The sequence below is a fragment of the Mauremys mutica genome, chromosome 1, assembly GCF_020497125.1.
Source record: "Mauremys mutica isolate MM-2020 ecotype Southern chromosome 1, ASM2049712v1, whole genome shotgun sequence".
NCBI classification, from domain to species: domain Eukaryota; kingdom Metazoa; phylum Chordata; order Testudines; family Geoemydidae; genus Mauremys; species Mauremys mutica.
In genome coordinates, this window is record NC_059072.1 from 173,465,639 (window position 1) to 173,526,586 (window position 60,948).

A 60,948-nucleotide genomic window follows, 5' to 3' on the forward strand; every position below is an offset into this window, starting at 1 on the left:
AGTGCCCAAACCTGATGGTACCACGAGATTCTGTAATGACTTTCGCCGACTGAATGAAGTATCCCAATTTGATGCATACCCCATACCACGCATCGACGAACTGGTTGACCGACTGGGTAGTGCCCGATTCTTGACTACACTGGATCTGACAAAAGGGTATTGGCAGATTCCCCTGACCAAAGAAGCTAAAGAAAAGACAGCATTCTCCACCCCTGATGGGCTATTCCAGTACACTGTCCTCCCTTTTGGGTTACAAGGGGCCCCAGCCACATTCCAGCACCTCATGGATAAGCTGCTGCGCCCCCATACTAGTTATGCAGCTGCATACCTAGATGATGTCATCATCCATACGCCAGACTGGGGAACCCACTTGGAGAAAGTTGAGGCAGTGCTACGCACCTTAAGGCGGGCTGGCCTCACCGCTAATCCTGCTAAGTGTGCCATAGGACTAGCAGAGGCTAGGTACCTGGGATATATTGTAGGAAGAGGTATAGTGAAGCCCCAAACTAATAAACTACAAGCGATTCAAAACTGGCCCCGGCCGACCCGGAAGAAGCAGGTCCGTGCATTCCTAGGTGTGGTAGGCTACTACCGACGGTTTATTCCCCACTTCGCCAGTAGGGCAAGTCCTCTAACGGGTCTGGTGAAGGCTCGAGGTCCAGACATGGTGAAGTGGACCGACGCTGCAGAAGGGGCGTTTGTAGACCTTCGGACAGCCCTCTGTAATGGCCCCGTACTCATAGCCCCGGACTTTACCAAGGAATTTATTTTACAGACAGATGCCTCTGAGGTGGGGTTGGGGGCAGTTCTGTCACAAACGATTGGAGATGAAGAACACCCGATTCTCTACCTAAGCAGAAAGCTGCTCCCACGAGAACAGAAGTATGCAGTAGTCGAGAGAGAATGCCTTGCTGTCAAATGGGCCATGGAGATGCTGCGTTATTACCTCTTAGGCCGACGGTTTACTCTTGTGACGGACCATGCACCCCTTCAATGGATGCAGAGAAATAGGGAGAAGAATGCAAGGGTCACCAGGTGGTTATTATCCCTCCAACCATTCCAGTTCCGTATACGGCATAGGGCTGGATGCCACCACGGCAACGCTGATGGTCTTTCACGAGCACACTGCCTGGCGTCCCAAGTTGCCCAACCCTATGGTGTTGAGCAGAGGGGGGGGATATGTGATGGAGCAAGGCCGGATGGCTACAGGAAAGTACTGAGGAGCAGGTATGTTAGCTCCAGGCTAAGCAAATCCCTAGTACCATGGGAACCAAAATGGCAGTTGCTCCAGGCTAATCAACGCACCTGGGGCCAATTAAGAACTTTCTAGAAGGCACCGGAGAGAGCTATATTGATTGGAGCACCTGCAGCCAATCAGGACAGGCTAATCAAGGCACCTGGTATAAAAAGGGGAGCTCACTCCAGTCTAGGGGGAAGGAGCCAGAGGAGAGAAGTGTGTGTGAGGAGCTGGGAGCAAGAGGCACAAGGAGCTGAGACTGAGAGGGTGTGCTGCTGGAGGAGTTGTTGATCCAGACTGTGGGTTCCACCAGAGGGGAAGATCACTGAGGTGAGCAAATCCGCCAAGAAGCGCAGGACCCACCAAGGTAGAAGAGGGACTTTGTCACAGTACGTATACCTGCGAATCTACATTTTCAAAAATGAATATTGTGAAAAGAAAACAGAGGAACAAATTGACCAACGGACATTTGGACTGCCTTACTAGGATTGCGATGACAGATTACAAATACTGCATGAACAAAGTCAAGGAGGAACATGCACACTTTCGCTCATCCAGTTTTTAAAGTAAGTTTTGCATTATTCTGCTCTTAAAAAGTTTACTTGTGTAGGTGCCTTTTTAATCCATATATTTTCCTGGTTATTATTTTATAAAAGGAGTATCATTTTATTGTACAAGTAGACTTTGTTTTAGTTACACGAGTAGCTCTGTAACATTATATCATTAAGGAGCAGTAAGCAATGTGTTAATTTAGTAGTTGATGTGTCTCTCACATTGAAGGTTTTTTGCCAAAGTGGTCCCCCACTTCAAAATAGTGAAGATCACTGATCTATAATATGTAGACAGTCCAAGGATGTTTTAGTACTAGCATCATGAGACCTCCACCATATGGCACTCAAATTGAAGTCCCCCATGATGTCACAGGGTTTTTTCCCCCTTCACGTTGTAGATAAGTGTGTAAGGAAGTGGTCATCCTGTTCCCTAGTGTGATTTTGTGGTCTGTAGCAGACATCAACTAATACCCCATCTTGTGCTTTATCTGTTAGGATATTGATCCATAAGCATCCAAGAGCATTTTTTTCTGAGTTAGCAGTGACTCAGAAACAGGTAATTCCATTTTTGACCTAGAGTGCCACTCCCCACCCCATATGCCCACTCAGTCCTTCCTAAATAGTTTATAACCATCTATTTTAACATTCCAATTGTGCGAATCATCTAACCAGGTTTCAGTAATACCAATTAGATCTAATTTATGCTCATAAATGAGCAGTTCCAATGCCTACTGTTTGTTACCCAGGCTCCTAGAATTGGTGTCTAGGCAATTCAAGAATTTCTTCTCTTCATGTCCTCTGGTTCCTTGATTAATTTTCTTCTCAACATCTTGGATTTTATGCTAACTGAGCGCTCATCTCTTCCATCTTTTTACCCTCCCCTTTTGCTATTAGTTTACCCCCCTCCCGCCTACTCTAGCCAGCCTGTCTCCGAGAAGATTGGACACCCTTCTACTGAGGTAGAAGCCATCAAACTATACAGCTCATTCACTCCCACAGAAGGTGGACTAATGTTCCACAAAACCTAAGCCCTACACTCCACACTATTTACGGGCCAGTGATTTACTTCCCGAATCTTCTGCCTTCTGTTTTCCTTTGCTTAAGAGACAGGAAGGATCTCAGAGAAGATGGCTTGGATGGTCTTCTTTTTCAACACACTTCCAAGTTCCTCTGCTCCTCACCACCCAGGGAGTGATTAGCCACTCAGAGTCTTCTAACAGCTGGGTTGATCAAAGCTCCAAGGACTAGAGCCTCCCGGCCTTTAGCAAGGCACTGATCAGAGCTCCAAGGGCTTACTCAGTGGCCCATGGCCCAGTTACGGAGCCTGTACACAGAGAACAAACAAACAATCAAATAAACAATCCACAGATGGACCAAACGTACTGCTCGCTACTTCCAAACATAGAGTCTGTAGCTGCAGCTACTCCCTCTGAAACACCCCGGATCTGAAAACCTCAACCCATCCTTTTAACATTTGGTCAGTATCAGAGTTTTTTTGTTTCTGTAAAATGCTTCACTGCCAAGTGAGTTCAAAGAAGAATGATGCATGCTCATTAATGCTTTAAAGAAACCCAGCAATATTGTAACTGCATCGTATCCTGTTCAGAAGGTTTGTTTCTTGCCATTAATTATTTAAAGAAATGAATTTCTCAAATGGAGCATTTTTGAGATGGTCAGTCATTAATCTTTGTCTACAAAGTAAAATGCTTGCAAAAGCAACCTTTACTTGAACAGACAGGACATCAATATTATGCATGACATGAGGTTAATTCCATTCCCGGTCAAGGGCAGAACACAGGGTCAGTGCTCTTAGTTAATGCCCAGTGGTGAAGGACCATTTTGGGACTGATTCCGATGTTACTCTGGTTCATAGCTGTCTAATTCCATTGAAGTCATTTATTTTGGATTCACACTGATGTAATAGAGGTGGGAATCTGGCCCAGTATCTTGAAAAGCCAACAAGATCTCCCTTTGTTTTTGCAGCATGGGGCGCTGTGTTTTCTTAGCCCAGACCTGGACTGGAAAGAAAGAGAAGGTGTAACATTCTACTAGGCTTAAAGAAGCAGAGCACTTCCTTATATGAAAGCCCTTGGTCTTGGACATATGGGTAGCGTTGGCCCTATTCTCCTTCCATTGCAGTCATGTGTGAGATATCTGATGTTTGGCAGGTCTGGCTATCTGATCACATTGCAGATCAGAGACTAGCTCATCGAGTATCTTCTCCTAGCTACTGCATTAATGATAGATGCTTCATAAACAATCCACAGATGAAATTTGTGAAATTTAAGTGTGCATGGCTGACTTGGGTGTGCAGGTAAGTGCATTTGCAAGCCTGGCCATCTGTAGACCAAACAAATAATAGTGCTTATTGTGAAATCCACATTGGAGGGGCAGGAGGAAGCACCACATCAGTAAAAGTAGGAAAATGTATGGTGCAAACTTTAAAGGACATTTTAATGTTGAGAAAAAAAATCAGTAGAAAAAAAACATTAATTGCAGATGGCTGGATTTTTTTTTTCCAGAAAGCATTTCAGCTAGTCCTGGTGGAACTGTGCTGGCTTTCTATCTTTGAATACCTTTTGAAATCAAAAAGTGTTTAAGACTGATACAAAAGCAGTGTGTTGCCTTTGGCAAAGCCCTGGCAAGGTTTACAGCGTTGGATGATTCACTATTACTGTGAGAAAGTTTTAGTGATGTTAGATGTTAAAATTTGCCAGGAGTGTTTTCATTTGGTGAATTTTTTGTATGTGTGCCTATGACCTGTTACAGAGGAGAAACATTTTGTCTTATCCTTTTTAGCATCTTTTACTAGCCAGCAAATATTGTGTGGGGAAGAGGTGTATGTGCGACTCCATGGATGTATGGTATATAATCCTGGACATTTATCTGCCTTCACCCACTTGATTAGTTTGTTCAGATGCAATTCAGATCCCTAAAGTATTAGTAGAATGTATCTTCTTAGAGAGCCATAACTCACTCTTCTGAATGAAGTACTGCAGTGCAGTTTGTAAATGATAACCTCTGTGAAGAAAGGAGTTATAGAAGTCTGTCTAAGACCAGTGATACAAATGCTAGCATCCTGCTCCCTCTTGCAGAGCCAACTTGGGCAAAATTTAGTCCCTTACCCATATAACACCACTGCAATGTAACACTCCTAGAGTGAAGGGAGGAGACCAGATCAACAATTGGGGCATAGTCACTGAGTGGAGAGGAAATATTGGCTAAAAACACCAGCATAAACTTTACTCTCACAATGTTTGCCCTAAAACATTTCGGTGCAGATTTTTATAACCTGCCCTCCATTTTTCTGCACTTGCAATATGTTGGTATTAATCATAATGATCCCTACCTAGATTATGTTAGCACATAAAACACACTAGGTTCTTTCTAAAGTCTGAAGAGCAATAATTGCAGGAACTATTATTTGTGGGTGCCGCTCATGTTATGCAAGTACCTTACAGGACTGCACCCACGCATCAGATAGATGGATATCCAAGTGATACGAACTGTGAGTATCAGTGGCGTCTCTAGACATTTTGCTGCCCCTTAATAAAGTTTGGATCTGTCTCTTTTGTTTCCTTGAAGGTGGCAATCTTTGGGATGAAATTAAACAATATGGCTGATTCTCAGTCACTCTAAGATCAATATATACCACTCTGGAGTGTGAAGGAACCTTAAAGTGGTTGTGTATGTACGTATTAAAGGGCCTTCATGTAAATTAGAATTTAATTCCACACCTGGATTTCAGGTGCTAGAAAAATGTGCAAAATATTGTATGCAAAATGTGAAAATACAGAAGCTGATAAACTTTTCTCATTAATCTTACTTCTTGCCTGTAATGTCAACCCAGTTTAATTGATACTGGTGATATTAAATCATTTAGAAAACCCACCATTAATTTAGGGAACATGGATTCATATTTGAACAGCAAATGAGCTTTGAGTTATTGAAATGTTTTATACTGAAGATTACCACAGATTCTTAAATAAGGCATTTTATCATCAGAACAAGATGTGTACAGTTTAAATGAATCAAAGATATGCAAATACACCTTGAAATGAAAAGAAACATCTAGATTCTCCTTTATTGCATGTTTAAAACATTGAGGCACTTACACATTCAAAAATCCAACAAAGCTTTACATAAGACTAGAATACACTAAAGTATCTGTATTTTGTTTCCTGTACAGATATGTGCCCAGATCAGAAACCTGTGTGACTTAACTATTTCCTATGTTCCTTAATTTCCTATCTCTCTAGGATTTACAAAACAAAAAATCCAAACTTTTTTTCTTGTGTTGTACACATGTTGACATAAAGGTCTGTCATGTTGACATTCTTATTTCATGTTTCTATGATTGTTGTGGAAGGCAAGGAAGCTGAACAAGCATAAGATCTACTTTCCTGAAGACAATTTGAGTTTCTGGGGTTGTTGCTACTAAATTGCAAATGCAGTAATTATTTAATGGCATGTTTAGATTGTCTGATTCACCAAAGCCTCATTTCAGCATGTAATTCAAATTGATTTCAATTGGCCCTAAGCATGTGCTTAAGTGCTTTACTGAATTGGGTCCAAATAAGGTAAGTGCAGTGGGCGCTGGCATTTTTTCCATAAGTATTTAAAGGAGATGGAAACTTAAGCAATTTTGCATCATGATACCACTTCACTGTGGTGGGTCATTAGCTGACTGGTGATTAGCCATTGGAGACTTGCTTCAAGTGATCTTTAAGGTTTCCTTTTATCAGAGAGCAGCAGTACTGGTGACGAGTCAAACTCTGTGAGGGACCTTAGACTGGCTTCCTTGGGAAACCATAGCAAACATTCATCCATTATACTCATCGTGTTATATAGTAAGGCCAGGGTGAGAAGTGAAGTTAAAGAGGGAGGTGGGAAAGTAGCCGACAAAATACAGTTGAAAAGTTAGGTCTAGATTTTATGCTTTGAGGTACGTTTATGTTGTGCAGTACCTCACACCACAAGGAAACCCGTTTATTTTAGTGGGATTCCCAGAGGAATTAAGGTAGTTCTCAAAGTGAGGTAAGGATGGCATGATCCATCTCTTGGTAAGTAAATTTCTACTCCTGGGGCAACAAATATATTACAATTAGACCTCTAGGAAGCAAACCCCAATTCAGGTATTTTGACAGATAATAGTTTTTTGATTGGAGGTGAAAGGTAGTCACTGCTTATGCCTGTTCTCTCCTTTGTTTATTTGTTCAGCTTGACTAAAATGCGAGAGCAGCCAGAATTACTGCTTGTGTGAAAATGAGACAGGGAAAGCCTACTCAGAGGAGATTAAGGAAGCCAGAAATGTGTGAACTGGATACTTCCCAGAAAACTCATTCCTTCCTGCCTTAATCAACTTTCCTTGTTAATCTGTCTGAGAGCGGATATGGCTTTAAGCGTGACATGGCTGTAAAATTTTGGGCCTCGTGTAAATAAACAACTCTTGCTGAAATATGGCTTTCAAACGCAGCTGTATCCCTCTCTCTATAGGTCCCCAGAAGCGGAAGTGATGGGAATTTTATCCCCAGTTTTGAGGGATTGGCCTGAGGAGAGAACTAGTTTGACAGATTTCTGTATGAAGGAATGACTAGGAAACTCTGGACTGTGAGATTCCTCATGAATGGGGAAGTCTGTTCGTTTGCCAGTGAAGCTTCTAGCTTCATTTGGTAAATTCCAATTTGGTGTCCTGTAACTCTGACTGATGGTGCTTCATCCATGCAACTCACCCGCATAAAACTGCTGGCCTTTGTTTTCTGATAATAGCATGGTACTGAATTATTTTTTAAGTGTGGCAGTGAGTCCCTCTTAACGGAGCTCTGAATCAAACAAAGTACAATGCTGGGATTCCTTGATGGAAAACATGGAAAGAATTAATGTTAACCCTAAGCTAGTCTGTCCCAAGGAGTAATCAAATATCATTTTCTGTCATTTTGATATGTTCCGTGGAAGTGTGTAACACAAGTTGAAATGTAACTATAAAAGGAGGCTTTGAGTGGAAAAGTTGGTCCAGTACATTATAAGGATTACAAAGCCACTTTACGAATTTCTTTCTTTTTAGAAAATATGTGATAAAAGCTTGGGGTTGGATGTTGCTCCCCAAAATAATGCTGTGATTCAGCAGTCTGACAGGGACCTTGGGCTTATAACTTTAGACTTTTCAAAGCACACATTTTCCAAAACCTTCTAAGACATTTTCATACATTTTGTTTTAGAAAGTTAAATGAAAACAATGTTTAGATTCAAACCTGCTGGTAGCATTTGCCACCCAAACACCACAGCTTTGTGCTAAAGCATCAGAACCAAGAGTGACAGCCAGACTGGCCTGATTTGACTCTTCAAGCTGGGTAAAATACAAAAAGGGAACCGCAACAATGGTGGAAAAAAAGATGGTTCCACCTAAAAGAAATCTTAATATCTTTAAACTAGATTTAATCACTGAAATGGATAAGAACATTTTCACAGGATTTTAGTCTTCGTCGTGTCCTTTTATCACTGAAAAAAAGTGTTTTTTTTTTTAATCTTCCCAAATTACATTAAGGAGATAGAAACACTCCAGTTGAACTCTTTTCTCAGAACATCTTGAGTAAAATAATACAGGTTTCATTATGACATGAGACTCATTACGCAAATTATATCTGAAGGGAGAATGCTAGTTTAAGAATTCATTCATTTCATTTGCAATCAGTGGGCACGAGTGGGATCGAATGTCATTGTGTTTAGAGAAGGCTTCATCCAGATCCAGCTGTACGTCATTGACCTTTACCTCCATGCAGCCATTATAAAAGGCCGTCAGTAGTGTAGCACCAACGGGAACATCTGCACAGAAACCACATTAAATGAGTTACGCCAAGGCTTCCAACATGCTATGTGCTTTTCAGATGAGTAAAAACATGGAAACTTCCCATTTCTCATCAGTCAAGGATCCATGGCAGGAAATGGCAGCTTAATGGGAAACATTTCACTTCACTCCATAAACTCTTCTTCCCCTTGTTTGAGTGTTTAAGATGAAGTTCACAAACTGAGGAAGGTTAGGATGATTTGCAATATGCATTAGAACAGTGGTCCCCAAACTTTTCACATCGCGCCCCCCCCCCTTACCCCTGTCCACACCACACCACCCACCCCGGAAGCCGGGGCTGCAGCTCCCAGGAGCAGGGGGGAAGAGTACGGAGAGGGGTAAGGGGGTCGAGGCTGGGGCTGGAGTCGTGGCTGGGCTGGGAGACAGGGCCGAGGGTGGGGCAGGGACGGGGATGGGGCTGGAACCGCAGCCAGAGCTGCGTCCAGGAGCAGAACCATGGTGGTGGGGACTGGCAGCTGGGGGCGAGGCTGGATGGTGCTCCCTCCCCACTCCTCATGGGGGCTGTCCCGGGCCCTGCCTTGCCCCCCACCCCGAACGTGCCCAACAGTTTGGGGACCACTGCACTAGAACTAGATATTTTCAAAATAATATATACTTTACTGATTGGAGAGTGTTAATACTATATTTCCTGGCATCCCCAGTTTTCTTGTCCTGACCTAGTAACAGATGTTTATGTATTTAAAGTTCACTGTTAGAATAATCTTTCTATCTGGCCAAAAAGCTGCTCTGGATTCCAATCCACTGTTCAAAAACAGGGGACCCATGAGAATGCTACAAACTAATTTCATCATTTCTTCTTTCCAGTGACTTCTCTGTAAAAGTCCCACACTTTCCATTTCTAATCTATTCAGTGGTTAAACTAGGGCAATGTCAACCAATGATGTATTGTCAGCGAACAATACATTTACTCCATTACAAATGCTCAAGCAGGCATTACTATGAGGCATAGGGTACAACAAACTTCTTGTGAGGTAGGTTGGAATTGATCCAAGGTCTGGATCCTCAAAGAGATTTAGGACTGTAACTCACTCACCTGATTTTAATAGGAATTAGGAATCTAAATACCCTTGAGGATCTGGTCATGAGCACGTTCAGCAACTAGAACTAACTGGGTTGGAAGCTGATGTCAAGAATGTCATCTAACACTCCTGCACAATGTGGTTATCTCTAAAGAACCTATCGATGATGATCATCCAGGCTTGCCATGAAGTTTTTCATGACTGTGATTCTCCCAGGAGCAGATTTACCCCCCCCCCAAGTCAAGAAGAGGTTAATTCCCGTGATTCCTATCAGCCCCAACTGGCTGCATTTGTGTGGCTTCTCAGGCCTGGGGGAGGGCCCTTAAAAAGGAACAATTCAGCACAGTTGGGGTGATATTCTGAAACAAGCAGAGCTAGTGCCTCCATACTGGGGTCCTGTGTTACTAACTGATGAACAGTTGGAGAATGAGGCTGGCCTGAGCCCTCTGGGGAAGATGGGCTGGTCTGTTTTTTCTGTTGTAACCCCCAGGGACTAAGCCTTGGCTTTAACAATGCAGGTGAGTGGGAACCGAGACTGAAAGATTGTTTCCCTCTCCTTTGCATGAGGATGAAGGCCCAAAGTTGAGGGGCTGTGGAAGTATTTTCCTTTTGTTTGGACTGCTTTATATGCCCTCCAGAAGAGAGTGGACCTGCTAAAAAGTATCGCCAAAGGGATGCACCCCATGCTCTAGAACCAAACCCCAGGATTGCTGTTGCCCAGAGAACACTGTATGAGGTAAGTAAGGCACCCACGCAAGGGGGTGACCTTGAGACAGAGCCTTTGACAGATATATTGCCTGCTTGAGTTTACTTTGCTATAAGCCAAAGTGCTTTGAGTCTCTATGTGCAAAATCCCAGTAGGACTGGTCTTCTCTGTTCAGATTGCTCTGCTGCATAAGAGACTGGTACCACAGAACCCCACATGCCTCACTGAAAAAACATAATTTACTGAATTATTTTTAAAAAATTAATCTCCGTGTTACTGCAATTTTGGAGAAACATAGCAAAGAGAAACATTCCAATTAGAAAAGCCATAAGATATGCATTTGCCTTAAATAGATTTGGAACTTTACAACTTTGTTCTCTACTGCTTGTTTTGTTTGTGGAAGCACGGGGATACTTTAAGTGCCCTATTTTACTCATCAAATAGTAAACTTCACCGTTTCAGGGATCACCTCTAGGGGTTCTTATGGTTCTTAACATTGTATGGTAACTGTTGGAAAATGTTACCTGAAAACATTATTTGTCTATTTGTTTTGGAAGAGGAAATTACTGTGGTAACTAAGAACATTGGGAGAAAGAAGGTATCTTAGAGACAGACTTCTGTGTGGAAACTGTTAAAAACAGCTGGCTTTAATGATAATCACAGTACATAAGAATGGCCGTACTGGGTCAGACCAAAGGTCTACCCGGCCCAATATCCTGTCTACCGACAGTGGCCAATGCCATGTGCACCAGAGGAAGTGAACCTAACAGGTAATGATCAAGTGATCTCTCTCCTGCCATCCATCTCCACCCTCTGACAAACAAGAGGGACACCATTCCTTACTCAAACTGGCTAATAGCCATTAATGGACTTAACCGCCATGAATTTATTTAGTTCTCTTTTAAACCCTGTTATAATCCTAGCCTTCACAACCTCCTCAGGCAAAGAATTCCACAGATTGACTGTGCGCTGTGTTAAGAAGAACTTCCTTTTATTTGTTTTAAACCTGCTGCCCATTAATTTCATTTGGTGACCCCTAGTTCTTGTATTATGGGGACAAGTAAATAACTTTTCCTTATCCACTTTCTCCACACCACTCATGATTTTATATATCTCTATCATATCCCCCCTTTAGTCTCCTCTTTCCCAAGATGAAAATTCCTAGTCTCTTTAATCTCTCCTCATATGGTACCTGTTCCAAACCCCTAATCATTTTAGTTGCCCTTCCCTCAACCTTTTCTAATGCCAGTATATATTTTGAGATGAGGAGACCACATCTGTACGCAGTATTCAAGATGTGGGCATACCATGGATTTATATAAGGGCAATAATATATTTTCCATCTTATTCTCTATCCCATTTTTAATGATTCCTAACATCCTGTTTGCTTTTTTGACCGCCTCTGCACACTGCGTGGACATCTTCAGAGAACTATCCATGATGACTCCATGATCTCTTTCCTGATTAGTTGTAGCTAAATTAGCTCCCATCATATTGTATGTACAGTTGGGGTTATTTTTTCCAATGTGCATTACTTGACATTTATCCACATTAAATTTCATTTGCCGTTTTGTTGCCCAATCACTTAGTTTTGTAAGATCTTTTCGGAGTTCTTCAGTCTGCTTTGGTCTTAACTATCTTGTGCAGTTTAGTATCATCTGCAAACTTTGCCACCTCACTGTTTACCCCTTTCTCCAGATCATTTATGAATAAGTTGAATAGGATTGGTCCTAGGACTGACTCTTGAGGAACATCACTAGTTACACCTCTCCATTCTGAAAATTTACCATTTATTCCTACCCTTTGTTTCCTGTCTTTTAACCAGTTCTCAATCCATGAAAGGATCTTCCCTCTTATGTCCCATGATAACTCAATTTACGTAAGAGCCTTTGAGGAACCTTGTCAAAGGCTTTCTGGAAATCTAGAGTATACTATGTCCACTGCATCCCCCTTGTCAACATGTTTGTTGACCCCTTCAAAGAACTCTAATAGATTAGTAAGACATGATTTCCCTTTACAGAAGCTATGTTGACTTTTGCCCAACAATTTATGTTCTTCTATGTGTCTGCCAATTTTATTCTTTACTATTGTTTCAACTAATTTGCCCAGTACTGATGTTAGACTTGCTGTAATTGCCGGGATCACTGCTAGAGCCCTTTTTAAATATTGGCATTATATTAGCTATCTTCCAGTCATTGGGTACAGAAGCTGATTTGAAGGAAAGGTTACAAACCATAGTTAATAGTTCTGCAATTTCACATTTGAGTTCTTTCAGACCTCTTGGGTGAATGCCAGCTGGTCCTAGTGACTTGTTACTGTTAAGTTTATCAATTAATTCCAAAGCCACCTCTAGTGACACTTCTAGCTGTGACAATTCCTCAGATTTGTCACCTACAAAGGACGGCTCAGGTTTGGGAATCTCCCTAACATCCTCAGCCATGAAGACTGAAGCAAAGAATCCATTTAGTTTCTCCACAATGACTTTATCATCTTTAAGTGCTCCTTTTGTACCTTGATTGTCCAAGTTGTTTAGTAGGCTTCCTGCTTCTGATGTACTTAAAAACATTTTGTTATTACTGTGATGAAGTGGGGGATTTCTGTGTTCAAATGCTCAATAAACCCTCCTGTTTTATGCTGCCTGAGAGTCACCCCAGACTAGAGAACAGGGTTGCATTATTCCCTTTGGGAGTGGAGGCCCCGGAGGTCCAGAGTGAGTGGACTCCCTGAGGGGGCCCATGGCGAGAGACAGCATACTAAGGTTCAGAGAGGTGCGGCTCCGGGAGGTGGAAGGGCTTAACCCCCGAGAGAGAGTGGACCCAAGAAGGGCTGTCTCACTGAAGGCGGTTCCCCCCACGGACTGCATGGGGCCAAGAGTAGGCACGACCTGTGAGTCCGTGACAATTACCTTTTGAGTTTTTGGCTAGCTGTTCTTCAAACTCCTTTTTGGCTTTTCTTATTACATTTTTAATTACTTTGGCAGTGTTTATGCTCCTTTCTGTTTATGTCACTAGGATTTGACTTCCACTTTTTTAAAAGATGCCATTTTATCTCTCACTGCTTCTTTTACATGGTTGTTAAGCCACAGTAGCTCTTTTTTAGTTCTTTTACTTTTTTTTTTTTTTTTTTTTAATTTGGGGTATACATTTAAGTTGGGCCTCTATTACGGTGTCTTTGAAAAGTGTCCATGCAGCTTGCAGGGATTTCACTCTAGTCACTGTACCTTTAATTTCTGTTTAACTAACCTCCTCAATTTTGCATAGTTCCCCTTTCTGAAATTAAATACCACATTGGGCTGCTGAGGTGTTCTTCCCACCACAGGGATGTTAAATGTTATTATATTATGGTCACTGTTTCCAAGAGGTCCTGTTAGTTACTCTTGGATCAGCTCCTGCGCTCCACTCAGGACTAAATCAAAAATTGCCTCTCCCCTTGTGGGTTCCCATACCAGCTGCTCCAAGAAGCAGTCATTTAAAGTATCGAGAAATTTTGTCTCTGCATTTCATCCTGAGGTGACATGTACCCAGTCAATATGGGGATAATTGAAATCCCCCACTATTATTGAGTTCTTTATTTTGATAGCCTCTCTAATCTCCCTTAGCATTTTATTGTCACTACCACTGTCCTGGTCAGGTGGTCGATAATAGATCCCTCTGTTATATTCTTATTGGAGCATGAAATTATTACCCATAGAGATTCTATGGAACATGTGGCTTCATTTAAGATTTTTACTTCACTTGAGTCAACATTTTCTTTCACATATAGTGCCACTCTCCACCACCCTCCCATGACCTGTTCTGTCCTTCTGATATGTTTTGTACCCTGTTCTCCAAGTACACGTTCTCCAAGTGTGAATGTTGGCTCATTAGCCAATAGGGATACCTGATTTAAACCAGCATCTCATTTCCTACAGCTTTGTTTACACTGCAGTTAGCACTGTGCTTAGGCCCGCCAACATGGGGGTGGGAGGAAAGGGGGCAATTGCCCAGGGGTCCAGGAGATTTAAAAGGGCCTTGGGATCCCTGGCCACCGCCAGCAGTGCAGCGGGGCTCAGACAGGCTTCCTGCTGGCCTTTGCTGCGCACCCTTCCCAGAAGTGGCCTGCACGTCACTGCGGCCCTTGCAGGGACAGGGGATCTCCACGCGCTGCCCCCACCCTGAGCGCCAACTCTGCAACTCCCATTGGCCAGGAACTGTGGCAGTGCCTGCAGGCAGCAGCACATGGAGACCCCCTGCGTCCCCCGCCTAGAAGCCGCTGCCAGAGAGGTGTGCTGGTTGCTTTCAGGAGCCACCCGAGGTAAGTGCCGACCCCCTGTCCCCCTCCTGCACCCCAACCCCCTGCCCCAGCCTAGAGCTGTCATAAACAGTTAGTTAAGGGTTAAAGTCTCTTTTACCTGTAAAGGGTTAAGCAGTACCTGAGAAACACCTGACCAGAGGACCAATCAAGGGACAGGATAATTTCAAATCTCTGTGGAGGGAAGGCTTTGTCTGTGTTCCTTGTTTGCTGTGTGTGCTCTCTTTGGATCTAAGAGAGGCCAGACATGTCTCCAAGTTCTCCTGGAGTATTTCCTACTATCCAATAGTGAGTATTAATTAGAAAGGCGGATTAGTCTTTTGAGTTGCTTTCTATATTTGCAATTGTGTGTTTGCTGGAGAAAATTCTTTATTGCTGTTACTTTGATTATGCTGAGGAGGAGGGAGGGGAAGTCTCTCCAGTTTTTATAAGTTAGACCCTGTATTTTTGCATCCTGGTATGACAGAGATAGTGTACTTTCTTTGTTTGTTCTTTTAATAAATTCTTTTCTTTTCTTTGGACTTGGTTAATTCCTTCTCTTGTGGAGATTCAAGGGAAGGGGAGGGGGGAAGAGTGAGTTCCTCCTGAGGGTGATTCACAGAGTTGAATCGGTGTGTATCTCTCCAGAGTGGCTAGGAGAGAGGGAGGGGGGAAGTGGGCTGCTTCCCTGTGTGTAGAGATTCAAGGAGTTTGAATCAAGGTATCTCTCTCTCCGGAGCAGGCTGGAGAGAGGGAAGGGGGCGGGAGGGGAACTGGCTGTTTCTCTCTCTCTGGTGAGATTCAAGGGGTTTGAATCTGGGTTCCCCAGGGGAAGCTTGGGGGACAGGCAGTGTGTCAGACACTTAGAAAACTGACTTGTGGCAGCGAGAACCAGATCTAAACTAGGATTTTGGTTTAGAGGAGTCCATGCAGGTCCCCATCTTGGAACCCAACAGCTCCAAGTGGGGGAGAAACCTATGACAAGCCTGCACCCCAAATCCCTCCGAGAGCCTGCACCCTGCACCCCCTCCTGCACCCAAATTCCCTCCCAGAGCTTGCACCCTACACCCCAACCCACTGCCCCAGCCTGGTGAAAGTGAGTGAGGATGGGGGAGAGCAAGCGATGGAGGGAGGAGGAATGGGGTGAGCAGAGGGTGGGGCCTCAGAGAAGGCATGGGACAGGGGCGTGGTCTCATGGAAGGGGCGGGGAAAGAGTCTTTGGGTTTGCGTGATTATACGGTTGGCAACCCTACTGGGTGGGCATGTAGAAGCCCTGCCTGTGCCGGAAGACCACGGCCAGCAGCTCGCTGGGCACCAGCCAGCGCAGGCGCAGCATGGCCCAAATATCAGCGAGACCCTGTCCGTGCGGGCGCGGCTTGTGCATGTGTTGGGGGCCCATTGACTGTTCTGCCCTGGGGCCCGGAATTGCTGTCAACGGGTCTGACTGTGCTTGTAATAGCTGTGTTTAAATACTGGGTAAAGAACTTCTTGGAATTCACAGCAACTGTGTTTCTTTCTTCAGTTATCTTTTAAAAAAGGCTTTTATCTGAAACTTCCTTGTTCAGAACGTAGTGTGGTTCACGTAGTCTATTTTCTGAGCTCTACTAATAAGCACTGGCTTTATCTCGTTTAGACACAGTGGACACAATTAAAACATTGATGGCTTACCACTCACAGTAACTAATGTTAGTGCAGTATTTGGTATATTCTCTTGTCTAAGTATAGAGGATGGTGAAGATCAAATTTGAACAGCACTCATCTAGTTTGCTGCTGCTAAGTTTATTTTGGTTTTCAATCCATTGCATACATAGTCAAAAGTTAAGACAGGACAAATATCCTTCCCATGTCTTCTTGTAACCCTCTTTTGTGCCTACATTCTGAAATACATTCACACCCTCATTACCAGGATGTGCAATAAGACTTGTGGGGAACAGATCTCTTCCTCTCCTCCCACACACTAGGAGGTTGCAGAGGTGGCAGACAATGCAGCCCCAAGGTTGCAGTAGCATCTGCAGTTGTAATGTGCTTCCTCTACAGCAGTGGTTCTCAATCAGGGTTACACAGAGCTCTTCCAGGGGGTACAGCAACTCATCTAGATATGTGCCTAGTTTGACAACTAGCTACATAAAAAGTACTAGCGAAGCCAGCACAAACTAAAATTTCATACAGACCATGACTTGTTTTTACTGCTCTATATACTGTACACTGGAATGTACATACTATATTTATATTCCAATTGATTTTATTTTATAATTATATGGTAAAAATGAGTCAGCCATTTTTCAGTAATAAGAGTTGTGACACTTTTGTATTTTTATGTCTGATTTTGTAAGCAAGTAATTTTTAAGTAACTTGGGGGTATGCAAGACTAATAAGACTCCTGAAAGGGGTATAGTCATCCTGAAAGGTTGCGATCCACTGATCTACAGTGGTGGGAGGGTGGAGAGGATGCAGCAGTTGATTCTCTGGCCCCAGATGCCCACGTGCTGGCCTTACCTGTGCACAGTCTTGAAGGAAACCCATGTACAGGTAGTTTCCCTGCCGTGCAAGGGGTATGCACTTCCTCTTTCCTCTTTTTCCCTCCCCTCCCCCCGCCCCCAGCACTAGGGTTGCCAGCCCTCCAGGATTGTCCTGGAATCTCCAGGAATTAAAAATTAATCTTTAATTAAAGACTGTCATGTGATGAAACCTCCAGGAATACATCAAACCAAAATTGGCAACCCTACCCTCCGCACCTCTCATGCAGCTCACTTACCCTGCTCCCACTGAAACTACAGAGAAGGGGGCTGGATATGCCCCTTGGGGCAGGTTTGTTTTTACATAACATACAACACAGAAAAGTAGATGCCAATTCAAAACTGCCTGTCAAACTGCTAAGATCTCTTGGGTAGCTAATACTTTGTCTTTCCCTCTAGTCCCTTTAGCCAGAGGATGCCAAAACCTTTTTACCAACAATAATTTAGCCCCAAAACCACCCTATGATTTAGGTGTCTCCCCCACCCCAGGTTTCAAGTTAGCATATAATTTTCCAAATCCAAAGCCTCGTGGCATTGATGCACATCCATAGCATGCCTGCTCAGATACGGTTGCACAAGATAGGAGTTTTAGGGCTGAAAATTCACTTACAAATTGTTTAAGCAAAACATTGAGTCTTTTTAACCCACTTAAAACTTTCATATTCCCTGCTATCATGGAGGCTGTCAACCACCACCTGAAAGTATGATTGTTGTAACCCCACTTTCCCTGTTTCCTCCTCCCATCTTTCTCTCCTTCAATTATTTTTAAATGGATGGTTTAGACCAGGGGTGGGCAAACTTTTTGGGCCGAGGGCCACATCTGGGTGGGGAAATTGTATGCAGGGCCGGGGCAAGGGTTGGGGTGCAAGAGGGAGTATGGGATATGGGAGGGGGTGTGGTGTGCAGGAAGGGGCTCAGGGCAAGGGATTGGGGCAGAGGAGGGGTGCAGGGCATATGAGGGAGCTCAGACGGGGGTTGGCGTGCAGGAGGGGTGCCAAGTGCGAGAGGGGGCTCAGGGCAGGGGGTAGGGGTGCAGGAGGGGTGCGAGGTACAGGCAGAGGGCTTAGGACAGGGAGTTGGGGGGCAGGGTGCAGGAGGGGTTCGGGCTCCGGCCCGTGCCACTTACCTAAAGCAGCTCTGGGGTGGCAGCGGTGCGAACCGGGGCCAGGGTAGGCTCCCTGCACGCCTGCCCTGGCCCCATGCTGTGCTGTTCCGGAAAGCGCTGTGGCCCCTGGGGGAAGGGGGGGTGGAGGGCTCCGCATGCGCTGCCCTTGCCGCGCCTCCAGGTACCTCCCCCAAAGCTCCCATTGGCCATGGTTCCCCGTTCCCAACCAATGGGAGCTGCGGGAGGCAGTGCCTGGCGGCAAGGGCAACACATGGAGCCCTCTGCCCCCCCCCCGCCCCTGGGGGGCTGCAGAGAAGTGGTGCCAGCCGCTTCTGAGACCGGTGTGGGGCCTGCAGCACCACGGGGGACAATCCCACGGGCCGGATCCAAAGCCCTGAGGGGCCGGATCCGGCCCGTGGGCCGTGGTTTGCCCACCCCTGGTTTAGACAATATCTAAAGCTGCTGCAGTTTTTTGAAACTATCAGTAGATGGCACTTCAGGAGTTCTCATCACTCTTAAGCAAAACAAAAAAAAACAGAAAACAAAAATCCTCACAACACACCACCATTTTCTCCTGGGAATAGGTGCCATAGGGTCACTTCCAAAAATAGACCTTTGGAGAGAAGCTCTGCTGCTGGGCTGTTAAGATAGTGCCCTAATGTTACTATTGAAGTATCAGGTTGCATCAAAAGCTATACAAGTTGACTCAAAAATACAAGGATAAAAATAGGTAATTAAAAAAAAAACACACCCACACCAACCCAGGATTTTGAGTAAGACTAATTCATTCACATCAATGAAAAGAAATAAAATTCACCTGGAATGCCACCTAAGTAGGTAACAATAGGTCCCTTCATTACTTGATCCAGGATGGACAGTTGTTGCTCTTGCTCAGAATTGATGCTGTGTGTTTGTGAATCGTCAGTCAGTTCAAGCAGCTGTTTGTTTACTCTGAGTCCTAGCAGCATTCTTTTGGAGGTACACAACCTCTCTGACTCCAGCCGGGCAACAATAACGTTCTCAATAGTCACAATGATTTCCTAGGCAACAGATTAAAAAACATTTCACACAGAACTCCAGCACTTATTTTATTTAGTTAATATGCATTTTACATTTGTAAGGAGAAACTGGAGGAAACATTACAGCCAAAGTTTTTCAAAATAGGTGCCTGAAATTGGGAAATCCACTGAAGTCAATAGAAGCTGCTGGGTTGTTCAACACTTTTGAAAAACTAAGCCACTTGTTTAGGTGCCTAAATTTTATATTTAGGAGTCTCTCTTTAGGTATTCATGTTAGAAAATCTTGATCTAGATTTCTGGGGTTAAATCCTGGTCCTGTGGAAGTCGATGGAAGTTTCGACACTGACTGTAATGAGGCCAACATTTCAACCCTAGTATCTACTATAGGCAGTTTAAAAAAGAAGTATGTATTGACCCTCATATACATATAAGCACATCCGGCCTTCTGTCATGCTACTTGCCACAACTGAGAATTCAAGGACAGCAAGACCTATTTATATATTGGCTTTTTTATGCAGTTCATCACTGTTTTAGTGGAGCACCTTGCAAACAATTAATTCAGCCTCACAATGCCCTTGTGAAGTACAGTAAGTAGCTAAGATTAGTCCCATTTTACAGATGGAGAATGAAGACCGAGAGTTTAAGTCAAAAGAGCTATGCTGATTTACACCAGATGAGGATCAGACCCAGAGTTACTGTGATAACAGTAAGATCACCTGTGAGTTAGGGGAGTTGGCGTCTACTATGGACAAAGCAAGAGGCACTCTTTTGCCAGAGACCAAGGCAAACATCACACCAGTGCCTGTGGATGGGCGAATAGTCAATGTTATGTTTATTAGCCATTCTTTGTCATTGGTAAAATTATCTGTTTAAAAAAAAATGAAATTAATGAACCCGAAAAACACCTTTTACAAGCATCCAAATACTATTCAGTTATTTACAAGCATTTTCCCCCTACAATTTAACCTATATTCCCACTATGAAAAATCAAGCTAAATCTGTAGTGAAAAGGTGAGCTTTACATTTCTAGTTTTCCCCAAAATTTCTAATATTAAACATATAGAAAGAGACATTTTAAGCTTGGGTTTTTTTCTTGCCTTTTCAGTTTGCTGGTCTTCCTTTTTTATTTATTACCTCTCTCACTGCCACATTCATAAGAGGGCTGTTTATAAGGTTAAGCCAGAAAAAGCCTGACAGGTTGCTCATAAAATTTTGCTACTGAGCAGAAGGTTGATAGCTTAAACGCGTGTTTAACATCACACACAGGAATAGTTCCATTGCTCCAATGGGAATTCTCACGAGTAAAAGTTATACAGGTGCTAAAGTGTTTGCAAGTTCAGCAGCTAAAAGGGATGCCCATATTTATTAACTGCTTTTTTTTCTTAATTTCACACTAATAATGCACCATGTTACTTAGTATCACAATCAGCACCCACACTGTATCGTGCTCAAATATAATTACATATGACTATTTCATTTGGGGCTCAAACCACTCTCAGTGATGTCAATAGCAAAACTTCCATTGATAAAATGGGAGCTGAATCAGACCCTTGAGAGATAGAAAGGACCCATTTCATCAAGTCCACGCTGATAGAAGCCTTTGCAGAAATTAAACTGATAACATGTGAGGCCAGAACCTACACTCATTACTCAAGCAAAACTCCCTCTGAAATTAGTGGGAACCTTGCCCAAGTCAAGGGTGCATGAGGGAAGCCCATACTCTTTTGCCATTCATTAGTTCAATCATCAGTCTAGCATAAAGAAATGTTGGAGAAGGCAGAAAAATACTTACTATAGTTTATATGAAATTGTGCCATGCCAGTGCCAGGGTAGTAGGACCCTTTCCCCACAGTTACTAAACAGTGTTTGCTTTGTTTTTCTTGAATAACTTCTTTTATGCCTGAACTTCCCTGATTCATCAGGTTCCAGGCACGAATGCACCCATCTAGTCGAGGGTTAAGCTGCAGAAGAGTTACATTCAGATTTTTGTGTTGCATACAGATTTACTCTAGAAACATTGCTAATCAACAGAGAATGAGTTACTTGATATGACAATTTATTTCTGGTGAACAGTAATGCAAAGTTATATTAATGCCATAGCTTACAGCACTGATCTTCAGAGCTGTCTTCGAATTAAATTGTTGTTTGCAGCGTTGTAGCCATGTTGGTCCCAGGATATTAGAGAGAACAAGGTGGATGAGGTAATATCTTTTATTGGACTGACTTCTGTTGGCATGAGAAACAAGCTTTTTAGCTTACAAAGAGCTCTTCTTCAGGTCTGAGAAAAGTACTCAGGCCTGGTCTACGCTGCAAAGAGAGGTCAACATAAGCTGCCTCACTTTAACCTAACTCTGTAACCATCTACACTGAGGCTATGTCTACACTAGAGACCTTACAGTGGCACAACTGTGCCAATGCAGCTTTTTTTCACCCTTCAACAACATACGTTTTGCCAACATAAGCGGTAGTGTAGACATTGCCTAAAATGTAGCTCCCACCAATGTAACTTATTCACTACACTGACTTAATAACTCCACCTCTGTGAGAGGCGTAGAACTTAGGTTGATGTAATTAGGTTGTTGCTTAGATCAACTGTTGCTGCCTTTCAGAAACCACCCCACACTGACAATTAAATCAGTGCAAGCACTCCTGGTGAGGACACGCACCACAAAAATAAGGAGAGTAATGTGGCCATGCAAAAGCGATGTAATTCATGCGGTGGCTTAATTTTGTAGTGCAGACTTGCCTTCAGAGTCTCACAGATAAATAAAAGGTGGAACAGACTGTTTAGCATAAGTAGTTAACACATTCTAAGAGACCATTCAAGGTCAAGTGGTCCGTTAACGGGGACAGTTAGTGCATGAGTTATAGATTGTTGGAATACACCATCAACCCAGAGTTTTTATTAAAACCATGATTTATAACAGGGGTGGGCAAACGATGGACCGTGGGCCGTTTTCAGCTGGCCCCTGAGCCGCACCAAGTGGCTCAGCCCTGCTACGCCCAGGGGGCTGGGTTGGGGCCGTACCACGCGGCTCAGCCCGCTCCGAGGGGGTGCTGGGTTGGGGGCCATGCCCCTGGGCCTCTCCCCATGCCCCAACCCCCGTCCCAGCCCTGATCTCCTGCCACTCTCTAAACCCCTGGATCCCAGCCCAGAGCACCCTCCTGCTCCCAAAACCTCTCATCCCCACCCCAGAGCCCGCACCCTCAGCCAGAACCCGAATCCCTTCCTGCACCCCTGCCCCAGACTTGATCCTCCTCCCACCCTCCGAACCCATGAGTCCCAGCCCAGAACACCCTCCTAAGCCCAAAACTCCTCAGCCCCACCCCAGAACCCATACCCCCTCCCACATCCCAACCCCAATTTTGTGAGCATTCATGGCCCCCCATACAATTTCTATTCCCTAATGTGGCCCTCGGGCCAAAAAGTTTGCCCACCCCTGATTTATAGTGCCTAGCAAAGTTATGAATTTAAGTTCCCAGGCTCATCTTTTTTAAAGTTACATCTTTCCCTTGAGGATGAGGACTGAGAGGTCAGATATGGAGTGATCATTTTGTGAGACGTGTTTGCCCTTGGGTAATATGGTATTTTTGTCTTTTATCACTGGGGGGCATTTAGTGCACTGGATGATGTACACCACATTGTGACAGGCATGGGTAGGACCAGTGCTGTCCCTAGTGGGGTGCGAGGCCCAGGGCGGAAGGGACAGATTTGTCTCTTCTGGGGCCGACCGCACCAGTCAATCGCACCAGCCCATGGGGGCCCCCCCAAAGTGCGGAGCCCGGAGCGGTCGCCCTGATTCGCCCTACCCAAGGGATGGCTCTGGGTCGGACCCGTGGATCTTGAATGATATGTTGTGGGCGGGGAAGGGCGATCATTGTAGCAGTAGAGAGATGTCTGTAGGTTTTCCATCTATTGTGGCAGGGTCTGGTGCTGCTTTAAGTTGAGGAGTCCTTGTCTGTGGGAAAACTTGCTTCAGATATGAAGTTGGGGGGGTCGTTTGAAGGCCAGAAGCGGGGGTTCAGGGAAGATTTCTTTCAAAATGTGGTCCCCATTGAGTATGGATTGTAATTGTTTAATGATACTCCATATGGCTTCCACTGTGGAGGAGTAAGTGACAACTAGGTGAGTGATCAGAGGGTTTTTTTTCTGCAGTGAAGCAGGTTCTCTCAGGGATGTTTGGGTGGCACGTTCCATTATGTGATCTACTTCTCCAAATGCCCCAACAACTATGTGTGTGAAACTAGACAATCACTATGCTCTCAAATGACCTCGCACAGAAAAAAAAATGATAAAAAGATAAAAACACTGTATTACCAGGGGCGGCTCCAGGCCCCAGCACGCCAAGCGCGTGCTTGGGGTGACAAGCGGCGGGGCGGCGCTCTGCCGGTCGCCGTGAGGGCAGCAGGCAGGTTGCCTTCGGCAGCATGCCTGCAGAGGGTCCGCTGGTCCCGCGGCTTCAGCAGACCTCCTGCAGGCTGCCGCCGAATCCGCAGGACTGGGTAACTCCCGCAGGCAAGCCGCCGAAGGCAGCCCACCTGCCGTGCTTGGGGCAGCAAAATACCTAGAGCCGCCCCTGTGTATTACCCAATGGTAAACGCTTTTTTCACAAAACAGTCACTCCATTTCTGACCTCTCAGTCCTCATCCTCCTGCACAGTACCTTGAAAAGAGGAGCCTGGGAGCTTAAATTCATCACTTTACTAGACTCTAAAAATCATGGTCTTAATTAAGACATTGGATTTATGGCTTATTACAAAAATCTGTAACCCACTAACTCCCCTCCACACTTTATTATCCCATCACTGGAATGGTGTTAAGGGACCACTTCACCTTGAATAGTCTTTTAGAATATATGTTAACAACTTATGCTAAACAATCTGTTCCACTTCGTATTTAGCTGTGACAGTCTGAGTACCTACCTTTGCCAGACCTAAAGAAGAGCTGTGTATCGCTCAAAAGCTTGTATCTCTCACCAACAGAAGTTGGTCCAATAAAAGATATTACCTCACTGGTATTTTGTCACCCGCACTCACTTTGTGTCTCTTTGAAATCAAAGGCATATACAGTAGCGCAGCTTTCAGTCAGCACTGCTGAGCCAATAAGCTTTTCCCATTTGGTACCACTGGCAAGCAAAGAATAGACAGCATCAAAATTTAAGTTCAAACACTGTAGCCAAACTTTCCTCTTCTACTTGGCTGTGTCTACTGCGCTATAGCTAGGGGGCCATGGCTATTAGTATTGTTTGTTGGCTGAGAGTTTGACTCATCAGACCAAACATTTCTAGAATTATTTCACATTGGGTAAGAGAATATTCATTGAGAAGCAGTCAAACATTTTTACCTTTTTACCTCCCTGTCACGCTGCAAGCAAAAACAGATTATTTAAAAAATGAAATATTACAAGCAATTTTTTTTGTTAGTGGACTGATGGCTTGTTTTCAAATGTAAATTATTTTCTAGTCTACATGCAAAGTGTTAGATAGAAATTCTTTTACACATATGAAGAACAGATACTGTATGGGCAATGGTAATGGAGGCTTCCCTCCTCTAGCATGGGAAAAAAAAGTTCAGTCTTCATAATCCATTCACTTGTTGCTTCTCTGCTGAGATTGCCAGTTACTGTGATAATTACTGGGTCTGCACGAGAGGTGACTGCACGGACCTACAGCTGCTGAGAAGGGTGAGTCAAGTGACTCATGCCTAGGGTGACCAGATGTCCCTATTTTATAGGGACAGTCCTGATATTTGGGGCTTTTTCTTATATAGGTGCCTATTACCCCCCACCCTCACCCCCTGTCCCCATTTTTCACACTTGCTGTCTGGTCACCCTATTTATGCCCCCTGTGCAGGGTGGGTAGGGCAGGGTAGAAATGAAGGCTCCTTGCTCTTCCTTCAAACCCCCCCCCACACACACACACACAATCCAAGGCACAATCTGGCCCTAAGAAAGGGCACATTTGTACAATATGCTCCCAAGATAACTACCAGTGGCCATACAGCTTGGGAGTTTTAAAATGAGATTAGGAAATGTACTCTCAGGCACAATCCTGCATAGGACCCTGGAAAATTGATTAGATTACCTGAGACTGCTTTAATTGCTGTGATTCTATAATTAAAACCTGAAAATGGGCAGATCGCAAAGCTTCATACATACTCATTTTCAAACGAAAATGTCACCAATGGCATTTTCATTTTCTACCTACATACCTCCCTGTATTTTGTCTCCCTAGTGACCCATGGGTAACCACCATATAAGGAGAAGCAAACAAGAAAGCAGCCTTAATCAGGAGGTATTTTTAAGTTACCGGTTTAATGAGGGTGTCGCCGACTTTGCGAGGTAATCCTGAAATGTACACCTTAGTTTCCAGAAAGCCATTTGATGGTTTGAACAGACTTCTAGGGCTGTTGATATTCATCACTGCTTCTTTTGCTATTTTTACACTTATACTGTGTTCTAATTCTTCCACTGAGACCTAGGATTAAAAATAATATACTATATACGTATAGCGCTATATATGTTGAACATACTGATTACAGAGGGAGGAGTAGTGAGCCTTGTGTTAAGGTTACCTAACATGTCCCAGTTTTTAAAAAACAAAAGCCCACCACCCAGAAACCTGCCTTTCTCTTTTTAAATATATATATTTTTCCTAATAGTTTGCAGCAGGATTTTGAAATTGGGCAGAGGGATAATACTTTAAAGGCAAGGTATCTCTCGCTTTGTATAGGAAAACCTATACTTGGCTGAATGATAAGTTTTTGGAAAAATGTAATTTTTCAGTTTGTGTTGCTTGCTTCTAAAATTGCTCAACATTCCATCCACATTGAGCATGTTCCTCTGGATCTCATTCAGCCTGCCACAAAGAACTGAACCTCCTGAGGGGAACACAGACAAAATTAAAAAAAAAAAAGATTCATCTGCTGCTGCTGATGTTACCCACCAAAATCCTTTTGGTCTAAGGGAAGGTGCACTGTACTGGAGACCAGGAAACAATATGGCAGAACTAAATCTAATCCATTTAGGGAATATCTATACAGCAGCTGACAGGATGCTTCCCAGCACGGGTAGACATACACCTCTACCTCAATATAATGCGACTTGATATAACACGAATTCAGATATAATGCAGTAAAGCAGCGTTCCGGGGAGGGTGGGAGGGTAGCTGAGCACTCCGGTGGATCAAAGCAAGTTCAATATAACATGGTAAGAATTTTTGGCTCCCGAGGACAGCGTTATATCAGGGTAGGGGTGTATGTTCAGCTCTATACAAGCTAGCATACTAAAAATAGTAGTTTGGCTGTAGCAGCACAAGCCGCTAGCTGCCCGAGTACAATCCTGCCCAACTTGGTGCTTTAAAAGGGCCAATTTCACAAAGGTGAAAACAATCATGAGCCAAATAAGCTGGGAGGAAGAACTTAATCAGAAAATGTGAATGGCTAATTGGGGCTTGTTTAACAAGACTTTACTAGATGCCCAAAAAGCCATAATCAAGGGAGAAGGCCATGTTGGTTAAAAAAATAACCTGGCTTAGAAGGACCTGAAGGCAACTATAAAAAAACTTTTAAAATAATATGTAACAAATGGAAGAAACGGGAAGTTGATAGTACTGAATATAAATCAAAAGTTACGAATTGTAGAAAATTGATAGGGAAAGCAAAGTGATATAAGGAGAAATCTATGGCTAGCAGAGTTCAGGACACTAAGGAGGCATTTCAATAAATATCTCTGTTCTGTATTTGGAATAAACATAATGTAGTCTCATCAGATGATGATGATGATGATGATAATACTTTTTTCCATTCCACTAGTATGTTAGGATGATGTTAAACACCAGCTGCTCAAGTTAGACATTTTTAAAATCAGGTCAGTATAGCTTGCACTCAAGAGTTTTAAAGGAATTGGCCGAAGAGGTTGGTGGACCATTAATGTTGATTTTCAATAAGGCTGAAAACACCAGGGAAGGTCCAGAAGACTAGAAGAAAGCTAATGGTTGTGCCAATTTTTAAAGAGTAAATGTGATGACCCAGGTTTTTATAGGCCTGTCAACCTGACATTGTTCCTGGGCAAGATAATGCAGTGGCTAATATGGATCTCAATAAAGAACTAAAGGAGGGTAATATAATAATGCAAATCAACATAAGTTATTGAAAATAGATCTTGTCAAAGTAACTTGATATCTCTTTTTTTGATTAGATTACAAGTTTGGTTGATAAAGGTAATAGTAATACTCACATCTATAAGATGTTTGATGTTGTATCACACAACATTTTCATTTAAAAAAAACTAGAACAATATAAAATTAACATGGACATATTAAATGGATTAAAAACAGTCTAACTGATAGATCTCAAAATGCAACTCTAAATGGGGAATCATCACTGAACAGGTGTGTTTCTAGTGGGGTCCTGAAGGGATCTGTTCTTGGCCCTACACTATTTAACATCAAATGACCTGGAAGAAAACATAAAAATGTCTTTGATAAAGTTTGCAAATGACAAAAAAATTGGGGGAGTGGTAAATAATGAAGAAGACAGGTCACCAACACAGGGAAATCTGGATTGCCTGGTACACTGGGTGCAAGCAAATAATGTGCATTTTATTGTGGCCAAATACAGCTGTATACCTCTTGGAACAAAGACTGTAGGCCATATTGACAGGATGCAGGACTCTCTATCTGAAAATGATTTGGGAATGTGGTGGATAATAGACTGAACATGAACTTTTACTGCAACCAACAGGGCTAATGTGATCCTCGCATGCATAAACAGGGGAATCTCAAGCAGAAATACAGAGGCTATTTTACCTCTGTATTTGGTACTGGTGCAACCAGTGCTAGACTATTGTGTCCAGTTCTGTTGTCCACAATTGAGGAAGGATGTTGAAAAGTTGGAGATGGTTCAGAGAAGAGCCAAGAGAATGATTAAAGGATTAGAAAACATGCCTTATAGCAATAGACCCAAAGAGCTCAATCTATTTAGCTTAACAAAGAGAAGGTTAAGAGGTGACCTGATTACAGTTTGTAAGCACCTATGTGGGGAACAAATATTTAACAATGGGCTCTTCAATCTAGCAGAGAAAAGCTAGAGAAATTCAGACTGGAAATAAGGCATACATTTTCTACAGTGAAAGTAAGTATTAGAACAATTTACTGAGGATTGTGGTGGATTCTCCAGTACTAACAAGTTTTTAAATCAAGATTGGAAGTTTTTCAAAATATCTGCTTCAGAAATTATTGCAGTGAAGTTCAACAACTTGTGTTATGCAGCAGCTCAGATTAGATGATCACAATGGTCCCTTTCTGGCCCTGGAATCTATGAATTCCCTGGGTATGTTCTCAGGGAGCTACCCCGACCTGTGGCGCTGCAGCCTTGTTGAATTTTTAGTGAGCTAGCTCAACTAGAGCTAGTGTGTCTCTACCCAAACTGGGAAGCACTCTCCCCACTGTTGTGTAGACACCCCCCTAGCCACACTCTTTGTTAGAATCAGCCAAATCTATATACTTAGTGATGCGGTCGCTAAACTGGGCTATTCTTGGATCTGTAACCCGCCGTCTCCATGTGTTGTGCCTCTTCCTCTATGGTTACAGAGGATAACTGTAAAAGCAGCAAAGAATCCTGTGGCACCTTATAGACTAACAGACGTTTTGCAGCATGTCATAAACAGATAGTTAAGGGTTAAAGTCTGTTTTACCTGTAAAGGGTTAACATGCAGTACCTGGTGACCACCTGACCAGAGGACCAATCAGAGATGAGATAATTTCAAATCTCTGTGGAGGGAAGCTTTTGTCTGTGTTCTTTGAGAGAACTGTTTTTGGATCTAACAGAAGACAGTCATGTCTCCAAGTTCTCCTGGAGTAGTTTCTACTAATTAATAGTGAGTATTAATTAGAAAGGCGAAGTAGTCTTATGATTTGATTTCTACATTTGCAATTGTGTGTTTGCTAAAGGAAATGCTTTATTCCTGTTTGCTGATATTGCTTTCACTGAGAAAAGGGGGAGAGGGGATTCTCTCCAGAGATTGATAAGGTTATACCCTATGAGTGTCCAGCTTGGGCTCATAGAGATTCTGTATTTTCTTTTTATTCTTTAATAAATTCTTTTCTATTAAGGACTTGTTGGTCTTTCCTTGGGTGGATTCTCAGGGAAAGGGGAGGGGGAGGTATCCCTCTGTAGTTGGATCCCGGTATCTCTCCTAGGAAAAGGGAGGGGGGAGGAAGCAGGGGGAATGGGTTGTTTCTCCTGGGTGTAAGAACTCCATGGATTTGGGGCTCTTGGAATCCCCTAGGATTTTGGGGAAGGACTGTGTCTCAATTCACATTTCCTAATTGACCGGGTTGTGGCAGCTTACTAGATCTAAACTAGGATTTTAGTTTAGAGGAAAACCAAGTCAGGTCCCCACATTGGAGCCAAACAGCTCCAAGTGGGGGTGAGACCTTTGACATGGTGGCATGCGGGTCCTCACCTTGAAACCCCCCAGTTTCAAGTGAGGGTAGACCCATGACACAGCATGAGCTTTCATGGGTGAATACCCACTTCGTTGGCACGAAAGCTCATGCTGCAAAACGTCTGTTAGTCTATAAGGTGCCACAGGATTCTTTGCTGCTTTTACAGAACCAGACTAACATGGCTACCTCTCTGATAGAGGATAACTGCATGTTCTTGTGGCTAGCATAGTTTAGCACTTGAGTGGTAGAGACAGTGCTGAAAGTAGTCTGTTCAAAAGTGCTGCTGATGCATCAGGGGGCATTACACATAAAATTATTTGGGTTTGATTTTTTTGTATCTACAAAAACAACCTTAAAAGAAGGCTGCAAAGTCAAGCATGCAAAAATGAGGAAATGCCAGTATTAAGGTTTCAGAGTAGCAGCTGTGTTAGTCTGTATCCGCAAAAAGAACAGGAGTAGTTGTGGCATCTTAGAGACTAACAAATTTATTTCAGCATGAGCTTTCGTGAGCTACAGCTATGCATCCGAAGAAGTGAGCTGTAGCTCATGAAAGCTCATGCTGAAATAAATTTGTTAGTCTCTAAGGTGACATAACTACTCCTGTTCTTTTTGCCAGAATTAAGGTTGCCCATTTAAGCTTAATTCTGGGATTTCCTAAATTCTAAGTAGCTGACTTTGCAATCTCATTAGTGTTCTTTTTCTGTACATAGTAGGCATATTGAACAGACGCTGTTTCCATTAAAGTTCATGTTAAGATTCCTTCTGACTTGAGTTAGAGTAGCTCTGGGCACACCATGCTCAGCAATTGGGGATTTAAAAAAAAAAAAAGATTTTCTTTAGTTAGCCTTGATTTGATTGATCAAGCTGCATTGGCCAGCATAAGATAACAAGTGTGTTTGGAATAACAACCCCATGGACCTCTTGCGTCAGAATAAACATGTTTACACACACAATCATGCACTAGGTATTACTGCATAGACCCCAAGCACCATGCAGAAAGTGGCTCTTTGTATCACAAAGAAATTCAGAAGTTTGCTAATGCTACCACTGTACCTTTAACAGCCTTTAAATTTGAGATCTTTATGGAATCGTTTTGGAACTTTTTTTTTTTTAAAGTCGCTATAACAATTTTTCTCAACTTCACCTGAGAGTGCCAACAATTCACAGGGTATTAGGAAAAAAACTTACTATATGCCACAGACCATCATTAATGGCTTTGCCACCACTGGTGACTTTTGTTCCAAGTTCATTCTTGAATTGAATCTCGATCTTCCCATCACGAAGAGCAAGCAAGAACCATGCTGTGTTGTCAGAGGATTCAGCATATAGAATAACACCCTCTGTATCATATGTCCGGAAATCAAATTCTGCTGAAAATCTGAGTCATGGGAGAGGGACCATAATCATGAGAAGAGGATACATGAGACAGTGAAGAGCTCAGTGCAATACATTAATAATTTAGCTATGCAGGCAAATATTAATCTCCAAATGACAACTCTGTATCCAAGCTGGTCCAATGGATGCCTATGATTAATCATAGGCAGAATCCAGTAGCTATAGAATTCCTCTTATTTTACAGGTGTGTTGTAAGAAAAAGTAAATTGTTTGGGAGGTGTTCCAGCACTATGGTAAGGAGTGCCATAAAAAAAATCTATCACAAATATCTTCTACAAATGTGCTTCATCATTACTGACTTTGATAGTTCCACTCTTATTCCCTAAACAGAATAAGGGTAAAGAGCTGTATATTGGTGGCATTTGGATGATCGTGCATAAATTGTAGCTCTTTTTGTTCTGTGTTTGTACAGTGTTTAGTACAATGGGATCCTGGTTCATAACTAGGGCTCCTAGGTACTCCGGTAATATAAACAATAAATAGTGGTGGTATTATTAATTATTATTATTGTAGAACCTATAGACCCTGTTGTGCTCTGGGGGCTGTACAAACATGAGAGAAGTTCTCTGCCCCAAAGAGCTTTGAGGCTAAATATACAAGACAGAGGAACGACTTGAGGGGGAAATGGAGGCACAGAGAGGTGAAGTGTCTTGTGAAAGGCACACGGCAGGTGGGTGGCAGAACTAGGAACAGAACGCAGGTGCCCTGATTCCAAATTCAGCTCTCCAGTCAGTAAACCACATTGACTTTTGAACATGGTTCTATCAAAACTCCTTATTTTGAGCTTGTAAGTAACTATTTAAGATGTTAGCTGCTAAGGACACTTTCAAACTTTTCAAAAATCTTCCAGGAGAGCATTAATTCCAGGTCGCCTTTGATTCATGGCACAATGGCATGTCTTAGTATTTATGCTCTAAATCTAAATCTGAGGCACTAAAAATCACAAATGCAACAACTTCTGCTGTTGGCGCCTCTGAAATTGTTCAGACAGTGATTCAAAGGCAACCCTGCATTTTCAGGTGCCACAATGAGCACACTGAAGTGCAATATAGAGCTTACTAACATTAGCAATCGCTCTAGGACAATGACATCTGAAGGGGAAATCCTACAAATTGATATTGGAGTAAAACAAGACACTATGCTCCATCAATGGCCTGGAATATTGTAGGAGAAAGCACAGGAGACCATTAGCTTCCTCAGTACTTGATGAACAGCATGCTACAGTTGGTAACTCCTGCATAAGAGCAGCAGAACCATCACCTGAGGCTCACCATTTTGATATACAACTGCACACTGTGAGATGCATATTCATTTCTATAACATCATCTGATTTTAAAGACTGAAAAAGGAATGACAACACTTTGGGGGGGAAAAAAACCTATATGAAATGTGCCTACTGTGAAATACCATAGAAACTGTTTGGATCAAAATGTCCCTGCAAACCTACCACCAGTGGGGATTCTTCAGAGCAGGTTTTGAGTCAGTTTGTAAGACTGGCCCCTGGGGAACTGCAATATCCTTCTACATCTCTGCCATCATCTTCCATGTCTTTCTCTTCCCTTCAGAGGGGCAGCAAGCTTCTGTCATTGTGAGACACCATCTTCCTTGCTCTGATAAGAAATCTCATTCATTCCAAAAACTGCTGGGGCCTCCATCCAGTTCATATTCCTTCCTCTCCCCTTTGATCCATTTTCTACCTTTTCACACTCAGTCTCAGGATTGTTTTGATTCTCTTTCTCCTAAGGTTTATTTTTGCTTCCCTTTCAGTCCTTATATCTCTGTCTTCAACTGCAGCAACTGGCTGTCACTGTAGGAGCAATCTGGCTCTGTACCCACTGATGAGCTCAGGCCCGGATGCTGGTGCATTCTCCCACAGATCACAGTAATGGGCTGCCTGCTCCACTGTGTAGCTGCATCAGTCAGCTGCTACTGCCCCCTGTCCAATGGAAAGGGTTGCTTAAGATCCAGCTGAGCAGATGAGTTACTGGAAGGAACTATACTAAAGGTGTGGCTCAAGGATAAAATATGACCACTAAGCAGTGCTGTAAAGTGGCTCTGAGCACCTCACTTCTGTCCGTCCACTTTCAAATAACTCCAGCCTCCACTATTACATGCTATTATATGTAGGAACCTAAGTTCATTTGTCCTCCCCGCCATGATACAAGGCGTCTTATCCAGTGAGGAGATGCTGTGAATTTTTCATGCAATCCACAATCCCTTTGCCACCCTCTGAGAATTAATGGAAACAAATCCCCAAAACGTCCATGCATAGTGTTATCAATGGCAAATGCTCACCTGGTGACTTCTGGCAATCTAAACCTTAAGTACATCACAGGGATCGCTATAAATTGTTCTGCCAGGTAAAGCAATTCATAATTCTTTTCAAGATTCAGAGGGACACAAACTGGAACAGCCTGTAAACAATGAAGGGAAAAATCACCATGTCATAACTTTTGTGTCATCATATTTCAGAGATTAACCTCAGTTCTTTGTGGCTTTTAGCTTGTTACATTTTCCTGAAACACTTGATACCTAGTATACTTGAATAATCTGAATACCTCAGTACAAATAAAATTTTAGTTTTCTACATTATCCATACGTCAAAAATATTGGTGGCTATAAATGTCGTAACATAGTTTCATAGATTCCAACTTTCATCTGAGTTGGTAATTACACTGTAAGTATTTAATATTCAAATCAAGGCACACAGCCATTTCCTTTCAACCTGCATCCCTACCACCCTACATTAGGATTCTCAAGTCTCTTAATTTAAGCAGTTTGGTTCTGTTGATAGTTGGATGGGTGAAATTTAAAACATCTAGCGTGATACACAGAGTGGTCTCGATTTGAATAAGCACCACACTTTCCTTTGAGGCAGAATTGAACTAATATCCAGCATAGTGGCAGGGGAAGTACAATGTCTCTTGATGTGGTGTCTTCTCTGAACACATGAAAAGTTTTTAGGTCCTGGCCACTAGTCACAACTAGTGATCCCAGGTAAGACTGTGAGGTTAATCCCGGTGGCCGGGCCAAAATCAAATTTGGGTAATTACATTCTGCCTATTTAAACTTTTCAGCTTTCCTAGCCTACATTGTTCCACAGTGGTGTTGTGTATGAAGTCTGAATACTTTCTGTATTGCAGTGATAGACAGAGTGATCCTTGTATATAGGGATAATATCAGTTTAAATTACGGTGACCAGATGTCCCAATATTCAGGGCTTTGTCTTGTATTACCTCCCACCCTGTCCCAATTTTTCACACTTGCTATCTGCTCACTCTAGTTCAAATAGGTCAGACATTGTATGACTATATTGTTATTTCAGCTACTACCCAATGTGCACTGCTGTTTTTATGTCTCGTCATGCCACAATGATGTCAGATGTAAAAAGACAGTTGGAACTTATTTTTGACTGAATCTCCTATATTTAATCTCACATCAGATAATTTGTTCTACACAGATGCAACAGAACCAAAGCAATTGGGTGTGAAACACTACTGTGTTTTGTTATACACATTGCACTTGGATAGTCTAACTCAATGGCTCTCAACCTTTCCAGACTACTGTACCCCTTTCAGGAGTCTGAGGTGTCTTGTGTACTTCAAGTTTCACCTCACTTAAGAACTACTTGCTTACAAAATCAGACATCAAAATACAAAAGTGTCACAGCAACTATTACTGAAAAATGGCTTACTTTCTCATTTGTGCCATATAATTATAAAATCAGTTGGAATAAACAAATTGGTATAAACAAATCATTGGCTGTATGAAATTGTAGTTTGTACTGACTTAGGTAGTGCTTTTTATGTAGCCAGTTGTCAAACTAGGCAAATATCTAGATGAGTTGCTGTACCCCCTGGAAGACCTCTGCATACCCCCAAGGGTACGTGTAACCCTGGTTGAGAACCACTTGTCTAACTCACAGCTAATGCTACACTTCCCAAAATTCTTTGGGCTTGGTTCTCATTTAGCACAATTTTCATGGTACAGCAATTCCACTGACTGTAGTTGAACAACTCATGAATTACAATATTATATGTAAGAATTGGACCAGAATTTTTTATACACCGGGTGGAACACTTGATCTGCAAAGAGGATACATCCCTTTGGGATTTGCCATGATACTGTTGATAATACAGATTTTATTCCAATTAAAAGATCTGCAACTGGTTTCCACATACTGAGTCAGACTCTTTAGCCTTAGGGCATGTCTACACTTGCCATTTAAAGCAGGAAAAGTCCCTTTTTTGCGCAAAAACCATGGGAGCGTCTACACTTGTCAATGACTTTTTGCAGCGAAACTCAGAAGTTTCACTGCAAAAAGAAAACCACCTCCACGAGAGGTGTACAGCTCTTACTGGTGATGCTTTTGCAGTGATGTGCACCAAGTGAAGACACGTTATTCCTGTTTACACAGCTTTTATCCAGAGGATATCCCACAGTGCCTAGGTGACCACTCTAGACAGCAGCTCTGCTGCTCTGTTGTCAGCTAAACAGACATCCACCCTTCCCCACTGTAAAGCCCCAGGAACTTTGAAAATCCCCTTCCTGTTTTCTTGGCAAGTGCTCACTTATCTGGCCAGGTGACAATGCCTGCTCCAAACAATCCCCTGCTTGGAGCAATGCTGAGCTATTGGAGCTTATCAGTGTTTGGGGAGAGGAGGCTGTGCAGGGACCCAGGAAGCCCCGCCATCACACACCCCCTTCCCACAAAACCCATCGTCAAACTGGAGAGCTGCACTGTGGGATAGCTTCCCTAGAGCGCTGCTCTCATCGGAGATGGAAGTGCTGCTAATGTAAACACTCTCTGATGCCTGAGGAATTAAGTGAGTACACAAACCAGTTACTTTGACCGGTTCCCTATCACTGGTGAAATTTATAGTGCAAAAACTCTGCAAGTGTAGACATACCCATAATCCTAAGGGTTACTAAACCTCTCTCTCATACAACAGCGTTAGGAGTAATGTTTAATGGGGGACATAGGGAGCTGCCCTCCCACTTCATTATCAGGAGGGAATGGAATTACTCCCTGTGTTGTCTAAGTATTAAATCTTAGCAACTAAAAATACCAAGTTCTAGTAAATATGTTCTAGCATAATAGCGGGCTTTGATCTTTGAAATATTTAAGCCCCACTACATCCTACTATGGCAAAGATTTGTTTTTGGTGGAAGGTGTTTGAACACACTTACGGGTCCCAACCTGCCCGCTCCTGCCAAAGTAGTATAAAGAAAAGCCTTCACAAGGAAATGCTTTCATTGAAATGCTCTGAAGTCCCACTGTTTCTTCCATTAAGAAGAATAAATGTGAAAATTCTTTGAATCTAAAAGTAGTTCTTTTGGAGGGGAAATGTGTTTTTTAGCACTTGGTGAAACTATTCACTCGCTGCTTGGCCCTTTTTTAAAAAAAAAAGTCATGACAACTGAAACTGTGCAAAACAATCAACTCAAACAGCTTTTCCAGGAGTCATTCTGAGAGACTAGGTGGGAAGAAGTTCTCATGGCAAGAAGAATCTGGGAAATAAGTGAACATGCTTTCAAAATGACGCTGAGGCCTCCATGTCAACATCCAAGCCAAGGAGGACCCACCTTCTAGAGGGGAGGGCGTGGGGCTTATTTTGGGGTACGGGGTAGAAAAGGGCTAGTTGAGGCAGATTTCTCTTGATGCTTTTTTTTGGAACTGAACCTGGACTGAATGATATCCAAATCCCTGTAAATTATACTGCTGAATTTGCATTGTGAAACATGCCTCGACTCAAAGCCTGCAGCATTTTCCCAGCAATTTTGAAACTGGCTTTGGTACTTTTCCTAATCTACCTCATCCTGTCATGGAGAAACACCCAACTCTGCAATTTCCCCAGCAAGCTCACATTATGCAGTTTTACCTCACAGTGCTTCCTGTCCTTAGAAAGCTTGAACCCTTTCTTGCCATCACAATAGCAGGCATAGCTTCCTGGAGAATTGACACACTCTTGAGCACAAGTGTTTTCAGCACATTCATCCACATCTGCAGTGAAACGGAAGCACATTGCATGAGACTTAGACTGAACAATCATTTAATGTTCTAAAGACAAGTACATTAAGTTAATGCAACAATGGGCAAGACAGTTCTGTATTGGAATGTGAATCCTGTCGGTGGTGGTGATGATGATGTATTAAAATATTAAAGGGCCCTCTCCAGGCTGAAATTTACATTGCCTTCTGGATGAACAACCCCAGCAAGTCTGATATGGAAACTGTGCAGTGAGGCAGGGCAAGGCTGAACGGATATGTGAGATGCTACAAAGCTGAGCTGCATGGCTGAGAATTACAGAGCAATGCAGAAGAGCGGAGTAGACATAAATGAACTTCTGCCACCTGTCTATCACTACTACCTGTTCTGGGCCACTCTCCTCTTGTGCCACCCAAGGGCTCACAAGCTGCAAGAGTTACTACCGGCCTAACAGTATACATGGCAATTGTGTGGAGCAGAGACAGAGGGTATGTCCACACTTACAGAGTTTTTGAGCTGTAAGTTTCATCAGTGATAGGGAACCAGTGAAAGTAAAGCGCTGGTTTGTGTACTCACTCAATTCCTCAGGCATCAGAAAGCGTGTACACTACCAGCACTTCCATCGCTGATGAGAGCAGCGCTGTAGGGCAGCTGTCCCACAGGGCAGCTCTCTCTATAGGTCTTGTGCGGGGGAGGGAGCAGAAGGCATTCTGGGTCTCTGCTCAGTGCCCCGTGCTGCCCTGCTTCATGTCTCAGGAGCCCCATTACTTCCTTGTTTCTTCCATGGCATTTTTTTTTAAAAAACTTCCTGCTGTCTGTCTCCTTTCCCGCCACATCTACAAACAAGGGAAAAGGAAGCTTCAAACTTCCCAGGGTTTACACAGGGAGAGGGGTGCACGTCCGTGCATTGGAGCAGTGGAGATGCTGGCCAGAGTGGTTGCTTTTGGAACTGTGGGATAGCCTTCAGAGGCCAAAAGGTGTTTACACTGGTGGAACATGTCTTCACTTTCACAACAACACAAAAAGAACAGCAGTAAGAGCTGTATGCCTCTCGTGAAGGTGGTTTTCTTTTTGCGGTGAAACTTCTGAGTTTCACCGCAAAAAGTCATTAACAAGTGTAGACGCTCTTGCGGTTTTAGTGGAAAAAAAGGGACTTTTTGCGCTTTAAATTGTAAGTGTAAACATACCCAGAGTCTGTTCACATCAGGCCAAAATCAGTTCTATACAGTCACATCTGAGGGAGAGGTACTTCCTCTGACTAACATGTAGTAATTTTCCTAAGCTGCAAAGCCCGGACAGTTCAAATGGAGTCTATGGAGACCAACTTAGGGAGATTAAAAGCAAAAACCACTTGGCTGTTAAGGAGGTAAACCCACTACCTTTTTCATGTTGTTGGCTATGTGCAATAAATAATGTAGAAAAGAGAGGTTATGTGAAAGGCAAATTTAATTGTTACATTTCTAATATGAAAACAAGCAAAATCTATCGTGAGGTGAGAGGCTTTGTAGGCATGAGCTAAGGGCAATGTATAAAGAAATTTTGCAATGCCGGTTCTGAAATGCATTGCCCTTTTGATGTAAATAAATGATAGCATGCTAGCAAATATATTTTTAAAACATGATTTGGTTTTGTAGCATGCTAGGTTTTTAAAAATTAAATTCAAGATCTCCTCTTTAAGCTCTACTTTATAAAGTGGTGAGCATAATGTATTGGGCAGAACCAGAAACTAGTTCCCAGGATTCCTGGCTTTGATTCTAGTACTTGACACTGACTCACTGAGTGACCTAGCACGACATTTAACCTCTCTGTGCCAGAGGTTCCCCATAATTTACGTGGCAGATACTTCCTTGGTGTGTTGAGAGGACTAGACAACTAATACTTCTGAAGGGTTTTGAGATGCTTGGAGGAAAAGCACTATACCTATTAAAATGCCCAATCTTACTGTCTTTTGCTGTTTGTTTAGTTGACCAAGGGCCTGTTTAGGAGAAACAATCTGTTCAGGAAGGATAAAGATGTGTGGAGCTGAAGACACGATCAATATCCAAGTTAAACTGTAGTGGGCTTACGTCATTCTTTAAAACAACTTCTATTGTGTTTTAAACCCCAGGTTTGATTCACCTCCAGGATTCTGACAATGCAAACTGTGGCCTCAGAGTTGGTATATCTGCTTGGAGGGCAAGGGGGTGCAGCAAGTACTAGTCTCCAGGAAGACCTGCTTTGCCAGGGTGTCTGTAGTGGGCTGGTACAGCCACACAAGTGGTCGGACGGGGATGGGCCAAGTCAGTACCTATTCTAGGCAATTTCTACTGGAGGGATGTTTATGAACCCTGACTGGATTTTACAGCTGCTTTCCATTCACAGAACCCCCAGAAGAGGGAGATGCTGATACTGCAGCAGCCCTCTCCAGGGGCAAGGGAGGAGAATCCTACCTCCTCTCTTTGCAGCAGCTACCACTATAGTCTCTGTGTGTAGGTATGCGTGTTTGTGTAACTTTGTTGTTACTGATCCACAGGAGTGAATCTGGCCCTTCAACATGACAGTGGAAACATACATGTTGCCAACCTTCAAACAGGCTAAGTTGCTGTCCATCTGCACAACCCTGCTTTTGTTAATATCCTTAGTCTCATAACTGTTCAGGATACCAATTTTAAAAGTAAAATGTACACTTAAGGAGAACCCCACACAACCTAAATGTACACAAGGGGAGGGGGAAACTATTTCAGATTGTTCCTTGGAACCATAGTGTCTTTTTTATCCTAGTATACACAGTTACAAATCTGTTAGTATCCTCTCTTTAATTCCACAGTAATTGGGCAAGGGAGAACAGATGTCACTGCTAGCAAAGAACTATTTGTAAGTCTCTCTTTATTTATTTATGGTGTGATAATAAAAAGGCAGTATCTGCAGGTCACCATTTGTGTTTACAGCACTCCCTGTGCTATAAAGAGCTTGTGTTAAACTGCAAACATGGCAAATTTCCTCCTAAGATAAAATCCTAAAAGTTCTTTTTTTTTCCCACCGGCTGGAATTTCATTATTTCCACTGTATAGCAAACCTTAATGCTGGTGGGATGAATTAAAATGAACCAGAATCAAATCTGCAAATACTCAAATATTTTTTTAAAAGGCAAATTAGACATTTGAATATTTGTACAGTGCCTTTTCAAAGCTCTACCACTAGCTAAATATATATAAACCTTCAGCATGAATAGTTACGGTAACTTTCTCTGGAGGGATCCTTTCTTCCACATGCTGATTTCATAAAGAAATGTTCTTCTCTCTCTAGAAAATTTCTGAAAGGACAGTCGTCTTCTGACAACTCATATACACCGCTACCTCGATATAACGCCACCCGATATAACACAAATTTGGATATAATGCAGTAAAGCAGTGCTCGGGGGGCGGGGAGAGCGGCGCACTCCGGTGGTTCAAAGCAAGTTCAATATAACACGGTTTCACCTATAACGCGGTAAGATTTTTTGGCTCCCAAGGACAGTGTTACCTCGAGGAAGAGGTGTATTAGATTGCATGGAGGAGGTGTAATGGGTGCGGGAGAGGAATGGACCATTTTTAAATGGCGGTCTCAGGTCCCAATATTTTGAGAGTGAATCCCTCCAGTATTATATTTGCACCCTTTATGAAGAGTAGCCAGATTGACTCAATATCAATGAGCACCCAACATTTGAATGATAGTGACACAAAATGGGGTGATTAATATACCCATAGAAGTGAGTAGAAAGTTATTTTATATGTTGTAGCAATTGTATCAGCCCTGGTTGAGATACCCCTGCTGGACCCTCACCAGGCTGCTGTGTTAGACCCACTTGCTGGGCCTGTGTGCCTTGAAGCCCCCCATGATCACAGGGTAGGCTCCAGCTACAATCTCTGGCTGCAGACTCTCTGGCACACTTCTTGGGCACAAACTCTGTCTCATATACCCCTGCATGGAGGATGGACCCCACAGCCCAGCTGCACGAGGCCCTTGGCACGCGTAATGACCCCCAACACACTTCAGTAGCGTAAGCAAAGCCCTTCCCTAGAGCTTGTCTTGTGAGTAGTCACCCACTGGTTTATAGTTCACCCTTTCAGAAACACAAAACAAATAACAGACTTTGCAGAGGGATTTCTAAATCGCTCACTCTTTACTTTAGACCGCACAAGAGATATACAGATCTAGGCAAAACAATGAACACCTGTACACCATTCCTCAGTTTCCTTACCACCCTTGAGCATTCTTTGGGATTTCAGCTGGTATCTGAAGGATGGAGATGGATGGCAGAAGAGAGATCACTTGATCATTGCCTGTTAGATTCACTCCCTCTGGGGCACCTGGCATTGGCCACTGTCGGTAGACAGATACTGGGCTAGATGGACCTTTGGTCTGACCCGGTACGGCCTTTCTTATGTTCTTATCTTGCCAGGGCTCCAAGTCCCCTGTATTGAATCTCACTCCCCCAGCTTCTCCCAGTTACTGGATCTTTCCCTGACCCCTGCAGTCAGTATCCTTCGCCTCCAGTTGATCTGGTAATCAAAAAGCTTCCCTTTTGAGTCCCTCCTCAGTCTTTGGGTACATCTACACAGCAGAAAAAAACAAAAACAAAAAATCCCCCCTGCAACAGAGAGTCTCAGACCCCAGGTCAACTGACTCAGATTTGCAGGGCTAAGAGAGCAGTGTAGATATTTGGGCTCTGGCTGACCCTCCAGTCTACACTGCTATTTTCAGCCCCGAAGTACAAGCCTGCAGCTACGTTATTCACGTAGCTGAAGTTGCGTATCTTATATCGATTTTTCCCCTTAGTGTAGACCAGCCCTGAGTCAGTTTGACCTGGGCTCTGAGATGGGTGTACCCTTTGTGTTTGTAAACCCTCTCTCTGACACATCCTGTGTCTTTGTTCCCTTCCACTGCTCCAAACCCCACTCTCTGCAAAGCACATAAGATAACTGGATTGTCTAAACTTTAGCCAGCCCATTGTTCTAAGGTGCTCCCAACTGAATGGGAACTGTTTTAAGTTAACAACTCTCTATTGTCCTTGACCTGGGAGAGATGGTAGCAGATGGCTGATTCCATGTTCATGGAGGCATTTAATGATGCAACAATTTCATAAAATCAACTAGAATTTGTAAGTTTCATATAGACAGATTTCCCAAATTGTCACAGCAGTTATTTAAAAAAAAAAAAACAACCACCTTTTACCTTCACAATTCTTTGAAGTTGAATTATATGTGTAGCCTTCCGCACATTCACATTTATATTTGCCAGGGTTGTTCTTGCACTGTGCTGTCCCACAGATGTCTGGATGTATCGTACATTCATCCCGGTCTATAAATTCAGAAGTGTTACTGAGAATAAAGTTTTTTCTCATGACATTTTACCCTGCCTCAAGATTGTAAGGGCAAAACAAAAACAACAACAAAATCACAATTCTGGCAGATCTTGCTAGGTTTGGCATAGTCTCCTTTGTAAGGGAGACTTCCAGAGGATTCTGCAGGAAATTTTACCTTGCCCCCAAGTGAAGTCTCCTTCTGTGTACCTTGATACTCTGTAGGCTGTACTATGGATCCAAGGAAAAGGGACAATGTGTCAGAGGTTGAAAGGGGAAAAAGTAGCACAAATGTGTTTACTGTAATGCTCTGTTCATCATCATTCCTGATTGAGAGCTAGATTGTGCAGCTGTTACTTATATTGGTGAGCCCTCATTAATAGCAGGTAACCTCTCTGGCATCAGAGGGACTACTTGTGTGAACAAGGGCTCATCAACATGAGCCAGGGGGGTGCACAATCTAGCTCTAAAGGATTAAAAGTATATGAACAAGCTCCGTTCAACCAACTTTTGAGCCTGCATTTGTCAGACTGCAGTATTGCAATGGGATTATATAGGAGTCAGTGCCATTGATTATTTGTGTCCACAAAAGTACATGCACTAAACAGAAGCCCAGTGAAAGCCAGCCTGAAGGTCTGTCCCTTTATATCCTCTGACGATGGTATCCATACCAGTTAGTGCAGTTCAACAGAAAAATTTTGAATAGTAAAGAAATGCAATACTAGGATGAAGTAAGCTATTTTCTTGCCAAAATGCCATCACATTTTTCTGCTAACTATATTAACACATGCCCTTTACCTGGAATTTTATTCCAAAATAAAGACTTAAATCTATAGTCAATGAAAAGGCCTTTGGGCTACACCCTGCAAGTAATTATAGTGATGCAATGCAGCACAAGCCTTTCCCTATATAAAGAGTAGGATGACCAGATAGCCAGTGTGAAAAATCAGGACAGGAGTGGGAGGTAATAGGCACCTATATAAGACAAAGCCCCAAATATCAGGACTGTCCCTGTAAAATCTGGGCAGCTGGTCATCCTAATAAAGCGCATCCTCAGAATTCATTAATATTTTCCTTTTAAGTGAAGGAAACCAAAACTCAGAGAGTGAAATCCAATCAAAGCCACAGATTTTCACAGACTGTTTCAGGCTAAGAATGTGAACTTCCCTTTGCATTCTAGAAACTTGACTTGGACTCTGAAACTGGTTTAAGTCTGGTGTTTGTGACACAAGCCCAAGTTTCATTAATTAACTAGCCTGGGTTCATGTAAAAAGGCATACACAACCCTAGTAGTGAACTAAGTTGGGCATATCAATGGGAATCAAATATGCATCAGAGAGCAGAATTTGGCTTGAAATAGGAGGGGAAAATTTAAAGGGACAGTAGCTATAGTTCAGCCTAAATTCTCTAATTGGTAGTATCCAAACATAATTTCTTTTCATACAATGATGTTTTTAAGTGTCCTTTCTTACCTTTGCAGTCCTGTTTATTTGGAAGCATATAGTATCCATTGTCACAGGAACAGCGGTAGCTTCCAGGAAAATTAGTACAGCTGTGGCTACAACCTCCATTTTTATTTGCTGGATCTTCACATTCATTTATATCTAGAAGATGTAACAGAATATATCCGTGTTCACACCCATACACTATTGTAGTAACTTCTGTACAAGTCATGTCTTGTGAAGTATTATTTAAAAACTCATAATTTGCTGATCAGTAATGTCATGGCAGTAGCGTTATATGTGAAGTTATAAACTGAAATCATGACTAAAAATATATTTTCCAGATAAATTTGGGGAGTGGTCAAACCAGTCCCTCAGAGACAAAAGGCAAGATGATGCCTCAGCCAGGTGTACACAAGGCTGATGGACAATTACCAGCAAAGTGGCCATTCTGTGGCAGGAAAGAGGGCAGGGGCAAAAATCTACATCTTAGCAAAGAAACAGCATGGAGTTTCCTTTGACACAGGTGAGAGAACTTTGCTTTGAATCTAATATAGTTTGATAAGTTAGTCACCAGTAGCATTTTATCTTTATTTTTCTTGTAAACATGTCTGACTTTTATCTTTCATTACTTGTACTCACTTGAGATCTCTCTCTCTTTGTAGTTAATAAACTTGTTTTATTGTTTTATCTAATCCAGTGTGTTCAAATTGAATTGTCTGGGTAATTTCATTTGGGGTAAAAAGTTGTGCATGTAATTCCCTTTAAGGCAGTGTTTCCCAAACTTGGGACGCTGCTTGTGCAGGGAAAGCCCCTGGCGGGCTGAGCCGGTTTGTTTACCTGCCACGTCCGCAAGTTCGGCCGATTGTGGCTCCCAGTGGCCGAACTTGTGGACGCAGCAGGTAAAAAAACTGGCCCGGCCCACTAGGGGCTTTCCCTACACAAGCGGTGTCCCAAGTATGGGAAACACTGCCTTAAAGAAATAATGGACTCAATGTATCTGTACTGTCCAGGAGAGGGCTGGGCAGTACAGGTCATATGTTTCTGAGGGGAAATCTGGGACTGGGAGTGTGTTGGGATCACCCTGTGGTAATCTTTAAGACTGATAAGAGCCAATTTGTAGCTGGCTGGTTGCAGCACATACAGACATAGCTGGGGCCAGTTTGTGAGCAGTCCAGATTAGAGGCTACAGCAGCAAGGCATTGTGAAGGACACCCCCGTGCCCGGGTTACAGACCTGGGGTGACACAGCAATTCATTGGTCTGGATGGTTCCCTGGTATGTCACAGAAGGGGAGGGAGGGAGCCCAAGCAATCTTAATCTAAAAGAGGCTATTTGCTGCCTCATTTAACTATTTAAAAATATGGTATTGTTAATAATGCTCTAATTTCAGCCTTAGTAACAGTTACTACCACCATAGTCACAATATGAACTGTACCTTCTTCACATCTCTCTCCTTGCCAGCCTGGTTTACAGACACAAGTGTATCTGGCTTGCCCATCAATGCATTCCATATATCCATCTTCATTGCATGGCAGAGGGCTACATTGGTTTGAAATTTCTGTGAATACAGAGGGGAAAAGATCAGGGGGGAAAAAAGGTGATTTTTACACTCCGTTTTCCCATAATCTTGTTTTCTATCTCCTTTCCTCTGATAGTCACCCTTCACAAGAAGGAAAAAGCTTGCCACACAAGAAAAAGCATCCACATAGCACATGTCCTTCTATTAATTCTGCCCAGAGGTAAGTTACCTCAAAAGTTACAATGCACTTTGTCCCCTTTGGCAGCTAGTCCAAAGACAACATTACCAGTTATGTATCAGAGGGGTAGCCATGTTAGTCTGGATCTGTAAAAGCAGCAAAGAGTCCTGTGGCATCTTATAGACTAACAGACATATTGGCGCATGAGCTTTTGTGGGTGAATACCCACTTCGTTGGATTCACATGCATCTGACGAAGTGGGTATTCACCCACGAAAGCTCATGCTCCAATACGTCTGTTAGTCTATAAGGTGCCACAGGACTCTTTGCTGCTATTACCAGTTATGGATCAGCAACATTTTCCCCTCACCAAGAGAAGACCATTATGAAATGAATGGCTCATGGGAATTGGTATACAGTGCTTGTCACTACTGGGTGCAGACAGGCCCAGGTTGGTAATAGCAGCAAGCCACTACCAAACGATGGCTCTTCAGTGGCATAGGTAAATTAACCTAGAGGTCTCAGTTCAGTTCTTAGTCAATAGCTGTCTGCATCATCAATCATCATCCCAGTTGTCTCAGCAGAGGCCAAGGTCTGAAAGGTACAGAGACCAATTCCTTTGTCATGCTAGAGGTGATACATTTGTGTGGATGCTCACACCCCTGCTGCCTGTGCTATATATGCTCCATTGACAAACTGGAAACTTCACTTCCCAGTGCTATCCAACTGGCAGCTTTCACTAACTTTAAATTCACTTACAAAAATAAAAAATTGGAGCATGGAGAGGAATTGAGAACGTTCTGTTCATCCCTGCGTGGCAATGTAAAGCGAGGTGCAACATGTCTACCACAGGGAGAACGCAGAGCCTATTGTTTTACCCTGTACTTCCCTAAGTTGGTAGGTAAGTTTATACTTTGACTATTTTCCCGCTTTCTTTGCCTTACATCAACATGCTGGGGTGCCTAATGAGTTTATTCTTGCTTCAGTTTGCTGACAGCTTTACAGATTAGTTTTTTTCAAGGTCTCTCATATTTACAAATGTCTTGCTCCTACTTTGGGATTATATATTTGTGAAGAGTGGGCCTGTAGCTTTTTGAGGATTGCTTTTTAAAATGTGGTGTTTTAAAACACTAGTACTAATTAGGGTGACCAGACAGCAAATGTGAAAAATCAGGACGGGGTGGGGGGTAATAGGAGCCTATATAAGAAAAAGACCCAAAAATCGGGACATCTGGTCACCCTAGTAATAATAGAAAGGGAAGGAAAAAAGGGATTGGTTATATCAGATGATTCAGAACAGTGAATTGGATGGCTACTATCATATTATATGGACCCAAACCTGCAGTACCCCCATTGACTTCAACCTGCTCATAAGAACTGTAAAACAGAAAGTAACAATCTTATTTTGTTTGCATATTTGTCAATTACATCCAGGGGCAGCTGGTCATTGAATGGCTGCTGTAGGTGAGCCCCACTGATTATGTCACACCACAGAAAGTGTATAGCACCTATAGAAAGGCTGCTGCATTGCAGGGTGCAGTATTACCTGCTGCAAATAGGTGACTCCAGCTCAGGCAGAAGAGGGTGCAGGCACAGGGAAGGGAATATGGCCGATGAGTGGCTAACACAGATTAACTCCACAAAAGCAAGCTATGGGACTCTCTACACATTCTTCCTGCAGCCAAAGACTTTCCTTTCTGCCTCTCTCCTTCTGTTTCCTTAGGTCCAACCACAAGTGAGCTTGGTGGGCAGGAAGTGTGTGGATGGAGAGGAATTAAGAGGGAAGGGTGTTCCTGAGCAAGAGGAGATTGGATAGAAGGAAGAGATCACTGGGAATTTATGGGGGTTCTGAGCCGGGGGAGGATAGGTTGGATTGGCAGGGGTGAGTGTGGGTGAATGGAAGGAATGAGATGAATTGGGCGATGGGGGAGGGGGGGCGGGCATAGGGTGACCAGATCACCCAGGTCAAATATCGGGACGCGGGGGGGCGGGGCGGGGGCAGAGGGGGAAAAAATGGCGGCAGAGCAAAAAAAAAAAAAAAATCTCCCACCCCCGATTCCTCCTCCCTCCGCAAGCGCTGGAGGGAGGCCCGGGAGACTCAGGGGAGCACGGGGCCGGGGTGAGTGTGAGTCCAGCCTGGCCCCGAGCAGGCAGGACTCAGGCGCGGTATCTGGAGGGAGAGTACGGGGTGGCCTGCGGGGCCAGGCAGCGGCTGTTCTCCCCACCTGGGCAGCAGGACTCGGGAGCAGCTGCTGCTGCAGCTCCCACTGCCGCGGGGGGAGGAAGCGGCCGCTGGCCAAGCTCGGCAGCTGCGGCTCTGGCGCCCACGAACCCCCCGAGCCCGGGCCTGCTGCGGAGACCCAGCGCGCACGCTGCGCATACCCAGCCCCTGGCCACTCGCGTGTGGGCTGGCTGCCCAGCTGGTGCAATCCTGCGGGCGGCCTCGGAGTGGGGGCAGCAGGCCCCAGCCCCCCGCATCCCGCTCGGGTCCTGCAGGGGAACAAACGGGACTGGGCTGCCGATGCCTCCGCCACGGGATTGCACCAGCTGGGCAGCCAGCCCAGACGCGACTGGCCAGGGGCTGCGCACAGTGTGCGCGCTGCCCCGCAGCAGGCCCGGGCTCGGGGGGTTCGGGCCCGGGCACCAAAGCCGCAGCCGCCAAGCGCCACGTGCTTGGCCACTTCCTCCCCCCGCAGCAGTGGGAGCTGCAGCAGCGGCTGCTCCCGAGTCCCCTGCCCAGGTGGGGAGAACAGCCGCCACCTAGCCCCACGGGCCGCCCCCCTACTCTCCCTCCAGGTACCGCGCCCGAGTCCTGCCTGCTCGGGGCCAGGCCAGACTCACACTCACCCCGGCCCCGCACTCCCCTCAGTCTCCTGGGCATGGCATGCTTGGAAAGAGGCGGGGATTTGGGGAGGGAGACAATGTGGCAGTGAGGGGGCGGGGATGGGGGCGAGGATTTGGGGAAGGATCCAATGGGGGAAGGAAGGGGCGGAGTCGGGGCAGGGGACGGCGCGAGCCCTTCGGGCTCCAGAGCCTTTGCTTGTTTGTCCAGTGTCCCGACCTAACATTGGTCGGGACGCGGGACAAACAAGCAAATATCGGGACAGTCCCGATAAAATCGGGACGTCTGGTCACCCTAGGCAGGCATGAGGAAAGAGAGAATAGGGTGAATTGATGAACTCCAAGTTCTATTTTAATATGCCTAGTAAGGAATCTATTTGTCAAAATTCTTTTACCAGAATCTTTTTTTGGGTCTCTATTATTACTGACATACTTCCTGACAGATATTTTGAAATAAATTACCAATATAATTGAAACGGTCATGATTATATTGTGTTATTTTGACAAATAAAATATGCAGAATTTTAAAATACGGTGTGCAGAATTTTAAATTTTTTTTTGGCGTAGAATTCCCCCAGAGGATTACTCAAGAGTGAGAATAAACTTTACTACAGGGGTAGGCAACCTATGGCACGTGTGCCGAAGGCGGCACACGAGCTGATTTTCAGTGTCCGGGTCCTGGCCACTGGTCCGAGGGGCTCTGCATTTTAATTTAATTTTAAATTAAGCTTCTTAAACATTTTAAAAACCTTATTTACTTTACATACAACAATAGTTCAGTTATATATTATAGACGTATAGAAAGAGACCTTCTAAAAACGTTAACATGTATTACTGGCACGCGAAACCTTAAATTAGAGTGAATAAATGAAGACTCGGCACACCACTTCTGAAAGGCTGCCGACTCCTGCTCTACTATTTTGAATGTAATTTTACTTTCTAGATAACTGGACTGCTCGGGGGAAGGGGGGTGTATGTTTAAACCCAAATCAGTATTAGATACACCATAACTCTGTCTCAGTACTGTTTGTGAAATTTATATAATAAATTCTTACCTTTCACACAGGTTCTCAGGTCAGTTGAGGAATCTGAAATAACATCAGGAATCCTGAAAATCCCTGCTCGATGGGAGCCGAGGCAGGCTGTAAATACAAACCAACACAATCTGCTTATGGGCCAAACACCCATTTAAACTGAATTCATCACAACAAAAATTAAGCACTGCACCTTCAAAGAGCTTATTCTCACAGTTTGAGCTAGAAAACCAGTTGACACATTAAGGACACCTAATCACAGCCTCACATTCTGAATGGCTCAGTCAGGTTCTAACTGTACAGAAGAGCTTGTGAGCTACTGGACATCAGAATTCAAAAGAAAAACACCCAGCTATTGCAACTGATAGTATGCAAGTGGGAAGAAAGCCCTCCATATCATACAAACTCTATGATAAAATACAGCACACAAGGAGGTGTATTTTTTATGGGTTGCTGGGGATTGGTACTTACTTAAATATTTGGGGTAAAAATATTCCTGTAAAAAGAATAAGAGAAGTTTAGTAAGTTTTAAGATAATTGGAATTATTATAAAATGTTAACTAGACACTTACTGAAATGTATTTGTGCTGTAATTGAAAAAGGAGATGAAAGAAAGAAGAGGTCCATCAATTATCATTTTTATTCATCTATGAAATCAACTAGGAATATTCTATAAAACTTGCTTTTACATTTAAACACAGGGCTCCAGATTACCAAAGGGAGGGGAAGGGCAGAAAAAAAAATAGGTGAGGAATCCTCTCCCTTTATGGTTCTGCTCTCCAAGTTGGAGATTAGGATTCAGCACTGAATAGCATTTCTCTCCATATCAGAGAGGGAGAAAGGACCAGTTTGTCCTTTGCTGAGTCAGCGCACACTATGGCGGTCCCAAAAATCACGAGGTGCAAAATTGTTCTTTGTACTGTTTGTGCCTAAAAGCAAGGCCGGCTTTAGGCCAATTCGTCTGATTCCCCGGAATCGGCCCCCGCGCCTAAGAGGGCCCCGCTCCTTAGGTGCCTTTTTAATTTTTTTTACTCTTTGGCGGCCCCGCTCCCCTGGCCAGAGCGCCAGCAAGAGCACAGCAAGCCCAGTGACCCCAGCCGGAGCGCGGCAGCCCCACGGCCCCGCTCTCCTGGCCGGCAATCCAAAGTGCTGCCGAAGACTGGGCGCACCACCCGGTGAGTACAAGCCCCACCCCCCAGGAATCGGGTCCCGCACTTGCCAAAGCCGGCCCTGCCTAAAAGTCTTGTACAGAGTGGCAGTCTGAGTCAAACCTTACAGCAGATAAGATCTAAAAGAGAAATAATTTAGACTTTTTTCAAAGGAATCTTGACCTGTCTTTTTGTAGACACAAGTGCCTGATTTGCAGGTGCAGTCAGATATTTGTATGCCTAGTAGGCGATTTTCAAAGGTATAAAGGGCAATTAATGGGAGCTGGACACAACTGTCCTTTCTGCCTTTGAAAATCCCACCCCCTTCCCTCCATATGGCAAGATTTTCACCAAAATTAATCCTGGAAATAAAATTGCACCTAATAATGATAGGTACTAAAAATCTAGCTTTGAACATGTATTTATATTTCAAATGAAATGGAAAAATGTTTTGGCTTTTTATTTAACTAAGTGATTAATAATACTGCACCCTTATGTGGTATTTTTTTTAATTAAAAACTATAATCTTAACACTAAAAGTAGCTTGTGCTATTTGATCAAAGGCAGATCATGCAAACAATACAGATTTTATTTACAACCAAAAATAAAATAATTCATTTTCTAACTTTATATCTACCGATTAAGGTCCATTCTGTAATGCAAATTTAATGTCTCAAACATTTAACATTGTAGATCCAGTGTGCTATGTATGAACTCAGGCACTAGACTCTTGTACTTAGAAGAAAGTCCTCCAGCAAGGGTGCCCAATATGTTTATGATAAAAATGGCTGCACAAGTAATTTGTTAGGAGATGTTTTGTTCTGCAAGTGGTCTCTCTGTAGAATTCTCATTTGAGGCCAATGGGTGTTCCATGCATGGAGTGCTGGGAAATTTGTGCCTTTAAAAAAAAAATCAAAAGAAAGTACGCACAGCCATACTTTGTGCATCTGATCTGCCTCCCTTAATAGGTAATGTGCATATGCACTGGGCTGGCACTCTGCACATGGAAGAATTTCACTCTTGATCTGAATGCTTTTTAGCCCTGCTATATAGAAACCTATGCATTTCCAGGTTTTTTTCTTCCTCCTCTGCACAAAACTGTTCTCCAGTTCTCAAATGCTCATCAAATTCTTACCGTTTCAGGATTATTTTCAAATATTTCTCTGGCTTCTTCTTTATTGCACAGTTCTTCAATGCATTCTCTTTCTAAATTTCCCTTCTTACTTTCTTCCATAAAAGAATTGGCTCGACGTTTCCTAACCAGGAACTCGGAGGCATACTGCTGAGACAAAACTTTGTAGAACCAAACATTTTTCACATTGTAAAGCTCAGCAATGTGGTAGGGTAAAAATTAACTTAGAGTGAGGTGCTAGAACAAAAATCAGAATTCAGTTGGTAGTCATGCTGTAGCCATGTGCAACATTGTCAGGCAATGTGGGAGAGAGGAAGGATATTTCAGGATTGCTTTATCTGTGTGTTAGTTGCCTAAATAAATAAATAAAAATTCTGATTGACATTTACAGGGATTCTTAGATCTTTTTGTACAAAGCCATGCCCAGAGCATCATTTAAATGTCATTGTGTTACTGGAAAACATTGTTTTAATCCTGGGTATTCTAAAAAAAGGGAGAGACTTGACAGGCGGGATGAAAAATTATGCAGAATCTTACAATATGTTAGAATAACCTGTTTTAATTACATAGAAGTAAGGTATTCTGTGAACCACTTATTTTATATGAGGCCATAAGTGCTTTTTATAAGCCAAGAGATGCCTGCTAATACTTCTAAAGTAAATACTTTATGAATACTTCACAACCTAAGGTTAACAACCCAGTACACAATGCAAAATTTCAGGAGATGACACTAGTGGCACAGCTTGAAAAATGTTTGGGCTGATGTTGTGAAAGGAAATTCATGTCCCTCTACAAATGTTAATGGAGATACTTACAGACAATCTATATATTTTTATAGGTGTAATGCTGCATGTGTATCACTATTTACTTTTTGAACATCTCCATGTTGCTCTTATTACTGACTTTTAATTTTAAAAGTCTTGTGAATAAATGAATTAGTTGGAGAATATTTTGTTGTAGCAATAATCACTATTCTACTGGGATCTGATTCAAAGTGGAAAGACTCCCACTGATTTCAATGAGTTTTGAATCAAGCCCTTAATACATTCCTCACATGGTACTGCAGATACAGCATCTAAATTAGATTAGGGTTTTTCTGTTGCTGTATTTGTTTTTGGCTGTTCCTAGTTAACAAGAAAGATATGGATAAACAGACCTGGAAAAAGTCCAAGTCATAGGGTTAGAGGGTGAGGCTGACATGTTAGCTGATGGGCACAACAGTTCTATACCTGCATTGCACTAATTAGCATTTTCACAATTTACCTTATCAGATTAGAATGAACGTATGAGGCCTGCAGAGCATAATCGGACAGGGTGTCCATAATATTCATTATTGCCCTATGAGAATCAGTTCAGGCAGATATAACTTATGGTCAGACAGAGGATTGTATTGAGTATGTGAAATCTTGATGCACTAGCATGTATATGCCAGCAACGATGAGCATCCCATTGTTTATACCAGGGGTCTCAAACTCAAATGACCATGAGGGCCACATGAGGGCTAGTTCATTGGCCCGAGGGCTGCCCCCGGCCCTGCCCCCACTCCACCCCTTCCATGAGGCTTCACCTCTTCCCAGCCCGCATTCCAACCCCTTCCCTGAAGTCCTCATCCCAACTCTGCCCCCTCTCTGCCCCCAAAGTGTGCATGAGGGGTGTGGCGGGGGCTCAGGGCAGGGAGTTGCAGTGCAGCAGAGGGCTGGGGTGCAGGCAGGGGCTCAGGGTGCAGAAGGGGTGTGGAATGCGGGAGGGGGCTCAGGGCAGGGAGTTGGGGTGCAGGAGGGGTGTGGGATGTGGCAGGGGGCTCAGGGCAGAGGCTTGGGGTGCAGCAGAGGGTTGAGATTCATGCAGGGGACTCATGGCAGAGAGTTGGGGTGCAGCAGGGGACTGGGGTGCAGGCAAGAGGCTCAGGGCAGGGGACTGGGGTGCAGGCAGCAGGCTCAGGGCAGGGAGTTGTGGGGCAGGGTGCAGGAGGGCTTCGGGCTCTGGGGTGGCAGCAGTGCACACCGGGGCCAGGGCAGGCTGCCGGCCCCAGCTCCACCCCGGGAAGTAGCTGGAACCATGTCCCTGTGGCCCCTGGGGGAGGGGGACGCAGGGCTCCCTGCATTGCTTGCCACACCTCCAGGTACCTCCCCCAAAGCTCCCATTGGCCGCAGTTCCCCGTTCCCGGACAATGGGAGCTGCGGGGGGCAGGGGGGGAACAGTGCCTGGAAGCCAGGGCAACACACGGACGGAGCCCTCTGCTTCTCTGCCCACCCCCCCCCCACCCCCGGCCGCAGGGACGTGATGCCAGCCGCTTCAGGGAGCGACATGGGGCTCGAGGTGGGCAATCCTGCGGCTGTAGTTTGCCCACCCCGGCCTGGAAGTAGGCCGGGGGGGAGGCAGGCACAGGCCACGTGTTTGAGACCCCTGGTTTATACACTGCTAAACAGAGTAACAGAAGAGTGCAAATGATATGATGCATTAGCAAGAGTGTTGTGGACCTTCCCATTGAAACAACATTTATCCTTTGCTATGGATTGCTCGTGGGTGGAATGCCTGAAACACAATATTAAAACTAGTCTACATGCCTCAAACACAATACTACACCTAGTCTATTAAATATAAGGAATGCGACCGAGGGACTCACAATAGCTGCATCAGTGGATATCCTATCAAATGTAGGCATCTCTCACAAGAACTTCCTCATTGTATTTGTTCTGCTTTTTGTCGCATAGGCTTGTGGTTTACACTGAAGATTTAAGTTAGCATAACTGGCTTCAACCTCACCTTCATTTTAACAAGATATTAAGGGCAGGGCAAAGGTGCACAATGGACCGGCTGTCCTACACCTCTGAAGCATGAGCCAGGCTTTTCTCTCAGTGATCAGCTAGCAATTCTCGCTGGCATGGAACTGGCCACAGTATTTCATTTCTTCCACCTGCATAGTGATGCATTTGTAGATGTTACAAGACCAGTGAAGAAAAAGTCTGAAGGGTGAAGAATCGCACATACAGAACTGTTAAGATGATGGAAAAGTTTTTCCCATGAAGGAAAGTTCATGTTGTGAAAAAATACCCCATATGTGTGAAACCTTTGCTTAATCTGTGCCACCTTGTATTTAACTCAGCCACTCTGGTTTCTTTCTCCAGACCTGAAGAGCAGCTCTGTGCAAGGCCGGCTTTAGGAAGTGCGGGGCCCAATTCAAACAGTTTCGACTGGGCCCCGGCAGGGATGACTAAAAAAAAAACCACACACACATGTAAAAAAACATGTGGGGCTTGTACTCACCGGGTGGTGCTCCGAATCTTTGGCGGCACTTCAGCGGTCGGTCCTTCACTCACTCCAGGTCTTCGGCAGCATGGAAGGACCCATCGCCGAAGACCCAGAGCAAGTGAAGGAACCGCCGCCGAAGTGCCGCTGAAGACCCGAAGCACCGCCAGGTGAGTAAAAATTAAAAAGGTGCCTCTAGCCAGGGAAGGGATTCTCAGTGGGCACGGGGCCCGATTCAGGGGAATTGGTGGAATATGCCTAAAGCCAGCCCTGGCTCTGTGGAGCTCAAAAGCTTGTCTGTTGTACCAGAAGTTGGTCCAATAAAAGATATTACCTTGCCTATCTTGTCTCTCTCTAATCAAAGATGACCATTTGAGCCATCCATAAAGATAGAGTGGTGCAGCAGCTTTGCACGTAGAGGGACAAAAAGTAGTGGCTGAAAGAGATCAACCCTCAGTAATAATAAAATTGTGTATGTTAAGAATAATCACAGAGGGCTTTAAAAAGTTTCGTATGGGCGGATTCCCTATAGCAACAACCTTCCAATTCCAGTAACCGCTACTGTGTAAATAAATTGTTATGTAATGCTAATCCACTGTAACCTGGCAATACAGCATAGCTGTTGTTGGCAGTCCTTCTATACACAACAGTTGGGTTAATTTCTTTTTTAATATGTTTAGTATGTAATGTTTCCTATTACTTTTAACAATGACAGATTGTTCACTTCCACCAAAAGGCCTGATCCTACTCCCTTTGAAGCAGAAAGGGGTTTTGTCACTTCTCTTTTTGTGATTTCCTGTGCTTCCCCCCATATTTTTATTGGAGTGCAAGGAAAGTATATTAGTTTATCTGCTGAACTGGTCTTTCTTTATATGCATTCTGCTGTTTCATTTAAAAAAATCCTTATCTATACTGCATGTTTGATTACTGGAATGCAAATTATCTCATGAATCTGTCAAACAAAAAGTGAATATAATAGGCTTGATCAAACTACAACTGAAGTCCACTGAGAATCTTGCTATTGATGTCGATAGGCACTGGATGGGCCATAATTATCTAACAATTATTTATCAGGTGCTTATTTAGAAACAGTACTGTTGAAAGAAATAAAAACACAGGACCAGATTCACCAGTTCAATCCATGTATGCCTTCTGGTGCTGCAAAGCAGCCATAAATCTGGCTTAAATGGCCTGGTTAAGAAGGGTTTGCAGTTGTTTTGTGTCACGAAAGGAACACAAAGCAACCATAGCGTACCTGTGATTTGGCCCACAAGGTCTAAATATATATATATATTAAACATAGCAATACTGAAGAAAGTGGAGCTAAATCAGTGATATAGCTGCCATGTAGCAATTAACTCCTTACTTCCAAGGGGGCGCTGGGGGAGAGGAGGGGACCTGGCTGCCGGTGGGTGCTACACATCTACTAATTTTTTTCCTTGAGTGCTCCAGCCCTGGAGCACCCACAGAGTCAGTACCTATGTATGCTATTGCCACCCTTACTTCTGTGCTGTTGCTGGCAGGGCACTCCCTTCAGAGCTGGGCACCCAGCCACCCAGGGCCGCCCAGAGGATTCCGGGGGCCCGGGGTCTTCAGCGGCGGGGGGCCCCGCTTCGGCAGTAAGTCGGCGGCGGGGGGTCCTTCCGTTCCGGGACCCGCCTCCAAAGTGCCCCAAAGACCCACGGCGGGGACCCCCCTCCACCGAATTACCACCGAAGCGGGACCCGCCGCCGAAGTGCAGCCCCCTCCACGGATCTTCGGGGCACTTCGGCGGCGGGTCCCGGAACGGAAGGATCCCCCCGGCGCCAAATTACCGCCGAAGACCCGGCTGCACTTGGGCGGCGGGTCCCGCTTCGGCTGTAATTCGGCGGCGGGGGGGTCCTTCTATCCCAGAGAGGAAGGACCTCCCCCCCCCCCGCCCCGCCAGCGAAGACCGGGAGCGAAGAAGTTCCAGGGGCCCGGGCCCTGCGAGAGTTTTCCGGGGCCACCGGAGCGAGTGAAGGACCCCGCTCCAGGGGCCCCGAAAAACTCTCGTGGGGGCCCCTGCTGGGCCCGGGGCCTGGGGTAAATTGCCCCACTTGCCCCCCCTATATAGTATAGGGTAAAAGCGCACAACAGACCAGATTTCTAAGGGGGACACCAGATTTCACGATCCGTGATGCATTTTTTATGGCTATGAATTTGGTAGGGCCCTACTCATAATGCATGTGCATGAGGATGCTATATAAAGGTTGTCTGAGTAATGCTAAGTCTGGCATTACCTAAATTTTGAGTGCTTCACTTTGCAACCTTAATGTTTTTAATTTACTTTTTTTTCCCCAAGGTCATACAAAATAATTAAAGGTCGACAGAAGGACATGTGGGAGATCCAGTTTACTTTTTCTTACAATAAAGAACAAGAGGAGCAGGGCTGGCTGAAATTTGGGATTTTTGGTTAGCAGGAAATTTAAATATTTCAACATTTGGTTTTGTTCCAATTCAGAATTAAACGTTTTTTCTTTTTTAAGTTTCCAGTGAACCAGAAATTCTGAATTTTGTTTGTTTTGGCAATGCTGACAGTGGGCATTTCTGAAATGAAATATCCTCTTAAGGACCCCAGTAGCAGTTGATTAACAAGAATCATGTTGACTTTAGTTTCACCACTGCTGTAAAGCAGTGTTGGAATTGACAAGAATCGCATCAGTTTCAATCCGCAGCTGCCAGGACTCTCTGGGTCTGTGGCCCCGGGGCAGTGCACAGAGCACTTGTCCCAGAGCCACAAGCCCTGGAAGACCTGGGGTCCCAAGCAGCCCACCAGGAAACCGGGCAGGTTTCTGATGGAACCCTGGCTGTGATTCAACGAAAGTTTGGCAAACCCAAGATGTTTTCACAAAATATTTTGAGTTCAACTAGTTGGCATTTTCTGACAACACTTTGTTTCACCAGAAAATTCCCAACCAGCTCTGAAGAGGACTAACTAATCCTGCGGTGCTCACTGCTGCAGGATATTATTGAGAAAAATATTTTAGTTAAAATTGATTAGCCACTTATATGAATTTAAACAGCGTAAGTAGTTATAGTACATATAACAAAATTTATAAGGGCTGGCCATCCTCATGTTTCAAAGCGTAAACTGATTAGCAGCCATACACAAAAGCAAACTTTCCATGATGGTTATAGTATTATACAATTCTCTGCCATTGCAGGATGAATTCCCTGATATAATAGGGGCCTGGGAATACTTCAGGCCCTCCTACTCTCTGCCTGTGGCACATCCTAGTTTAGTTACTTGTGGGCTGTAAAATGTCAGTTGTTGGGTTTAGGCAGGTGCGGGGTAGTTGTGGTGGCCTGTGAGATAAAGGAAGTCAGACTAGATGGTCTGATGGTCCCTTCTGGCCTTAAACTTAATGAGGCCATAACAACAAAATGAATTATGGGGGATGCTTTTGAAAGCACCTGACATTGGTTAGAGCCGGAACTGGAATACTAGCCTAGATGGCAATTTTAATTTTCAAATATAAATGTTCATGGAAAGATAAGTGGGAGGGTAATGTAATGGGGGAGTAAGGAAAGAGAGAAAATTAAGCAGGAAGGAATGAACAAAGAAGAAAAAGGTGTATGAAAAATGGGGTTTTTTTGGTCTCTGCACAGAAATAAGGTATAAAATGAGCTTTCATCATTCTCTAGCATTTAAACAAAAGGTTGAATGGTAAATATTAGGTTTTTTCTGACTGTTTAATCATTAAACAGGTCATAAACATGCTTACATTTTAAAGGTTCTAATTCTGCTAGTGCCACAAATTACTTCCCTGCGAATGTTCTTACTCTGGCACCAGCAAAAAAGTGATGTTTGACCTGAGTGCAAACTGACCCCCTCCCTCCATTACTTCTAGAATATTTTTCCTCTCTCTACATTAACAAAAGGCTATATGGACATGTCTTTTCATCTAATCCACATGACCAGTGGCATTTGCCTAATTTCAAAGCATCAGATTTGAAGTTATGCTGCTCAGGCAACCTTCAGACCACAGTCATTTGACTTAAGAAAACAAATGAATAATAAATCAAATGTAAAAATTGTCTGTACCAAAGCACTTTCTCAATACTACAGTTGTATTAACAATTAATTGGAAATAAGTAAGTAATATTCAAAATATTGACCAGGAGCAAAGAAGCTCCCCAACTTGAATTCAACAAGTCTCGTTTAGAGGCTACTTTAGTCACAGGACTGCATATTTTTTAGTGCTAAAAACATCAGCAACATAAACCTGTTTCTGTAACAAAAGTTACCTCCGCAATGTAGGGGGAGTCTATTTTGGTTTGCCAACCCATATTAATGCATTTTGAAGAAAAACAAAAACAGCAACGCTGAAGCTCAAAGTTCAGGCATTGCACAAAGATGATAAGGGGTCTGTTTCGTCTGTAAAAACACGGGGGGAGAAGTTAGAACTAGCCTTGCCAAAACTGGAAGTCTTGTCACGTTTTCAGAACAAACCCCTCTCCTTCTGATGCCTGGGGCAAAGAGAACTTGACACAAATGGCGGCTAATGGCCTAACTCACTCTGAATTCTGCTATCTTAATGGCACTTGACCTGTCCTCAGGAGAAAACAGGCAAGCAGCAAATGATTTCCACAAATGTACAAAGCAGTAATGTTGTTTTCTACCACTCCAATCTAGGAGCCTGATAGATTAATAGACCGCTGCCACCATCGCCTTGTTATGCATAGTAAGTTTCCAGGTGCTGTGCATAACAAGGGATAAGGGAAGGGGCAAAACCAACCCGAATTATTCACACAAACAAGCAAGCGTGAACTTTGCCTAAGTTTTGACGCTGCTGCATTTACTTACATGTCCTGGCCTCTGAGAGAGCAATCACCACAACCAAAGAAGTGTGCAAAGCGACGCAGCCCCTGCCTAGCAGCCTCATTCTCACAGAAAGCAGCTGGAAGGGGTTACCAGGCACGTGTGGCTGGCGCTGGGGAGCTATGGACAGACAAGTCGCCTTAGTTAGCACAGCTTCGCTGTGTGCCTGCAGCTTCTGTGAAATAGCAGCACCGCAGCAGCAGGGAGATCTGGTGCCAGATTCCAGCCGGCCTGGAGAGCTGGGGGAGGGAGTGATAACGGGGGGGGGGGGGCTGGACGCTTCCAGGAAACATTCCTAAGTGTGTCTCATGGAGCATAAACAGGATGCGCGAAGCTTACAGGGCAGCCAGAGCCAGGAGGCTGCGGAGCGCCAAGCGCTGGTTTACAGCTGCCCGGAGAGCTGGGGTGGGCGAGAAAGAAATCGCATAAAGTGAAACAGGAGCCTGCAAACGTTCACTCCTGGGCTTCGCTGAAAACTCAGTTTCGTCAACATTTTCTGACCAGCTCTTAGCTCTCCCACCCAGATATAGAGAGGGACGGACACCTCCGCTGGGGCACCACACAGCAGGCTCAGCTCAGGCAGATACTCCCAGTCCCGGGACAGAGGACCCCAGGCACAGCTCCCCGGCCACAGACACCCATAGGGACCCCAGGCACAGCTCCCCGGCCACAGACACCCATAGGGACCCCAGGCACAGCTCCCCGGCCACAGACACCCTTAGGGACCCCAGGCACAGCTCCCCGGCCACAGACACCCATAGGGACCCCTGGCACAGCTCCCCGGCCACAGACACCCATAGGGACCCCAGGCACAGCTCCCCGGCCACAGACACCCTTAGGGACCCCAGGCACAGCTCCCCGGCCACAGACACCCCCTCAGGGACCCCAGGCACAGCTCCCCGGCCACAGAAACCCTTAGGGACCCCAGGAACAGCTCCCTGGCCACAGACACCCCCTCAGGGACCCCAGGCGCAGGTAGGGTTGCAAACTTTGGTTGGACAAATTCCTGGAGATTTCATCACATGACATAATGTTTAATTAAAGATTAATCTTTGATTCCTGGAGACTCCAGGACAACCCTGGAGGACTGGGAACCCTAGGCACAGCTCCCCAGCGCAACACC

The 60,948-nt window shown here is 44.0% G+C and overlaps 1 protein-coding gene across 3 annotated transcripts; it reads right to left on the reverse strand.

Annotated features, from left to right (window-relative positions):
* Positions 1-5,840: 5,840 nt before the first annotated feature.
* On the reverse strand, positions 5,841-60,194 carry PROS1 (protein S). 3 transcript variants are annotated; one of them, XM_045001933.1, is made up of 16 exons: positions 59,811-60,191; positions 54,500-54,650; positions 51,737-51,880; positions 49,925-49,949; positions 49,475-49,561; positions 45,318-45,440; positions 43,911-44,042; positions 42,312-42,437; positions 37,012-37,133; positions 33,425-33,543; positions 30,923-31,112; positions 25,595-25,762; positions 21,080-21,248; positions 20,004-20,152; positions 19,086-19,308; positions 5,841-8,610 (listed from the first exon to the last, which is right to left on the reverse strand). In XM_045001933.1, the coding sequence occupies exons 2-16, from the start codon at positions 54,503-54,505 to the stop codon at positions 8,444-8,446; spliced, it is 1,950 nt and encodes a 649-aa protein (XP_044857868.1). In that variant the 5' UTR covers positions 54,506-54,650; positions 59,811-60,191; the 3' UTR covers positions 5,841-8,443. The 3 variants fall into 3 exon arrangements, with proteins under 3 accessions (XP_044857868.1, XP_044857867.1, XP_044857869.1); XM_045001932.1 differs by lacking the exon at positions 54,500-54,650 and having other exon boundaries at positions 51,737-51,894; positions 59,811-60,194; XM_045001934.1 differs by lacking the exons at positions 42,312-42,437; positions 54,500-54,650 and having other exon boundaries at positions 51,737-51,894; positions 59,811-60,194.
* Positions 60,195-60,948: the final 754 nt, after the last annotated feature.

What these genes read in the sequence shown, in the direction of transcription:
- PROS1 (XM_045001932.1), bottom strand. Translation starts at nt 59,889, where the DNA reads ATGAGGCTGCTAGGCAGGGGCTGCGTCGCTTTGCACACTTCTTTGGTT. An exon ending in TTTTTACCCCAAATATTTAA is followed by an intron (nt 49,562 to 49,924) that starts GTAAGTACCAAT and finishes TTGTATTTACAG; the next exon opens with CCTGCCTCGGCTCCCATCGA. An exon ending in AGGAGAGAGATGTGAAGAAG is followed by an intron (nt 44,043 to 45,317) that starts GTACAGTTCATA and finishes TACATCTTCTAG; the next exon opens with ATATAAATGAATGTGAAGAT.